The sequence below is a fragment of the Helianthus annuus genome, chromosome 13 (genome assembly GCF_002127325.2).
Source record: "Helianthus annuus cultivar XRQ/B chromosome 13, HanXRQr2.0-SUNRISE, whole genome shotgun sequence".
NCBI classification, from domain to species: Eukaryota; Viridiplantae; Streptophyta; class Magnoliopsida; order Asterales; family Asteraceae; genus Helianthus; species Helianthus annuus.
The window spans coordinates 78,261,486-78,333,574 of NC_035445.2; the positions used below are offsets into that span (position 1 = coordinate 78,261,486).

The 72,089-nt window shown below is 36.6% G+C and overlaps 2 protein-coding genes across 2 annotated transcripts; one reads left to right on the top strand and one right to left on the bottom strand.

The window, feature by feature from the left end:
• Positions 1-20,183: 20,183 nt before the first annotated feature.
• On the bottom strand, positions 20,184-22,156 carry LOC118485789 (protein FAR1-RELATED SEQUENCE 5-like). The gene is made up of 5 exons (XM_035982240.1): positions 22,098-22,156; positions 21,762-22,023; positions 21,032-21,604; positions 20,889-20,980; positions 20,184-20,793 (listed from the first exon to the last, which is right to left on the bottom strand). The coding sequence occupies exons 1-5, from the start codon at positions 22,154-22,156 to the stop codon at positions 20,184-20,186; spliced, it is 1,596 nt and encodes a 531-aa protein (XP_035838133.1).
• Positions 22,157-26,493: 4,337 nt separating this feature from the next.
• LOC110898279 (R-linalool synthase QH1, chloroplastic) lies at positions 26,494-38,964 on the top strand. Its single transcript, XM_022145044.2, has 7 exons — positions 26,494-26,766; positions 27,018-27,291; positions 27,498-27,870; positions 36,669-36,887; positions 36,996-37,134; positions 37,223-37,471; positions 38,459-38,964. The coding sequence occupies exons 1-7, from the start codon at positions 26,536-26,538 to the stop codon at positions 38,756-38,758; spliced, it is 1,785 nt and encodes a 594-aa protein (XP_022000736.1). The 5' UTR covers positions 26,494-26,535; the 3' UTR covers positions 38,759-38,964.
• Positions 38,965-72,089: the final 33,125 nt, after the last annotated feature.

The window sequence follows — 72,089 nt, forward strand, 5'->3', positions numbered from 1 at the left end:
AGCACCTGTTTCCGCACCTATTGATGTTCCGTTTTCCACCCACGCATCTCTGATGTCCATCGCACTGATCTTCCTATCACATTCCTCTAGGATATTCATCCACCTCGTCCTGGGGAAGATTCGTCGATGCAGCAACCTGCTTTCGTTCCACCTGTATCATCATCTGTTCCGTTCATGTCCCAGTTCCCTCACACTACACCATCTTTTGTACCTTCGGGCGAGCCGTTTCTGTGGTCTTCGCTCAATGTTATGCTGTTATCAGACCCGTATCACCCGTTCCATGTTGGATACACTACAGAGGAAATACTTACATCCCTGCAGATGCAGCAGGATGCCCTGAGTCGTCGAGTCGGGGAGCTAGAGAGGACTCCACGTCCTCCCCCATGTCACTGTCAGACTCCTTTTGCCGCACCACACACTCCCCTCCCGCTACCCCCTGATTCGGATGTTCGTTTTCTTACACCTGAGCAGCAGATTGCCTATTTGCTGCACGTTATTCATGCCCTTGAGGAGGATTGGGTGCACATGCGCCGTTTGCTCTTCTCTTATCTTCCTCCTCCTCCTCTGCCATTAGCGTAGCTATATTTTGGTTTAGTGCAGGTAGGATGTTTTGGTGAGAAAGTCGCAATTGAGCCAGCATACGAAGACTTTTAGAAGACCACCCTTTTGCATATGGTTAGTGTAGACTGACTTGTATTTTGGGGGTGATGTAACCCTAAGATCTTATTTTGATGTATGATGTACTGTAAAACATGTAAAACTATATTGTGGTCGTGATTAATGAAAGCTCAATGGCAACGTTCTCACTACATGCTTTGTTGAATTATTTGTTCTATATTATAACATGGGATGTTATGTGTTATTTCGTCGATGAATGTTATTACGTACGCCTATTATTTACTTACTATGGCCTGACCAATATGATCATCTTTTAGAAGATGCCTCCACGACGAAACACCCAACTGCCTACTTCTGAGGCTGAACTTCAGGGGCTAATTGCCGCAACTATAGCAAAGTATGCGGCCTCCCAAGCAGAAACAAGCAGGAATACTTCAAACAACAACAACAACAACAACCCGCCCAATGGTAATGTTAAGTCGCTTGAGACACATTACGTTACATTTGGATACTTCTTACACATCCACTAATGCTGACTGTTAATCATATTGCCTGTACAGGCTGCACCTACAAGCAATTCCTTGACTGTAAGCCCTTAAATTTCGATGGCACTGGAGGTGTTGTTGCCTTCGTCAGGTGGGCAGAAAAGACAGATCGATTCTGAGGATGAGCAAGTGTACCCCTGAGCAACAAGTTACGTACATTTCAGGGCTTTTCTTGATGGTGCACTATCGTGGTGGAACCTGCAAGTGCAAACATTAGGAGAAGCGGCGACATATGCGTTAACATGGAATGAGCTGAAGGAGCTCATGAGGAAGAAATATTGTTCGCGGGCTGAGATACAAAAGCTAGAGATGGAATTCTGGACCCTAAAGATGGAAGGCCTAAAAATCGCTGAGTATGTTCAGAGGTTTCATGATTTGTCCCATGTGGTGCCGTACATGGTCACGCCCGAATTTAAACACATGGAGCGCTTCATCTGGGGATTGGCACCCCAGATCATGAGCATGGTAACCACGTCCAAGCCTTCAACGATTACTGAAGCCATTGATCTTAGTGTGGCGCTTATCGAAGAAGCCATTCGGTTGAACAAGTTTTTAGTTTCTGAACCAAAGAAAAAGGAGACCCATGTCGAATCCTCAGGGGAGAACAAGAGGAAATTCTCGAACTTTAAGAAAAGTACTGGCAGTGCCAGCAAGAAGAGGGATACAAACCCGCCAGCTGAAGAAAAGACTGGCAGTGAACACAAAGGTAAAGGATATATGGGCGCTCTGCCCAAATGTGATACATGCCAGTACCACCATCTCGGCCAGTGCAGATTGAGGAAATGTGAGGCTTGTAGGAAGGAGGGTCATTCGAAGAATACATGCTGGGTTGGTACTGGTGCTGGCCGTGGTGGCCAAAGAGGTTTTGGTAACAACAACCGTGGGGGTAATAGAAATGGAAACCGCCCACAAGGAGGGAACGGCGGAAATGGTAATCGCGGTAACTTTGGGAATCAAGCAGGAAGTTGTAACCGCAATCAGAACAACAATCAAGGCAGTAATGGAGATGGTAACGGTCGAGGACCGGGATGTTTTAACTGTGGAGAAATCGGGCACTTCAAGCGTGAATGCCCAAAACTCAATCAAGCTTGTGGAAGGGTATTCAACATTGGAGCAAGGGAAGCACACCAGGACCCGAATGTTGTCACTGGTACGTTCCCTATAAATCAACACTTTGCATCTGTATTGTTTGACACTGGAGCCGACTATAGTTTTGTATCACTAGAATTTAAGAATATGCTTGGATAACTGCTAGTAAGTTAGACATTCCATATTCAATTGAACTGGCTAATGGGAAGCTAGTAGAAACAAATGAAGTCATCCGAGGATGCGTGATAGAGCTGGGAGAACACGAATTTACACTAGATCTACTACCAGTCGAGTTGGGAAGCTTCGACGTTGTAGTAGGGATGGATTGGTTGTCCAGCAACAGAGCCGAGATTGTTTGTCACGAGAAGACCATTCGCATCCCAATGGCGGATGGAGAAACAATCGTAGTACACGGAGAGAAGCGTGATACGCCTTTGAGGATCATTAGCTGCCTGAAAGCTAGGAAGTGTTTACGGAAGGGATGTGTTGCTTTCTTGGCACACATCATGGATAAAGAATTCGCTGAGCCGAAACTAGAGGACATTCCAGTCGTAAAGGAATATCCTGAAGTCTTCCCAGAAGACTTTCCAGGATTGCCGCCACAAAGACAAGTCAAATTTCGCATTGACTTAGTTCCAGGCGCCGCGCCCGTGGCTAAGGCACCCTATCGACTTGCACCTTCGGAGATGCAAGAATTGTCAACGCAACTTCATGAGTTGTTAGACAAGGGATTTATCAAGCCAAGCTTCTCGCCTTGGGGAACTCCAGATTTGTTTATCAAGAAGAAAGATGGTAGTTTTCGCATGTGTATCGACTACCGGGAGCTGAACAAGTTGACTATCAAGAATAGATATCCTTTGCCGAGAATTGATGACTTATTCGATCAATTACAAGGATTAAGTTTCTACTCAAAGATCGATCTGTGATCTGGTTATCACCAGTTGAGAATACAAGAGGAAAATATTCCCAAGACTGCCTTTAGGACTCGTTATGGACATTACGAGTTCCTGGTTATGCCGTTTGGTCTGACAAACGCGCCAGCTGTATTCATGGATTTGATGAACCGAGTTTGTAAGCCGTACCTCGACAAGTTTGTGATTGTGTTCATTGATGACATTTTGATCTACTCAAAGACGAAAGAAGAGCATGAACATCATTTAAAAGCCATTTTAGAACTACTTAAAAAGGAGAAGTTGTACGCAAAGTTCTCAAAATGCGAGTTCTGGTTACGCGAAGTCCAATTTCTTGGTCATGTGGTTAACGGAGATGGAATTCATGTGGATCCCACAAAGATCGAGGCGATCAAGAGTTGGGAAGCTCCTAAGACGCCAACCAAGATTCGAAAGTTTCTAGGTTTGGCTGGTTATTATCGAAGGTTCATTGAGGGTTTCTTGAAAATCGCTCAACCTTTGACCTCCCTTACGCAGAAAGACAAGAAGTTTGATTGGGGAGACAAACCAGAAGAAGCATTTCAGTTATTGAAGAACAAACTTTGTGACGCACCGATCTTATCTCTACCCGAAGGCACGGACGACTTCGTGGTATATTGCGACGCCTCGCGTCAAGGTTTGGGATGTGTACTAATGCAGCGTCAGAAAGTTATAGCATATGCTTCCCGTCAGCTAAAGGTCCACGAGAAAAATTACACCACACATGAATTAGAGTTAGGCGCTGTGGTGTTTTCTTTGAAGATCTGGCGACATTATTTGTACGGCACGTGGTGCACAATCTTCACTGATCACAAGAGCCTGCAACATATCTTCAATCAAAAGGAGCTTAACATGAGGCAAAGACGCTGGGTTGAACTATTGAACGACTATGATTGTGAAATCAAGTATCACCCAGGGGAGGCGAATGTGGTCGCCGATGCCCTAAGGCGGAAGGAAAGGATCAAGGCCATAAGGGTTAGGGCTTTAGAAATGATTGTCCAGACAAACCTCTCGTTGTATATTCGCGCCGCGCAGAGAGAAGCTCTCAAGGAAAGGAATATTGAGAATGAGTACCTCCGTGGGATGGAGAAACAGTTGGTACCAAACATGGAAGGAACGCTACGCTTCATGAAACGAATTTGGGTTCCTCTGTTTGGTGGTTTGAGAAAGGTTATTTTTGATGAGGCTCACAAGTCACGGTACTCGATTCATCCAGGAGCGGATAAGATGTACCAAGATCTTAAGGATTTCTATTGGTGGCCAAGAATGAAAGGCGATGTTGCGATATACATTGGTAAATGTTTAACATGCGCCAAAGTGAAGGCCGAGTACTAGAAGCCTTCAGGTCTTCTCCAGCAACCCGAAATACCCCAATGGAAATGGGAACAGATTTCAATGGACTTCATAACGAAGTTTCCAAGAACGCCAAAAGGTCACGATACAATTTGGGTGATTGTAGACCGTTTAACGAAATCTGCACACTTTTTGCCAATCAAGGAGAAAGACAACACGAGTAAACTTGCTGAGATATACATGCGAGAGATTGTTGCACGTCATGGAGTGCCCCTCTCAATTATCTCGGATAGAGATGGACGCTTCGTGTCAAGGATTTGGCAATCCTTTCAAGAAGCTTTCGGTTCTCAGTTAAATCTGAGTACAGCATTTCACCCGCAGACAGACGGACAGAGCGAGCGAACGATTCAAACATTAGAGGACATGTTGTGAGCTTGCGTAATGGATTTAGGTGGAAGTTGGGACACTCATCTACCCTTGGTTGAATTTTCATACAATAACAGTTACCATGCAAGTATCCAAGCCGCACCGTTCGAAGCTCTCTACAGGCGTAAATGTCGACCACTGATTTGTTGGGCTGACGTGGGTGATAGGCAACTAGTTAGTCCAGAATTGGTCCAGGAAACGACAGACAAGATTGCACAGATCCGAGAGCGCATCAAAGCGGCTCGTGATCGACAAAAGAGTTATGCGGACCTGAGAAGGAAACCTCTAGAATTTGAGGTGGGAGATATGGTCTTGTTGAAAGTTTCACCCTGGAAGGGTGTGGCACGCTTTGGGAAGCATGGGAAGTTGAACCCCAGGTACATCGGTCCATTCAAAATTCTGAAAAGGGTTGGATTGGTAGCATACAAGTTGGATTTACCTGTTGAACTTAATGGCATTTATGATACATTCCATGTATCAAATTTGAAAAAGAGTCAAACACAAGAAACCGTGGTCATTCCTGCCAACGAAGTTCATGTTGACGACACACTCCACTTTATAGAAGAACCTGTTGAGGTTACTGACTGGAAAGTTAACAAGACACGCCGGAGTAGTGTCAAACTCGTCAAAGTTCGATGAAATGCATGGCACGGGCCAGAATTCACCTGGGAATGTGAGGATCGAATGAAGGAAAAATACCCACATTTGTTCCCCAAGACCCCTGCAACTAGAAGCAGAACCTAAAATTTCGGGACGAAATTTTCTTAACGGGGGAGAATGTGACAACCCTCACAATTACAGGTATCCGTACATTTAATTAATCTTAATTATGTGCTTAATGACTGTGCTTGATTACAACTGACAATTTAAATTGCTTTATGATTTTGGTATCATACATACATATGCATCATATCTCATACTGTCACTCCATATAATACACACAAACATTAGTGTCATACTTGATGCGCAAAGCACAGTTAGCACACTGAACGGATAATTCAGAAACATGCTGACAATGCCAGCACATGACAGACTATGTTTTAAGGCCCAGTATGAGCCAGGGATAAGGTACTACACTAGTATGGAGTGTAGGGAAGTGAGGACCATAAAACTGCGTCACTAGGTGATAGTTATAGTGTCGGGAAGTACCTAAAACACACTTTAAGTGCAGAATTCTGCATTTATTAATAAAATTCAGCATTGTAAGATACTAGTAAAGTGCAAAAATATGGCAGAATGGTCCTGTATACTTTCCTAAGTGCCGGGGATTTATTGTGTTACAAATATATATAAAAGACGCTTTAAGGAATAATTAAACACTTTAACGAAACAGTATCTAACTGGATAACCGGACATTACCCGGGACACCAAATTTTTGCCAAATACATTGTTTATTTATTTCTTGGCTAGTCGTGGTCCCCGAACACCCTAACACCCACTAAATATCAAATAAATAACATATATGAGTGCATACTTGAATTCTAACTAGTGATTACCATTTAGTTACAAATTTTACATCCAACCCCCCCCCTAACCGATTCGGTCACAAGGACCATCACCACCATACCTAGATCTTGTGCAATATTAAATTTCCTTATTTGGTTAGATAGTTTACTTGTGAGGATGGCCAAATTATGTGAAAATATCTTATAAAAGCATGGCCAAGATCACTACACCCTACTTCTCATCATCACCTCACTCTCACTCCCCACACCCTCCTCCTTCTCGGCTCCCCTCAACCGCCACCATCACCACCACATAACCACCATCTTCATTAAAGTTTCAAGTCTCATTCAAGCATATAAGGTGATTCAAGGAGGCTTGTATCTTGTGGAACTTCAAGGAGCTTCTTTCACTTCCAAGAGTTACAAAAGGTTTTTGTAAAGAAACCAAGTTAGAGAAGCGGTTTAGAAAATCCTGACTATTACAAACACTTACACTATTTTTAGAAATAAGACAAGTATGAGAATGTTTTATTTACAAGAAGAGTTCAAAGGGGTTAATTTTTGTAAAAATTATTTACAAGTTGTAAACACTAAATACTTTCAAGAAAATGATTTTTAAAGAAATAAATACGCTTCGGAAGGTAACTAAGTCTACTAAAAACTTTACCAAATTACTACGCGTTTTCGAAATATATCAAGTTCATGATTAGTGTGTAACCCATATATTTTTGCTCTTGGTAATGTAAAGATTGATTGTTGATGATTGTTGATTGATTTTAAAAAGAAAATGATATGCTAGGAAGCATGGACACCTCCGTTTTTAGGGGAAACTCTGGCGAAATTTTCTAAAAATTCCAAGACTTAGGAAAATATTTTTCCAAGCAAATGTTACAAGTATATTTTATAACTGGTGTTTCGAATATAAACTTCGCCATAATTTTTGTAACAAAATACAAGTGTCGGAGGTTGATTATCTTAAATAAAATTGATAAATATATATTTAGAATATATATTTTTATACTAAAACGCTTGTGTGATTATTTGGTTATTTTGCGAACTAGTTATATTAGTTAGGGCAAAATGATGTAACTTAGCAAAATGCCATCACGTTTTATAATTCCGGAAATACTATTACGAATATATTTTGGAAAGATATTATTTGGACATAAAGAATCAAAATATATTATTTTTGGAAAAAATACATATATTTTGGGAATACATTATTTTCGACAAAAATATATTATTTTCGAAACCACCAAAAAAATACATGTATAAATACCCCCATCCTTGGGAAGGAAATACACATATAAAATACTTGAGAAGTATGAACACGAAATAGTAGCCTAACTATTATTCCGAAATTCTAAAAATAAAACTTAAGTTAAAATAATTATCATTATTTTAACAAGAAGTTAAGACTTGGAACAATAACAAAGTAACGTAACTCAATCCCAAAATACAAAAGGAAGGCACGGCCCGTTCGTCTAATAGACATTAGTACGTTGTAGGTCCTCAGGCAGCTGGTCAAGTTTGAGTTGACGTTACGATACAGGAGACGCACTTCAGTGAGGTCATGTCCCCCTTTTCTCTTAACTGTTTCTAGTTTTATACTTCGGGGGTGGAATACATGTTACAACTTTTACAGACATTTTTATACATGGTATGGTTAGCTTAAGGAAGGTTTACTACTTAGATCATGTGAGTGGTGGGTACAACACTTAAGGCCATTAATCCTCGTCGTAGGACTGAGGGACATGAGTGATAGATCTATTTGGGTGTAGCGATCCCACACCCGTGAGGCCGAGGCGGCCCATAGTGGTGACTATGTCTTCCAGCCGGAAGCCCGGTACAAATCTCCTAGGTTTGAGTACTTCCTGCACCATTTCACACATACCAGTGACTTTGCAACCCATTGGTGATCTTTTTTTCCTTATTGCTACATACCAGGGACTTTCATACATACACAGTTTACAAAGGTTTATACATACTCACATTCACATGAACTCGCTCAACTTTTGTTGATTTTTGAAACTACATGTATTTCAGGGAATTGAACGGATCTGGCAGGTGATGCACGTTAAGCTGCGTATTAAATAAAGATGTCATCCAGGGGTGTAGGGTTTGAGAGGTGTAACCCTTGCCTAGACGGGTCACATGTCTCCAAACCCCGTTTTATTTAAAGTCTTTTGTTGAGTCCTTTGTGAACTCATTTTTATTTTAAGCAAGTCATGGATGTAACTTGATTTGGGTGTTTGTTTCAAGACAATTATATTTTGGTATTATAAAACTTAATGAATGGATTGAACATCTTGTGTTTTATTTTGATATAGCATTGTTATGGTTGTTGCTATGGTATTAAAAAGTCACACCAATAAACCCACGCTTCCGCAAAAGCCAGGGTGTGACATTTCTGTTGCCTGCATTTTGCGCGCTTGTGCCTTCTTAATGAGCCAACACTCTGTCCCATACATCATAGCAGGACTAATCGCAACCCTATTTAATTTCCCCTATAATTTAGTAAGGAACCATTTGTCGCACAAAACTCTAGTGACTGCTCTCCACCTACACCAACCAGTCAGGATGCGATGCGCTACATCGCTATCTATCTCCCCATCCCTTTGGACAAACGATCCTAAATACTTGAACTTCATAACATGTGGAACCCCTTGACCGTCAATAGTAATTTGAGTGTCGTCGCCTTCCCGTGCACCACTAAAATTACAATAAAGGTACTCAACCTTAGAGGGACTAATTCTTAAACCTTTTCCTTCGAAAGCTGCACACCACTCCTCTAATATCACATTCAGACTCTGACTCTGTTTAGTCTTTGCCACTAACACAATATCATCTGCGAAAAGCATACACCATGGAATTGTCTCTTGAATCGACTGGGATAACTCATCCAACACTAGTGTGAAAAGAAACAGACTCAACGTAGACCCTTGGTAGAGTCCTACCTCAACAGAAAAGAAATCAGTATCCCCTACAGGCGCACGAACACTAGTTTTAGATCTAACATACATGTAACGCCTCGTATTTTTGAATTTCTATTTTAAAAATGTTTGTATTCGTATTCTAATTTTCGAAACCTTACATTTGTATTTTTAATTTCAATCTTACATTTCGAGGCGTTTATCATAATAAATTCATATTTTATACATATTTGTTATTCACACAACCGATCATTTAAATGCGTATTTATACGCAAACCGAGACTATTTATATGTATAAATACTTATACGCACATCCTCAATACTTGAATTATACTTTTATACTTTTATATACTCAATTACATAATATATACTCAAGAAATACGAAGAAATATACCAATTATCTTTCCACCTCATCAATGCTCTTCCACCTTTTTTAACCATCATATTTCACCCTTCTCAACCTCCTTTTTTCCACCAATCGTCTTTCCACCTCATCAATCCTCTTCTACATTCTTTAACCAATCATATTTCACCATTTTCCATTTTCTTCACACCATTCTTCTCTCCATCTCTCTAATTCTCTCGATCCCTTTAAATCAAGAATTCTAAGAATTCTAAAAGGAGACTAAGTGTTCCAACCATTCTTCTCTCAACCTCTCTACTTCTCTCAAATCTTCCAAGCAAGGAAGAGAACTCTAAGAGTTCTAAAAGAAAACACTAAGTGTTTTAAAGGAAGCTTTGAAGCTCCAAGTTCCAACTCTTTACGGAATTACCAAAGGAAACTTTGTAAAACTGTAAGTACACTTGACCCATTTTCATTTTAACACTTTTGGGTGCAATATGTTAACCTTATCAAAAATCACAATACTTTATTCTTTATGCAAATTCAAAAAACAATCCAAATACATGAAAACTACTTGTTATGCTTGATACATATACTTGGGCGATTCTTATGTGATACTATGGTCATTAGCTTTGTACGAGCCTCCATTTAACATGTATAGCGCTATAGGATTAATGCACCACCCGTGAACGAGAGGTCATGTTAAATTTGGTTGATACATATACTTGCTTGATACATATTCGGTAGTCGTTATTTTGCAAGTTATAGAAAAATAAACAAAGAAAGTAAAAATACTTGTTTCCTCTACCACCAGCACATCGTGACGGGTTCGAAACGTACATAAAAGTAAGCAAATTGTAATGATACAAAATAGTCTTTCTGGTGGTGACCCAATTTTAAACATGGAGACAAAAATAAAAAACTCATCGTGAAGACATATTCGAATGTTTCAATGTAAAATAGCAAAATGTAGGGAGTTTATGGAGAAAACGTTCTGGCCAAATTAAAAATTATAAAATTGTGGTGAAATTTTATGAAAGCACAAACTTAACTATGTTAAAAAAAGGGAAAAACTTTATTATAGTATAACAACTCTATGATAACTTTATTAAATTTTACGGGTAGCAAAATAAATTTGTTAAAAAAATAAATCAAATAAATGAATTGTTGGGGTTGTAAAATAGGAAAATGCTGTAAAAAATATGTTAATTAAGTGTAGGTAGGTGGTTAAAATGTAAAATAAAAAAGTTATTTGGTCAATCTTTCAAACACAATAAGTATACTATTTGTAGTAGTCCAAGGAAACCGTGTCAGTATATTATTCATTTTGCCCTGTTGGGTTACCCATCTAAGAACCCATGGTTTTGGATTTAGCCAATGACTTGCTTGCCTAAGTGATATTGATGCGTGTGTAGCGTTATATGTTTTTATTGAAATTTTAAGCCCTTTTTAACACATTAGCTAAGTTTTAAATTTATAAAACACGATATTCTACTAACACTAAACACACATATGGGCAAGTGCACCCATCGTGAGCGTAGTATAGCGTTTGTAAGATACCGAGGTCGTCCAAGGACACAAGAGCTTTTAGTATCGGTTTATCCTCAATTTCTAATCAAATCAAAAGTTTTCGAAACGGTTTTAAACATGAAAAATAAAAACTAAAAATGCTGAAAAATAAAAATAAAATAAAACAGGTAGACAAGATGAATCACTTGGATCCGACTCGCCTTTAATGTAACCTTTGATGATTTCCGCACTTTTGCACTTTTTAAGAGATTATTTTAGTTATAGTAGTAGGCCCCTCTTTTGAAGGTGACGTTACCCTCAACCCAGTGGTTTGAATCAGCAAGGATACAATCCCAAAGGGTCGGAATATTGAAAGATAATTAATTAAGTTATTAATGCGTAATGTGGTAGGCCCCTCTTTTGAAGGCGACGTTACCCTCGGCTAAGTGGTTTGAGTCAGCAGGGATACAATCCTAGGTAGCCGGGTTAATGTATTAATTGTAGTTTACATATGAGGGGATCAAGCCATTCACACCCCCGCCATCCAATACCAGTGGGTATTGAAAGAGGTCCTAGTAAGCTTGACCCAGGTCCTTGCAGGATCTATACACTGAACAAGGCAAGAACGTTACCAAACCATTCCCTTAACCCCCGACCAGGTAGCCAACATATCTCTATATAGACCGTAGAGATAGAGATATGAATGGAGAAAATCTTTTATTTTATATAGACAGTAAAATAATGCCAAGACACCACGGGCAAATGATAAGGAAGTTTCACCTTCAACATAAGAAACTAGTTATTAAAGTCATTAATACAAGACCAAAATAAAAAGTGCGGAAAGATTAAAAATCAAAAGTATTACATTAAATGCTTGTCTTCACCAAGTGATGTAAGAGACTTAGGCAAACATGGCCTTTGATTGTCAAGAACTCTTACTATCAATCTTAGATCCCGAGACTACTACACACACTCTAAGGTGGATGATGGATGATGGTGGTGGATGTGGGTGTTGTAGTGGTGGTGGAGTGGTGGTGAAGTGGGAGATAGGTGGTTTACCAAGGGATGCCTTTGAAGTGAACCAAGCACCCCTATTTATAGGCTGTATAGAAGCCCAGACACGGCCCCGTGGCCATCCTCTTTCTCTTTCTTCATTAATTGCAATTGTCTGCATTAGGCTCCACACGCCCCCGTGTTCGCTGGGCATGGCCCCGTGTGCAGAAGCGTATCTGTACTATCAAGATTTGCAAGATTCTGCGAATCTTAGCATTGACCATCGCCCGTGTTGAGCTGGGCACGCCCCCGTGCTGGGAATAGAAGCTTCTACAACCTTGTCATTTTCTGCAGACACTTGGCCACGCCCCCGTGTCCACTGGGCACGGGGCCGTGGTCGGCCTTCTGTTTCTTGTTTTTGCTTGGGAAGATGCTGTCGAGGGGTTGGGCATGCCACGTTTATTCCTTTACTTTGTATTTATGTTAGATTTTGCTGCATATTTTTTCCTTTTGTTCATTTAAGCTCATTTGATTTGGTCCTGAAAATATAAAAGGAAGACAAAATAACACTTTTTCCAACATTAGTACTAAAAAGGGGTTAGTTTTATGTCTCATTTGATGTAATTTATATGTAGCATTTTCCACACATCAGATATGCTTAAGTTTACACATATTCCTATCGGTCAATTTCCTTGTATTTTGATGTGCTTTTGTATTGATTTCACCATATTTATTATACTAATTTCATTTAATGATTCATTTGTAGGAAATGGTGGAAAATTAAGGGATTAGATCAAACACCGAGAAATATTGAAGAGTTGAAGAGTTCGTGAGATGGGGTATGGAAGAAACATGAAAAAAGGGAAACTTTGTTTTTAGAGATCCTTGCAGACTGCAAAGGAACTGCTTTGCGGTTCGCAAAGGGTTTTTGATATGTGATTTTTTGGCAAACACACTGCGGGATACAAGTCCTAGCCTATACGGTCCGCAAGGCCATGAAAAACACAAAAAAAATGTTTTAACCCTATTTATGTTTTAACCCTATTTCAATCGACTCGTCCTGAGGAATCACATATTAACAAGTTATAGCAGCAAGGAGATGAATTACAGAACTTTTCTAAAGTTCTGGAAAGTTCAAAAGCGAGGGTTTGAAGATTGGAGGTTATTCGGGTTTGTTTTATGCTTAGTTTTACAATTTTTTTAGATTGATTTTGATTTGGTTTTCGTTACTTGGAACATGAGTAGCTAAACTTTTCATTCTACCTTGGTTTAGAGGAACTATGGATTGATGTTTTGATGCTTGGTTTTGATTTAATGACTAAATTGTGATGATTTACGTATTCATGCTAGATTTTTGTTTATGAACTTATGTTCTTGTGTTGGTTGGGTTTATTGGTTTTTTTTTATGATCTTGTTTATTTGGTTTGGAATCATTTAGATTATTCTAGGTTCGTTAATCGATAGATTTTTGGTCTGGAGTTTGTGATTAGAGATAATACAATTTAAACTAATTTACTAAAAATTAATTAGGTATAGTGTGCATCCTTTCCTGACAAGTTCAGAGAGGAGTTAGGATAGCTAGGTTATTAGTTGGGCATTGTTTGACAATTTGGGTGACATCTACATAAACAATCCACCATGTAAGCACACCAGTCGTACTCTTCGAAGCGTGTATCAGCCGTTAAACGCTTTAAAATTTGTCATTCACATACCCATTCATCTGTGATGAAGCCATTGTGGTAAGGAAGAGCAACACCAAATCAATGCGGAAAAACATCATATCATCATAAGTATCTTGTTGGATTTTCGTGGATAACAAAGTGGGGGATATGTAAAAGCCGGGGGGGGGGTACCTAGCACGCCACCCTTTTAACGATGGGTGCAACGTATTGGATGGCAGGATCGCGCCAAAGTTCAAACCTCCTTCACGGATACCCAATAGTTTGCTGATTAAAGTTGATGTGACCACCAACTGAGCGTTTCCAAGATTCAATGTCAAATTTTCAGCATCAAATTGTTTGACAACATGAAAGGCGAGTTTTTCTGGAATTCCGTCGACGACAAATCCCAGCAGCCCACCGAAACCCATTTCCTTCACAGCTTCCTCCTGCCTCCCAAACATGTATGATATCGCATTGTATAGCTGTTTCGGCGAGGAACGTGTCTTTAGGCTGGGTATTTCCTTTCGTTTCACCACCTTTCGTTTCTTTTCGTTCCCCGTAGACCTATCAGAAATGTTCAAAATCTCTCTATGCTTCTTCGTCGAAAACCGTGGGGCTATAACTTGCTTTGGACTATGGCTATCGTCTAATGATTCAAATAGACCATGGCCATTTGTTTCGTTACGCCCCTTTCTAGTCTGTCGCCCTACATTTTCTACAACCCCTCAAAGACCATTACGACCACCAACACACCAAATAATAAAAGCACAGGTTAAGGGTCCCACGTTTTACCTGAAATGAGATATAACACGCTTGGAGTCCGATCGATCTTCTGTTTCCCGCGGCTAGACCCGCGGGTTGTTGCAACCATGTTTCCTGTCCAGCAAACACACCAACAAACAGTATGTAAATAATTTCGAAGCAAGGCTTTCAACGTGCAACCACCTCCAAAATAACATCAAATGTTAACAAATCCTATAACATAAAATCCTAATCCATCCCCATCCCCTCCCTCATCACGGGAAACCCCAGACCTTTCCAAGGAAACCCCCAAAACCCCCTGTTTGCAACATTATCAATAAGAACAAAATACAGACACACCGGAAGACGATAACAACAAAAACACTAACCATTTTTTCGATTTTTCTTAATGCAAAGGCGTCTTCGACAAATGGTGCTCCGATTACGCTGTTCTGTTTTCTCCAAGAACAAGAACGGGGATCCGTTTACGTTGCTTTTACTTGTCGTAGGTGAATCTAAAGTTGGTGAGAAGGAATGCGACGGGGGTTGGTTTGTTCACTCCTATAACTATATGCGATTAATGAGGCATAAGGGAGTTTTAGCGAAAAGGATTGCTGTAATTATTGGGGGAGGGAAAGGAGTGTGGGGGAAAATTGAGATTTTGATCTCTGATACATGCAGGGATTATGATGACGAAGTGAGAATTCTCTCATAGTAAAAGACTATTGAGCCCTCAAGCCACTTAAAAACAAAGAAGTCATTAATTGAAGTAGAATCAATACAATACTTTTTGGTCTTTTAATCTCATCTATTCAAACACAATAGATCAATGGCTAATAATGGTTCTTACGGTTCTAACAATTCAGGGTGGGTCTCATTGTACCCAATCCCTATATATATATAGGGGACCGCTAAAATGAAAACTACCTCCAGTTGTAAGAACCATGAGAACTACACCGTACGGGGCGAGTTGGACCAAACATTTTTTTCATAAACGTAGATGCATGTATTATAAACACATTTGTAAAAAAAAAATTAAAAAAAAAATGTCACGTGTGTAGTTTGAGCATCACAAGTTTGTGTTTACGGGTACCGTAAATTTTATTTAAAATTTACGATACCCGTAAAAACAAACTTGTGGTGTAAATTTTAAATAAAATTTACGGTACCCGTAAAAACAAACTTGTGGTGCTCAAAACTACACTCACGACATTTTTTTTTAATTTTTTTTTACAAATGTGATTATAATACACGCATCTACGTTTATGAAAAAAATTTGGTCCAACTCGCCCCGGATCAAAAAGTTCTCACGGTTCTTACAACTGGATGTGGTTTTCATTTTAGCGGTCCCCTATATATATATATATATATATATATATATATATATATATATATATATATATATATATATATATATATATATATATATATATATATATGAGTGTTAACGTACATTATGGCTTAACGCACATCACGTACGACAGGTAATTACGCACGTTCATTTTAAAATCACGCACGTTATAACTCAAAAATCCAAAATCACGCATGTTGAAACAGAATAATCACGCATATTAAAAACATTAATCAAGCATCTTATATAACAAATCACGCACGTTGTTGTACGTGAAGTACGTTAAGCCGTAATGTACGATATACTTTATATATATATATATATATATATATATATATATATATATAGGGAGGGGCTCATGCGAGAACTCCATTTATTGCGAGAACCGCGAGAACCAATGTGAACACAACCTAAAATAGCTAAAAAACCTAAAAAAAACCTAACCCCCACCCCCCCTCCAAAAAAAAAAAAAAAAAAAAAAAAAAAAAAAAAAAAAAACTAACCACCCCTCCCCAAGTTAAATGCTAAAAACTAAAACCCCCAAAAAATCTAAAAAAAACCTAACCCCCCCCCCCCCAAACCTAAACCCCCCTCCCCCACCCCCCCCAAAAACCTAACCCCCCCCCCCCCAAGCTAAAATGCTAAAAACTAAACCCTAAAAAACCTAAAAAAATCTAAAAACAATCTAAAAAAATCAAAAAAAAAAAATCTAAATTTTTTTTATTTTAATATTTTTATGCTCAAATCGCTACTTTTATTGGCCAAAAAAATATTATTTTAAAAAAAAAATTTAATTTTCTTTTGGCTTCGAAAAGTAGCGATTTTTATATAAAAAATATTAAAAAAAAATTGTGTGATTTTTAGCTTTTTTTAGGCATGTTTGGTTGTGTTCACATTGGTTCTCGCGGTTCTCGCAATAAGAGGTGGTTCTCGCATGATCTTCTCCCTATATATATATATATATATATATATATATAGGGGAAGGTTCATTTGAGAAGAAAATTTTATTGAGAAGAAAAAGAATAAAAGGGTATAATTGTAAAACATTAAATAGTTTTTTTCTCATCTCATTTATTATTATGTTTGACTAATTAATTAGTCATTAAGACTATAATCCTCCACACTAAATATTTTTGCCTACACACATCAAAATTTATCCTACACATTTCGAAATTTATCCTACACACATTGAAATTTATTCTACACAACTCGTAATTTATCCTACACGCCTCGTATTTATCCTACACTATAAATGAAATTTTATTTTTATTTTTTGTGAAAAATATATATCTTAAAAATAAGTTACAAATTTAATATAGTTAATTATTAAAGATGAAACTACCAATTAATGATATATGTAAGTTTACTAATATACCCTTATAGTTACGTTACGTACAAATATTAAATGAAGTCTAATGAAGCATTTCTATTGGTTGAAATTTCTTCTTTTTTCTTCTTACAAAGAATTTCTTCTCATTTGAACCTTCCACTATATATATATATATGGAAGAGGATCATCAGAAAACTACATCTAAATGAGAAAAGTAGAAAACTGACTAAAAAAGCCTAAAAAAAGCTAAAAAAACATACCAATTTTTTTTTTACAATTTTTTATAAAAAATTGCTATTTTTTATGTATGGAAAAAAGTTTTTTAAAAAAATATTTTGTTGTACTGCACATGTGCATTATGTGTACTACACATGTGCATTATATCCGTATTAGTGCACATGTGCAGTATAACAATTTTTTTAACAAACTTTTTTTCCATACATAAAAATAGCAATTTTTTTTTATAAAAAGTTGTAAAAAAATTTGGTATGCTTTTTAGTCCTTTTTAGTTAGTTTTTTGGTTTTCTCATTTAAACTAGTTTTCTCATGATCCATCCCCATATATATATATATATATATATATATATATATATATAGGATAGTGTTCTTGCGAGAACCACCTTTATTGCGAGAACCAATGTGAACACAAAAAAAATACTTTAAAAAATCTAAATAACACACAAATTTTTTTTTTTAATATTTAAAAAAAATCGCTATATTTCGTTACAAAAAAAAATATTTTTTTTCGAGTAACAATTATGGATGCACATGTGCATATGTATCATTTCTTGGACAAATTCCGTAGTATATTACTAGTAGTAGACAAATGCACTTCCATTTAGATTACCATCCACAACACACTACTTTTTACATTACCAATATTAAAAATGCACATGTGCATCATTTATGTATAACCATGATATAACGTGTTTTGGTACAAAAAGTTTATGATTTTAAATGATGAAGTAGGCCCATATACATGTTTTTGGTTAGTTATATCTAGTGGTTGATGGTTTGATTATATTTATCACTTGATGATGTAATATGTTGTTTGGATGGTATAAAGGTTGTTGATGTACATGTAATAAAATGAAATATTGGTAATCGAATTGTATTATGGATGGTAGGAGGTAATGGTATTGTATCACAGAGGGTGGGAGGTAATGGTAGTGTATTATGGATGGTATGATAGATGAAAGGGAAAGTGTATTCAAAGTGGTATACCAAAACACGTTATAACATGTTCATACATATAGATGCACATGTGCGTATCTAATGTTGTTAATGTTATAACAAGTTCATACATATAGATGCACATATGCATTTCTAATTAATGTAAAACGTAGTGTATTATGAATGGTAGTGTAAATGAAAGTGCAACTGTATGATATTAGTAATGTATTACGGAATTTGTCAAAGAAATGATACATATGCACATGTGCATGAATAATTGTTACTCGAAAAAAAATTTTACTGACGAAATATAGCAATTTAAAAAAAAAATTGAGTGTTTTTTTATTTTTTGGTTGTGTTCACACTGGTTCTCGCGGTTATCGCAATAAATGGTGGTTTCTAGCGGATCCTTCTCCTATATATATATATATATATATATATATATATATATATATATATATATATATATATACGGTAGGGTTCTAGAGTGAACAAGGGTTAAGTTGTGAACAAACTGAACAAATCCTAGCCATTGGTTTTATTAGATCTTGAGATTTGATTGTAATCCAATTTAGTAATTAATTATTAAAATAAAATAGGTATAATTAAATAGTAGGGATATTTTTGTCAAAATACAACTTTTAGAATTATGGGAAACATAACGTATTCTTGTGATTTGATTGTGAGAAAACTTTTTCTCCTCATAATCATAGCTATCTATCCACTCTAACTAAATATCCTTGAAGGTAGCTACTAATCAGAATAAGATCAATCTTTCAAAAACCCCCAACCGGCGATTAAAACAATGTTGATGGAGAAGCAATCCGACGGCGGTAGAGAGCAGAAGTTGAACGACGGTAAGTTTTTACTTCACTACCTTGATTCTTGATGTACATAAGTGTTAATTTCTTTTTTAAGATAATCGGAAAGTTAGGGTTTGTTCAATCGGATCGTATGGAATCAATATGTTGTTGTGTTATATGTTTAATCGAACGATGTTCGTATGAGAATGTATTTTTGGCTGAGTTTTCATTCGATGACATGAGCACCCTTTGCTGTCGGAATGTGGGTTCGGAATCGGATGTTCCACGGTGCTCTGTGTCGCCGGAAATCCTAAGTCTAGCAATGGGTTGGGGGTTGCATGTGTTCTTCATATTTTGGTGTACACTTGTGTATTGTATGTACAGAAGGTATAGTTATCTTGTTTTGAAAAATGAGTATAAAAATGAAGTACACTAGTGTATGTTCATGTAGTGATTGTGTAGAGCAATTTGATGTGTGTGTAAATGTGCTTTTTTCATAAAAATCGATAAAAAAGATATAGTCGGAATACCAAGTGTATCCATGGGTTGTAGCTTGCTTATTATCTTCGTACGATAATGTAATGTTATTAGTGTACACTTGTGTACTAGATGTAAAGAAGGATAGTCAACTTGTTGTAAACAGAAGTAAAAAAAACTGAGCTACATATGTGGATTTTAATGTTGTTAATCTGTACACCAATTTGATGTATGTGTAAATAGGTTTTTTCAAGTACATATGGATAGGAACACTGTTGGTATATGTAATGTAAAAGATATACATAAGTGTATTGTATGTGGGATTTAGTTTAAAAAAACAATATTTACTGTGCATGTAAAGGAAAAAATGAATAACACATTGTTTGTATGCCCCTATGTTATTGTATGTTAGATACTTTTGGTCTATATAATAACACATTGTTTGCATGCCCCTATGTAAGTGTCTATATCATCAAATTTAACGAAAAAGCAGTTTAAAAAGGTAGTTTATTTGGATGAATATACTAAAAATCGCTAGCGTTGTCGTCCCTATCTGTTTTGTCCGATTCTATCTCCATGTCTTCCTCATCTTCGTCTTCCTCATCATCCTCATCTGTAGACGAGTCATCCTTAGTTGGTTTCCCTTTTTTTAAAGGGCAATTCCTTTTGTCGTGTTTTCTAACTCGTTTTTTGCAATAATTACATTTCGTTCTTGACTTCTTGACAACTTTTATTGCTTTTTCTCGTGGACCAATCGGTCTTTTGTGCTTCCCACAACCCTTGTTACGTATTTTCTTTGGTGTCGTACACGAGATCTCGTCCGGTTCAGTGTGCGCAATAATTTCCTGAATTGCTACACCCTTTTTATTAATTTCTACATCATATGGAACATCAGGAAAAATCTTATCTTTAAGTGCCTGAATGTGTGAATCTAGTTCCTCTAGTTTATCAATGTTACACCATACGCGATCTCTACACATGTCCATGTTATCTAAGATTCTGCGCCATAATACTGCATGCCTAGATTGGTCTACGGATAACATGTTCTCCGTACTATGCACAACACTCGGAAGAGCATTTCGTCTCCATCTCGGATGAATGTATCTGGCTAGGATCTCTTGAATATTATGGCTTCTGAAGACACAAAACACGTGGTGACATAGAAATCCATCTCGGGTGAAACCATTGCAAACACAAGAAACCGACAGGTTTTCCTTGTTAAAGGTCACCTAATAAAAAGGTGGTTGAGAAGCTGGTTAGTATGACTGGAGGAAGTAATAAACACTGGTGTACAGTAAAAATACACACTGAATAAACAAAGCTGAATACAAAATTAGGTAATCATATTAGTAAGTAGTGATAGTTGGCTAACCTTGAACTCGTTAACAACTTCCTTTTCGTGATCTAGATGAGCAACTGTAAAACAATGAACGCCATCAACCAGGGACCGTTCCACAATGTAACTACATTCTGTACCCTTGAAAATTTCCTTTTGAACCTCGTAGAAAATTTTCCTTGTGTAAACGACGTTTGCATGACGTTCAATCATGTAGCTTGTTTTGTATTTTTCTGGGTTGGTGGTCTCAGTATGATTACAAAGTTCCCGTTGCTTGTTTCTTAACCCATCGATGGACGTATCATAACACAACATGAATTGGACCAATGTATTATGGGCGCTCGAGTCTGCTTCAAACATATGGTTTACACTTTCGCATCTGGATGTGGTTTCCATTAAAGTGCACATGGGTATTTCGCGAAAGTAACCTGGAATCCATTGCTCCCGAATTGAAAACATCTCTGTCAACCATTGATGGGACTCTAACCCATATTCAGCGATCAATGAATTCCACCTTTTCTCAAATGTTTCAGGTTTGATATAGACATTCCAAACAATCTTGTGAAACTTCTCTTTTATTTCGATATTTGTCAAGTTGTCTCCCTTGATCTGTATTTTGTAAAAAAAATGAAAAACTTATCAAAGTCGAAATAAACACCCGTATAAGGACAAATAAAAAGGATGCATCAAATGAACACAAGTGTATGATACTACTTGTACACAAGTGTACGAATAGGTTATAACTAGAAAGTTTGTAAATAAATACCTTAGATGGTATCTTTTGAACTATATGCCACATACATAGTCGATGATGCGACTTGTCGAATATGTTGCTAACTGCTTGTTTCATGGCACAATCTTGATCGGTTAGAACCAAAAGAGGTTGTCTACCGTTATGAGCTTGTACAAATTTTTGTAGAAGCCATGTGTATGACTCGATTGTCTCGTTATGAAGAAGGCCAGCACCAAATATCATGCATTTTTTGTGATGATCAACGCCAGTGAATGGAACAAAAATCATATCGTACCTGTAAAAAAAAGTAATTTGTAAAACACAAGTGTAAATAACTAAATAGTTAGAATATGAGAATTTATTACTTACATATTCGCGTGGTACGTTGCATCAAAAGCCAAAACATCCCCAAATGCTTCGTAATTCATTTTCGAAACATTATCACACCAAAATAGCAAGTGGAGTTCTGTGTCAAAAATCTGGGTATCAAAAGTATATTTTTCTTTGTTCTTGCATCTTGCGTTCATTTTTTCAACTAACATTTGGACGTCTCTTTCGCCGATGAAATCTCGGATATCTCTCCCACAATTTTTATAGTCAACAACCGGTACCCTGTACGTTATGATGACCACCTTTTATGACAACCTGAAGTTTGTGGGATTTCGTGGGACCAATGTTAGCATTACGGCATTTTGCTATAAACTCGGTGGTGGAAAAATCAAGCTTCCTCTTCTTTTGAGATAAATCATGATTTTCCGGGGACATAAACCCATGGTTATGTTGTTCTACCCAGTCATATAATTCAACTTCATCTGTATCCTTCAGACGTTTAAATTTTACACAGGCTTTACAGTCTGTAACTTTTATGTTTGAGCGTCTTTTGGGGGGAAATAGTATCAACCTCAGACGGTTGAACATCGGTGCCTTTAGGTTTCTTGGCTCTAGAACACAAGACATATCGGAGATTTGTTATTATTTTGTCGCCGATCTCTTCTTTCTTAGAAGTACCCAACCGTGTACAAAAACCTACAAGTTATGCATATTCCTAGTACATTGCAATAGTAGCTTCCATCGACGTAAATCTCGCATTCACAAAGGGTTTGAAACCGGGCGGAACAACTAGCGTCCAATACCTACTGCCGTTAGGTGTTTCGTATACGTTGCTAGCAACTGACTCTGATCATTAATATAGAAAGCAAGCATAATTAATTAAGCTTCAGGAAGTTTGTTATACAAATTAATATATCATAAAAAAAAAGCTGGCAAAAGAATAAATTAACAAGTCATTCTAAAATATTCAGGAATGTTCAGTACATATGTGTAGATGCAACTGTTTTATTATCCTAAAAATATTCAGTTACTCATATATATATATATATGTAAACAAGTCATCCAATATCTCAGGAGTGAGCAGTACATATGTGTACATGCACTGTTATCTTATCCTAAAAATATTCAGTTACTCCACTAAATCTGTAAACAAGTCATTCTAAAATATTCAGAGATGTTTAGTATATATGTGTACATGCAACTGTTTTATTATCCTAAACTATTCAATTACTACAATATATCTGTAAACAAGTCATTCAAATATCTCATTCACGAATTCTATAAAAACTGAGTACATGTTAACAACCAAAATATAAATCAATCAAACGGAATGACGATCATTAAATGCCATGAACGGGAAACTGATGACAAAGAACTAGGCGAAGAAGATGACCAAACTGATCAGAAAATAACCTGGACGATTCATAGTAGTGTAAAAAACTGGATTGAAGTCATCTTGTTATATTGGGTCTTGTCCGTTGAAGCCGCTATTATGAGCATCCTCCATGATCGATGTAGTGATTAAACAATTAGCAGGGTTTGAATCGTTTTAATTATTGGACTTGTATATCATAGAATTGAATATAATTAAATAAGATCACGTAAAATATGCAGAGAAATAGGAATTGTAACTGCCATTGGTTTATCAAAAAGGAATTTAAAAAAAATAATTTATATAATTACAATCTTGCCCTTTTTATCAAGAATTGAAACCAATGGTTGAGATTAATTCACAAGGTTTACAATCAAGGATGTTGTTCACTCTTGAACCTCATCCTCTCTCTCTCTCTCTCTATATATATATATATATATATATATATATATATATAAGAATAGTAGAATGAAAACTCACTTAAGTTGACAAACCTGTAAAAACCATGTGTAATACTTTGTGTAACACCATGTAACAAAATATATATTTTTTTTAAAATGGTTTAGGACATATAATATACATATTTTTAAGAATGTTCGAGAATAAAAAGTCAAAAAAGAACCAAGTGGATATTTTAAAATAAATAAATAAATAATATGTAATATATATGTTTTTGGTAAAAATGTTGTTGGACATCTGTTATGTAGAAAACTTATTTATTTTAAAAATGAATCTTTCAGACACTTTTTATTTTTTTTCCAGCTCAAGCTCCTTGAAAATTGTATATTACATGCCCTAAAATTTTTATAAAAAAAGTTTTCTACATAGGATTTTCTTAGGTATTCTCATTTAAATTGGGTTCCAATTTAACCATTCCCTATATACATATAATATACATGAGGGTGGATGTGTGAATGCGTACGCACACACTTTTTTAAGCTAATGGTGTTTGCTCATTTGTTAAAAGTTAACGGAAAAGTTAACCCTAGTTTAATTGTTTTAGTTCTTGGATCAACCGTGTTACAAAATGTATAGTTTGAGACTAAGTGTGTAATTTATTGAATTTGCGAATTAAAACTAAAATATGAACATACTACGTGGGCAATTTATGTAAATTTACTTTGAAAAAAATATTATATTACATGATCATTCCCATTAATTTAATCACTTTTAATCCTTGTCACAATTTAAATATCGAGCTTCTAAAATAAACATCAATACTTGCCTCCTGTGTGATTTTGAATAGTAATAAATCACCTCCAATTTCATTAAGTTTAATGTTACAACTTTCATTTGGACCACTGGTGGAGGTTAATGGAGGTCCGGGGGTGCCATGGTCTCCACCGATTTTTCGCTCGTAGTGTTTAATTTTCCCAAAAATTTTTAAAATCTTATTTTTTATTGTAAAATATTGAATTTTTAATAGTACGACCTCGACCGATTTGAATTTTAAAAGTCCGGATACAATCGACTTTTCGCTCAACCTCCGCCCCAAAGGTTAAAGGCCACGTAACAATGTGGAGGTTCATACAGAATAATGACAAATCTGAGGCTCTTTCCATTTTAAAAAATATACAGCACAATCCACAATCTTTGAATAGATGTCATTAGGGGAAATATTTTAATATCTTATAAAAGTTAAATATTTTGTTAGAGTTAAATGTCATTAGTCCCTGTGGTTTGGATCATTTTGTCAGTTTAGTCTAAAGGTTTTGTTTTTCGCCTGTGGGTCCAAAAAGGTTTCAGCATTGTCATTTTAGTCCACACCGAATTGCCCTTTTTGCTAACATAAAAATAGATGAAGTTAACCCAGTGGACTAAAATGGCAACACTGAAACCTTTTTGGATCCACAGGCGAAAAATGAAACCTATGGACTAAACTGGCAAAATGGCGTAAACCACAGGGACTAAAATGGCATTTAACTCATTTTATTACGTCAGTCATGCAACTTTATATTTTTATCTATACGTCAGTCATGCAACATTATATTTGTAGGCTACCACTATTCTCACACCCCTAAAATCTTATTTTCAAATCCCTACATATATATACGGTTTGTATAGAGTTACACAGGCCGTATAAATCATTGTTGCAACAAAAAATGTCAAAGAATGTTTTTATATCTATGTATACGGGCCGTATAACATTATACGGCCCGTATAGAATTTTATAAGACCCTTATAATGTTATACGACCCAAAACTCTTATAATATTATACGACCCGTATAATGTTATACGATCAGTATAGAATGTTATACGGCTTAATATTTTTTCTATGTATACGAGCCGTATAACATTATACGAGCTATATAATATTAGACCGCCCAATATTTGTCATGTTAAATTATTCTATACGGCTCGTATAACGTTATACGGTCCGTATACAGGGTGTGAAATAAAGATTTTGGGATGTGGGGTTATTAGGACCCTTTCTTTTTTTATTTATATTAATAATAGACATGTGATAATAGGTCTATGAAACTTACTGTTTCCAACGAGTAACGTTTTGATGTAGTGCGTGGTACGATAAATGAAGATCAAACACGTTGATTCTACGAATACCTGTGTAGTTCTTCCCCAACCCCAAAATTCAATCCAAAGGGCACGGAATTTGAAGTGAAAAAATCAGTTTTCTCAAAATTCAAGTCTGATTGTTCAAATGACTAGGGCAATACATAAATAGAGACAGAAATTCGAAATGGGCCTAAAAAAGACAACGGGCCAAACACAAGCCCAAAAACAAAACGCCCAAAATACTTGAAAAAACATAAAAATGGAAAAAACTAATAGAAATAAGCGTTTTTTCGGCCTGGACGATGACCCAAACCGCCATAGGCGGTTTGTAGCAAGATAGAGCTCGTTCTCCCGTTCGTTTCACCTGGTCACACGCCCAAAACGGACCCGCGTAGCCCAAGTTAGAGCCATTTTAGTGAAGCCCCTTTTGTTACGCGATCTTGGGCCTCCAAATACAAGATGGCCCACTCTTCCACACTTGGGCCCGCATCACGTTTACATCTTCGTCTATATATACACACATGCATAGTAACAACAACTCAAAACAAATCTTATACCGGTTTATTACTTTTTAGCTTATTTCTTTCAAGATGGCTTCAATATGCTCTATTTCTTGTTTAATTCCCCATTACAAAAATCACCATGATAGATGCAGACAATTTGACATTGGGAGGCCACTACATTCATCACAATCCACATCAAAGAAGCTTATCACTGCCAAGGTTGTCAGAACGGTTGAACCCGTCCCTAGACGATCAGCAAACTATGCGCCATCATTATGGTCATTTGATGATATTCAATCACTTTCTAGTGAATACACAGTATGATTGCAATTTTAATTCCATTTATACTAATTCTAGTAGTATATAATGTACACTCAGTGGCGGATATACCTTAGAACAAGGGGTAGCCTCCCCTACCCCTTAACACTCCGGCAGTAGTGTAATTTTTTTTTAAATTTGACTTTTTTTTTTTATTTTGCTGCCCCTATAGAAAAAAATTTAACGTTGCCTCTATAATTATTTTCTAAATCCGCCACTGCGAACACTTGTACTAATATTCAACCATCTAGGGAGAAGATTACAATGCAAGAGCAGATACTTTGAAGGATGGGGTGAGGATGATAATACGCAAAGTGGGAAGTCCATTGAGTACGCTAGAGTTGATTGATGATTTGCAGAGACTCGGAATATCTTATCACTTTGAAGATGAAATACGAAATCTATTGGATGTGATTTACAACAATTACTTCAAAACTCATGACAAGTGGAACACCATGGATTTGAACCTTGAAGCCCTTGGATTTCGACTACTGAGACAACATGGTTATAACCAGGTTCCTCAAGGTACAAAATCATATATGATTCAGGAATTTATATTCACAAAGAACATACTTGAAGATTTAACATGATGCAAAAGAAAAAAAAAATAGAAACTGCCAACTAATATAAGTTATATGCATTTGTATTGATTGTTTTTTCGTGCATGAAATTTGGTTGATGTTAATAAAACAGATTAAAGTAATATTTATTAAACTTTGCTCTACATTTAGACATATTTCACAACTTTAAGGACAAGACTCAAAATCTTAAGCCACACTCGCTCGAGGATATGATGGTAATGTTGAATTTGTACGAGGCTTCTTATCATTCATTTGAGGATGAAAGTATACTGGACGATGTTAGTAACTTCACAGCAAAATATCTCAAAGAAAATCAAAACAAGATGGATGAGAGTATATCATCCTTAGTAAGCCATGCTTTGGAGCTTCCACTGCACTGGAGAGTGCCAAGAATAGAGTCTAAGTGGTTTATTGAAGTATACGAGAAAAGAAGTGACATGAATCCCACAATGTTGGAGCTTGCAAAATTGGATTTTAATACGGTTCAGGCTGTTCATATTGAAGATCTAAAACAGGCATCAAGGTATGTATCACTTCTATATCATGTGCGCCAAATATATATATTTTTGGATTGACAATATATAATAACAAAGTAGCAAGGAGCTAGAATCAAACTATTTAGTTACTAGTTATTGCTAAGGGTTGGTGGTTGTTAATAATAATATATGCCTTTAAAAAAAACTTATTATTTATGTATATACATCTACCTAGCGATGACTTATAACTGTATCAAAAATATAAACCCTACCTTGGAGTCCCAATTTTCTTGATTATACAATAAAACCGTACATTATTTTTCGATTATTTGAATACGGTTATGCAATTTTTTGTCTGTCAACATATTAGAAATTGTTAGGATTAGCACTTAGTGTCATTTATCGTTGTGATTTATTTTGGCTGGATCTATTTGGACACCTCCTGCGCCTATTTTCACACTTTTTGAAACCTAGACGCCTCGTATAGCTCTATACGAGGCGTACATGCACTGAATTCGATGGGGTCTCAGAGGGTGTCAGACACGTTGTTTAAGGAACCCTATACGCAGGGTATAGGGCTATACGAGGCGTCCATGTTTGGTTTTTTTTTTGGCTGAAATGAGGGGTGTTTTGGTGGGTTTTGGTATGGTTTTTTGGATAGTTTTTGAAGATGTGTTTTTTTGTTGAAATTTTTTTTGGTTTTAAAAAAAGTTTTTTTTTCTTTTTTACACTATAAAAAGTTTTTGTTTTTTAAAAATTAACTATTTGCCTTTAAAAATCGTTCTTTTTTGGTTTTTAAAAAAGTTTTGTTTTTGTTTTTTTTTTTTTTACACTATAAAAAGTTTAAAAAAGTTTTTGTTTTATATCGATTAAATCAACTATTTTAAAAATCGGCTCTTTAAATATATTATATTGATTAAATATTATATTGTTTTTAACATTTTACTTTTTTAAATATTATTCTTTCGATTAAAATTTTATTTCTTTCAAATATTGTTTCCGTATTATATTCAGGGGGTTATATTGTTTCCATATTATCTAAATTTAAGACAACAATCATTAAGTAACCGAATAACTGAAAACAAACATAAATATGACATATATAAGATAAATGTTTACATCCATAACAAAAAATATATAAGATAAGTTTGTACATCCATAATAACAATAAAAACAACAACAGGTCTATGCATCCAAATCCGAATCTGAATCCTGATGCTGCTGCTGCGGGTGGTGCTGCTGATGTGGTGCTCGAACCGGTGGAAGCGGTATCGGGGGTAATCCCTCTCTCTCTCTTCTATCCTGCTCCGCCCGTACCAGCCAACCTACCAAATCGTCGAGCCTGTCAAGCCTGGCTCGTACATCCGGATGTAGCGCAGCTCCTGGGGCACCACCTCGAATAACGTGACGTGGAAACTGAGGTGCCCCGGCAGGTGGCGGTGGCTGTGGCTCCGCTGCACCGTCTAGATCCTCCGGAGGGTCCTCCACGGGCACTACATCAGCAGGATCTGCAGGAGGATGAATGGGCTCGAAATGCTCTGGTAGGGCCTCCTCTCTCCATACGCCCCCGTCGCGGTTTTTAAACCGCGGGCCAACGGGGAACCTCTTGATAACCCTCATCCCCCATAGCGACTGCATACCCATCCGCGTCGGCATGATGGCCGGCGTCCGTAGATGTGGGTCCTGGTGTGGTACGAGGCCCAATGAACGGGCAATGACGGTCACGTACGCCCCGCCATACAAAAATCCGCGCTCCTGCCGGTGATGGCCGGAGGCGAAGTACTGGGCTAGATCGTGTGCTAGCGCGCAGGGCCTCAGTAAAGGAAAAAAAGATCTGTGGTCGTACACCACTCACAGCTGTAGCCGCGCGCTGAAATAGAAGTGGCGAGCAAATGGTGCAGATACCTGCAGATAGTGTTAGCGAAATACAAAAACAGAGATTAATAAACAGTGCATATAATCACAATAATTGCAATAATAAACGTACATACCTGTATAGTGGGTCCCTAACAAACGACACCCTCCCCTTCGACTTTTCGTGCTCCCAATGATCCGCCCCCGCAATCACCTGCCAAAACCCTACAAGAGTGGGTTTTTCAACCACCACTAGCCCCGCTGTGTAAATCTCAGTCTCGATCTCCTCCTGCATGTATAAACCACAATGCACCGCAAACTGTGCTAGCGTCATCGAACGCATAACGCCAGCAAGCCTGAAAGAAACCTCAGGCGGATGGGGAGCACCTGGGTACGGAAGCGGCACTGGCTCCCCAGGAGGGTGAAATGTGAATGACGAAAGGAACTCGACCAGCAGCTCCCTGTAGGTCGGCGTGTGCGCCAAATCAAAAAGACGATGCCACGGCGAATCGATAGGTATAAACCGACGCACTCTCGGCGTCTCAGCAATCTCCTCCATCGCATCCCAGTCGATCGATGCATGCGATCCAACGTGCATCCTCCTAAGCTTTTGGCAATGACGGGCGGCGTCAGTGCCGTCGGGAAACTCTAGATATGGATGCCCCTGCAGCGTATCCACAGGCGGTCGCTGTCTCCGTCGTGGACCCTGCTGAACCGGCTCTATGTGAATGTCATCGCCCGGTATCAGATCGTCCTCCATAATAAATACTGTATACGTATACAAACAATAATAAATAAAACAATAATAAATAAATAAATAATAATAATAATAATAATAATATAATAATAATAATATAATAATAATATAATAATAATTAATAAATAATAAATAACAATAATAATAATGTTTTTAATAATAATAATTAATAAATAATAATAATAATAATAATATTTAATAACAATAATAATATTAATAATAATAATAATAATAATATAATAATAATATAATAATAATTAATAAATAATAAATAACAATAATAATAATGTTTTTAATAATAATTAATAAATAATAATAATAATAATATAATAATTAATAAATAATAATAATAATATTTAATAATATAATTAATAAATAATAATATAATAATAATATAATAATAATTAATAAATAATAAATAACAATAATAATAATGTTTTTAATAATAATAATTAATAAATAATAATAATAATAATAATATAATAATTAATAAATAATAATAATAATAATATTTAATAATATAATTAATAAATAATAATAATAATAACAATAATAATAATTAATAATAATAATAACAATAAACAATAATAACAATAATAATAAAAAAAAAAATCAGACCCTCGTATAGGGCTATACTCGGCGTCCTGTTCTACAAGTTCATCATCATCCTCATACTCAAACCCCCAAAACCCAACAAAATTCAAATTTTAGGGCAAACCTACGGTCTAAAGGCATAAACGAGACAAAAATACTTAACTACGGGATGAAATACGTACCGGTGATGCTTCGATTCTTCAAAAATACGGTTGAAAATACGTACGAGGCGTATAGATCAAGCAGCAGCGTATGTGTGTGTTTTTTGTTTGGGTGTGTGATCTGTGTCGTCTAGCCCCCCCCCCCCTGTGTTGTACGAAGACTAGACGCCTCGTATAGATCTATACGAGGCGTCTATTCTTTTTGTTAAATGACCATTTTGCCCCTGTTTAGCCCTCAGTATAGCCTTTTTTCAGGGGCAAAATGGTAATTAACCAAACCAGAAAGATATTTCTGGAATGGTTAATTACCATTTTGCCCCTGAAAAAAGGCTATACTGAGGGCTAAACAGGGGTAAAATGGTAATTTAATAATACTTTTTAATAATTAAAAAAAGAAAAGGTGATAAAGTTGCCGCCTCAGTTGTACTCCTCGTACAGACCTGTACGCATCGTATAGGCTTGAAATTACCTTTGAGCCCCTGCTAAATGGCTATACTGGGGACATTTAGGGGTAAAATAGTAATTAACCAAAAATATTTTCAAAATTCAAATTTAAAACAAAAGAAATGTTACCGCTCAAACAGACGCCCCGTACAGGTCTGTACGAAGCGTCCATGTTCAAAAAATTCAAATTTTGAAATTCAGATATTCAAAATTTAAATTTTCAAAAGCCCGCTCAAACATACGCTCAGTATAGCCCTATACGAGGCGTCTGGTTAGGGTAAAATTACTTTTTCCCTGAAATAAGCCTAGATTGGGGGCATATCAGGGGCTAAATGGTCTTTTGTGCAACAATATACGAGGCGTCTAGTTCTATACGAGTCGTATATTTGTATTTTTTTGTAGAAAAATTTTAGAAAAATACTATTAATTACAAAAAAATACTATTAATTACAAAAAAATAGTATTAATTACAAAAAAATACTATTAATTACGAAAAAAATACTATTAATTACAAAAAAATACTATTAATTACAAAAAAATACTATTAATTACAAAAAAATACTATTAATTACAAAAAAAATACTATTAATTACAATAAAATACTAATAATTACAATAAAATTCTATTAATTACAATAAAATACTATTAATTACAAAAATCATTCTTCCGTGTAACTATCTATGTAATTAAGACTGGGGTTTGATCTTGGTCGAGGATTCATTATCGATGTATACCATTCTAGACGTGGCAAGTACATATCTTCCCATTGTTCTGTGTGGGGTCTTCGGTGGGTCAACCATAGCCCGTGTGCTGGTGGCATAGGATAACCCCCTTCCAGCTTATCATGTATGAAGTGGTTCTCGTTAACATGTGTAAGCGTTATGAATAATGGTTGTTGATTAGCCGGAGGACTTAGTATTGGGAAGTAAGTGGAACTCGCACCCATGGTTGTCGTTAACAGGTGCACCCTGATACCGTACGTTTGTGCAATAAGAAGTCCTGCAAAGGGGAAGTCCATCCAGTGATTCTCCCCACAACCGGCCACTGAATCCCAAATTAGGCCCTGACGATGCGTGTAAAAATAACCATCAGCCCATGCTTCAAATATTGGGAACCAGATCGATTCATTCTGATCCATTTCTTGGACAAGGTCCCTCCTAATAAGCCCCCATGAACTCTGATCCATCCCTAAGCCCACAGCCACAGACCGAAACCCACAATGACCGTCCGGCATCACATCTCGTTTGCACGAGACGTACGGATGGAACACTGGCAGAATGTCAGACTTAAACCATTCGATGATTCCCACGTACTCGTCCCCAATGATTAAAGGAAAACCGTGATCATCTCGTGTCTCTTTCTTCTTAGAGCTCTTTGAACGGCTTAGGGTCGCTTTGGGTTTTTGGGACCTTATAACCGACTGTTGTGAGGCCTGAGACGGAACGTACGAGCTGTGGCGAGGTTTATCGTACTTACTTTGTCGTGAACCTTCAAAGCACGTGTTTGCATCACCGAAGGAGCTTCTCCTCTATTCTTCATCTATACGAGAGGCCTCGTCCAACCTTTCTTGTACCTGCTTTGTTGTTGGTCGGCCACGAGTATTTTGTTGGACAACCGGTGGTTTCTTGGTAGATTTCGTTGGAGTCAACACCGCTTTAATCTTTGAAAGCAGGCTTTTTTGCTGAGCTGGGGGGTGCGACTGTAATTGTTGTCTAACAACATCTAGCTCTTCGACCACGTCAAGGGAGTCGTCTATAAATTTACAACTTTGGAAGTTAAGTTTCCGCCAGAAGACGTCTATGTCTTCGAGTTGAATCGGACGCTCTGCACGGTTAAAAACAATATTGTTTAAGTAAAATGAAAAAAGGAAATATATCACACAAGTGTTGTACGTTCAACAATTATTACCTTCACGCATGTACTTTTCTATCCTACAAGCACAGGGCAACCCACAGCTGTGCCACATTTGGCAACCACATGATGAATTAAAGCGCTCCAAGACATCTAGCTTCCTAATTGCCTCTCCATGCAACAAGTCAAGGGCTTTGTGGGATACTTTTCCAAGTAGGTGTTGAAACATCGGGTGTTTGTGGTGTTTCATTGTTTTTTCGATGCTTTCTCGAAAAGTCTTCCTTATTTCACCGAACTGTGTCTCAACTATATCCCGGACACAACCAACTATACGGTCCAGCGAGCTCCTATCTTCGACGTATCTCTTTAAGTTGGCATGTTGGCTCTCAACTCTGTTTGTAGTACGATTACCAAAGTTGCGCCTCTTATCAGTCCACGCAAAGACAAACATCTCCTTATAGTCTTTTAGCCAGTTATCGTACACGTATTTGAAGACTCCTAAAAAGTAAAAATAATTTAATAAAATTTGCATAGGTGAGTCGTATGTTATTAGAAAAACTTACTAGAACGTTTGCACTCCACAAGTCGCTTTCGCATGTTGCGCAAGTGGTAGTCGTAGATGGGTATGGATGGAGACTCAATCAATGTCCCCCAGAATGACATAAATTTCTTCCAGTCGTCGTCTGTGAAGGCACCCTTGCAGTGCTTCATAACATTCTGTTGTATGTGCCACCTGCAAAGAAGCCTGGAGGCGTCTGGAAATACTTTAGCACACGCGCCCATAAGGGCTAGGTCTCTATCCGTTAAAATCACACGTGGCTCCATACATTCATCCAACATTGCCTTAACCCTCTCAAGCACCCACACAAAGTTATCACCCCGTTCTTTACTAACAACGGCATGCGCGATAATAAACGATTTGTTGGTAGGCGTCATACCAACAATCTGGATAAAGGGCATATTGTATATGTTTGTCTTGTACGTTGTATCGATCATCATGACGTGGGGGATGCACGCCACATGACTCTCGAGTCCTGATGAAGAAAGAAGATCTCTGTTACGATCTCTGTTCCGGGTTCTTCCCGTGTCTCGTAAATAAAGTCGTTGTTCATCAGCACATTTTCTAGTGACTGCATGGGAGTCAATCCTTGTCTTTGTTCGGCTCTAATCTTCGCTACAACGTTTTGAACGTCTTTCTGAACATGAAACCTGTCGGGGTCCTGCTTCCTTATCGTTTGAAATATTTTGCGCGGCTCCATGTTTTGAGCTGTCAGTTGCTCGATCAGTTTCATTTCGCTTGGAGTAAACCTTCGCACAAACGCGTGGGCCGACAGGTCCTCACAAAGTTCGTGGTTATGTTCAATTGTTCCGTCTTTTATCTCCCAGGTTTCATACGGGTGGTTTCGGACAGCCAGCAGGTAAAACGGGCAACCGGTTTTTTTGCTTCCAGCTTTTCTAAGTGTTGCTGTACTCTGGTGTTCACCACCACGATCACATTCAAGCCATACCCTCCCGGTTCTTCCCCCAATTTTCTTTGATCGACGGGTGACAATAACGAAACCATCCGCATTTGCTATTTCTTGTATCCGTTTCTTTAGTTCATCTAAGGAGTTGAAAACCTGTAACATCGACAATATTAATAATAATAATAATAATAATAATAATAATAATAATAATAATAATAATAATATAATAATAATAATAATAATAATAATAATAAAAATAATAATAATAAAAATATTAATAATAAAATAGTAATTTATACCGTTTTTTTTAAGTACAGACTGTCCAGAATCGGAGGTGCTTCACCACCATATCTACCATATCCACCATAACCACCATATCCTCCAACGTCCGAATTGTTTTGATGAACATAAGGAGTGCCCGGGGAAATGAATTGCTGATGGTCACCGTCTCCTCCGTATCCACCGTATCCCCCGTATCCACCGTATCCACTGTCTCCTCCGTATCCACCGTCTCCTCCGTATCCACGGTTTCCTCTGTATCCACGGTCTCCTCCGTATCCACCGTCTCCTCCGTATCCACCGTCTCCTCCGTATCCACCGTCTCCTCCGTATCCACCGTCTCCTCCGTATCCACGGTCTCCTCCGTATCCACCGTCTCCTCCGTATCCACCGTCTCCTTTGTATCCACGGTCTCCTCCGTATCCACCGTCTCCTCCGTATCCACCGTCTCCTCCGTATCCACTGGCATGGTATGAGTCATCTACAGGGGCTGTTTCATCAACAGGAGGATGCTTGTTCAAATCTAGAAACGGGCTGTTTTGTTTTCCTTGTATACTAGACACAACCTCCTCTTGCTCATTAGAATCGGGAACGCCAGACTCCTCCAAAATAGACAACCGTATCATCATTAGTAAATAATAAACTAAAACAACAAGCAATTAAAACATTTACGCTAATAACTGTTACCGCAACGCTTTCGTGCCCCCACTTTTCGCTAGAATACTGCCCGAAGATATAGTTGCCGTCCCAATATGATGACATTTCAACACTCCGGGATGATAATAACGCAAAGACAAATAAAAGAAGAAACAGAATGTGAGTGTTTGTTTGTTGAATGCTCGGATGTGGACCAAGAACGCACTGTAGGTTGCATTTTATGTGAGTTAAAGACGCCTCGTATAGGTCTTTACTCCCCGTATGCCTTTAAGTCATGTCGGGCATAGTCTCATCATAGTCAAATCTGTCAGTCCAAGACGCCTCGTATAGACCTATACGAGGCGTCTAAGTACCTTCGTATTGACCCCTCGTACAGGGCTAGACTCCCCGTATAAGTTGACTGATGTGACGTTGTACGAGGTGCAGAAGCTGGTCGGGAAAAGCAAACCTATACGCCTCGTATAGGGCTATACGAGGCGTCTAGAAGGGTGTGGATTTAGGGAATAAGGTGTCTGAATATGTACACCCTTTATTTTATATTTCACAAATTGGATTTCAATAGGTGATTTACGTTAAATATTGTTTAATTTTCAGTTTTGACAAGTAGAGCAAATAATCACTATATATACTTAGAAATTTCTGCTTTTCATTAAAACCCACTCCAACTATAACTGTCTCTATTTTAGGGACCGTATACAATACATGTATTATCATATTTTTCACGTGTTAAGATCATCACAAATAGATTAAGCCAACCCTCACACATACTATATATATTTTAGGTGGTGGAGAAATTTAAAATGGGCTAGGGAGCTTAGCTTTATTCGAGACAGCTTAGTGCCGAGTTTTCTGTGGACGGTTGGTTTTGGTTACCTACCGCACTATAGCATTGGAAGGAGTTCATTAGTCAGGTGTGTTGCCATGGTCACCGCTATAGATGATATTTATGACGTGTATGGTACTTTGGATGAACTTCAACGATTTACCAACGTGATAGACAGGTACACCATAATGTACTTAGAACTCATGTTTATCAAGCTCGTACATTTGTGTTCGTGTTCATTCGAATCATATAGCTTATGAGAACTGATTAAAAATCTAATCGGCAGATGGGATATCGATGCGATTGAGGAACTCCCGGATTACATGAAGATAGGTTTCCACGGATTCTACAACACGATTAATGAGATCTCGTATGACACATTAAGAAACACAGGGATCCTCATCCTCCCGTACCTTAAGAAAGCAGTAACTAAACTATCTTTGATGTTGAACTATAATAATGTTATGTCAGATCTATTATCTATAACTTTTTTTTGGAACGGTAATATTGTAGTGGGCAGATCTATGCAAGGCCTACCTAGTAGAAGCAAGGTGGTACTATAGTGGGTATAAACCAACACTCCAAGAGTACTTGGATAATGGTTATGTGTCAATATCTGGTCCCGTAGTACTCATGCATGCTAAATTTGCAACATCGGTTGGTGCAACCCAAGAAATCTTGCAACGCATGGAAGAATTCGAGAAAATAGATCGCTACTCGTCACTAGTCTTACGACTGGCTGATGACTTGGGGACATCCACGGTATGCATTTTTTTATTAACTGGTGGGAGTTACCACGTGGTGCGCTATACGCGCCGGGGATTTGGTTGAAAGCGGTATACCGGTACGATACCAACACTTGATATAGCAATCAACACATGGTTTACATTAATTAAAATTATACATACAAATGTTAATATAGATGTTGTTCAAAAGGTAATGATTCATCATACTAAAAAGTCAAGAAAACAACAAAGCCGAATGCTGGTAGTGGTATGGTTAAGATGATATCAATTTGGTTCATCGAGGTAAAAAAATAGTTATATTCACACCGTTCGATTTTAAACAAAACTTTTAATTACCAAAACATTGATAAGATAAACACACCGCAATTGTTTATTTTGGATTTTATAACACGTTACATCAAATTATTAGAATGACAGAAAAGTGAAAATGACGTTACTTTAAATAAAAATGCTAAATTATTAGAATGACAGAAAAGGGAAAATGACGTTACTTTGCGCAACTCGATTTTGCACAAATTTTATATTGGCATCTTTATAGTAATAATAAGCATGTCGTAACGACATAATCAAAACTTTACAAAACAACCTGAAAATTTATAAAAATAAAAAATGTTTAAATTAATTATAATAAAAAAAACAAAAACTATTCTATTTTGTCGTTTTTTCTTTCTGAGTTTTATATGGCAATATCATACTCGTTGGAAAGATAAACAAACACTAGATTTTATGGTGTATTTAAAAAAAAAAAACCGTTTAACGTATGAAAAAGTTGCTGATGTTTAAAAATAGGGTGTATGTGCCGAGAAATGACAAGATTACTCTTATACCATTCCACCCATTTTCCAGATTTATGTATGTGTCATTCTCCTATGTCTTCCTACCCTTTCAATGATTTTGGTCCTTTTTATCATATCCATACCCCATGTATATGTGTGTGTGTTTGTGTGTCTATGTATGTATCTATATACACACACATACTTACAATTTCTCTTATGTTTTTAAGGATGAACTAGCAAGAGGAGACATTCCAAAATCAATCCAGTGTTACATGCACGAGAGTGGTGCAACAGAAGAAGAAGCTAGAAAGTACATCAAAGAAATGATTCGGGACACGTGGAAGAAACTTAACAAAGAACGAACACGTGCCAATTCTCAATTTTCACGAGAGTACGTCGAATATGCATCAAACATGGCTAGAATGGCACAATTCATGTATGGAGAAGGAGATGGGCATGGTCGTCCCGATATAACGAAATCTCACCTATCATCATTGCTTTTTAATGCAATCGAAGGGACAAAATAGTCAAGAGTGTGTATCTCGCATTGGAGGTGAAACTTATTTATTAAATACGTATCCGAGTAACTTATATTTTTTAGGGAGTTGAATAATTGTCCTTGTATTTTCATTTTATTTTTATGCGGTCCAAGTATATTAAGTCTACTGAATTTGCTTAGCTTGCAAACTACTTATCTCTTATGTTACTTGAAGCTTATGTCTAATCTTCCCAATTGCTATCCTCGGTAAGACACTAGAAAGTAAATAAAAAAGTTAAAATGTACTACAAAACGAATAAGTATCACCGACAACCCAATTTGTCGAGAAAGGCTTATACACGTAGAAATCCCTTAGTCATACTCGTCATGAATCAACGCAGGTTGTCCTTGCATTTTTATGCCGTTCAAGTATACTAAGTCTGTTGAAGTTATTTAACTTGTAAACTATTTTGTCTTATGTTAGTTAAAGCTTATGTCTAATCTTCCAGATTGCTATCCTCAGTACAAAACTAGAAAGTGAATAAAAAAGATAATAATGTACTATAAAACGAATGAGTATCACCGACAACCCAATTTGTCGAGGAAGGCTTGTACACGCGGAAATCCCTGAGTCATACTTGTCACGAATCAATACTGACAAACTTTTTAGGTATGAAATTACAAACGTGTTTTAAAATCAGATTGAAAGTTGAAAAGCACTATATATATATATATATATATATATATAGAATTGCGCTAAAATAAGAACCACCTCGAGTTGTAAGAACCGCGAGAACCACACCATCCGGGTCGCCGTTTACCATGATTTTTTTTTACAACTAGATGTGTGTATTATAAACACAGCCTTAAAAAAAATTTTAAACGCCGCGGCCGAGAGGGTAGTTTTTTACACCACAAGTTTGGTGTAAAAAAAAAGAAAAAAGAAAAAAAAAATAAAAACACCAAACTTGTGGTGTAAAAAACTACCCCCTCGGTCGCGGCGTTTAAAATTTTTTTTACGGCTGTGTTTATAATACACACATCTAGTTGTAAAAAAAATCATGGTAAACGGCGATCCGGATGGTTTGGTTCTCGCAGTTCTTACAACTCGGGGTGGTTCTCATTCTAGCAGCCCCCTATATATATATAGGGTAAGGTTCATGCGGGAATCACCTTTATTGTGAGAACCGCGAGAACCAATGTGAACACAACCAAAAATACCTAAAAAAACCTAACCCCACCCCCCCCCCCCAAAAAAAAAAACTTAACCTCCCCACCCACCCACCCACCAAAACCTAAACCCCTATCCCCCACCCCCAAAGCTAAAATGCTAAAAACTAAAACCCCAAAAAACCGAAAAAAGTAAAAAAAAATCAAAAAACACACAAAAAATGTTTTTTTTTTAATATTTTTTACATTAAAATCGCTACTTTTAGTAGGCAAAAAAAATTTTAAAAAATATTTTGGCTACTAAAAGTAGCGTTTTTTTTTATAAAAAATATTAAAAAAAATTCTTTGTTTTTTTTTAGCTATTTTTAGGTATTTTTGTTTGTGTTCATATTGGTTCTCGCAATAAATGGTGGTTCCTAATGCATCCTTCTCCTATATATATATATACTAGGTTATTACCTGGAATTGATTCCCGTGCTCGAGAAAGTTACTACTATAATTAACACATACCAAAATTGGGACATTAAATATCTTCACTACAATATACATGGGTTAAATAAAAAATTTAAAAAGTCATGATCTGATAAACCTACAAAATTTACATAGACTGACGAACATACCAAGCCTAGCCTTGCTTCTTGAATGCATCTGCTTTGGACATTATTTCAAGACCAGTGCAGGCTAATTAGTTAAGCTATAAAAATAATTAGCAAAAAAATACCAAAAAGCATTCATACATTTACACAAACATCAATTACCAGTACATAAAAAAAACTCAATTAAATTTCAAGTTTAGAAATATACCTTCCATTGATCATGAGCAATTAAAGGGTCACCGGAAACAATAGCAGGAAAACAGTTGTGAAGTAACCGGCAACGAACTATAAAAAGGACCACGAAACACGAACCCTAGATGTTAAAACAAATTGAACTTTCTCTTTCTTCATAAAAAGCAGATAATCAAAACTATATATCAAATCTCGACTTCATCCTAGCTGGACTCTTCTAAGGCTGTTTGACCAAAGTCAAACCACTGTTTGACCAAAGTCAAACCACTGTTTGACCAAAGTCAAACAACTATTTGACTGCAAAAATATAATTCTTAGTGGTACAAAAGTCTGTTTGACCAAAGTCAAACCACTGTTTTACCAAAGTCAAACAACTGTTGTTAAAACACTTTTGGGTTAAAACATTGTTTGAAACTACTGTTGGGTTAAAACAGTGTTTTGAAACCACTTTTGGGTTAACAGTGTTTGAAACCACTGTTGGGTTAAAACAGTGTTGTTAAAACAGGGTTTTGAAACCACTTTTTGGTTAAAACAGTGGTTTCAAACACTGTTTAAAACCAACAGTGGTTTCAAACACTATTAAGCCAAAAGTGGTTTCAAAACACTGTTTTAACAACACTGTTTTAACCCAACAGTGGTTTCAAACACTGTTTTAACCGAAAAGTGGTTTCAAAACACTGTTTTAACCCAAAACAGTGGTTTCACTTTTTCTCGGATTAAAACATTGTTTGAAAAACTATAGGTTTTATGTAAAATACAATTAAAATTAAGATTATGATTTACATTTTTAAAACACTGTTTTAAGCAAGCAATAACTACAGAATTTCACTAACAAACAAACCTGATGAACGAACCCAGATCCGACAAATAGATATTCATGAATATTCCGATTTGAGTTCACTTACACAAAGCAACTCAGTTTCAAACTACTGTTTCGAAACAAACCTGAGATTTCAATTGATCTTAGTGGGTCGATTCAAACTACTGTTTCGAAACAAAGCGACTCAGTTTCAAAGATCTTAGTGGGTCGATTCAAACTCAGGTTTCTCGGTGTTCAATGAGCCAGCTTTCCTGCTGTCATCCGGAATCGTAGAGTTTTGCATTTCCTGCACAGAGTTCAGTTTTTTAATGGTTGAAACTTGAAAGTTGAAACTGTTGGAATATTTTTAGACGTTTACATTAAGACGAACTCACCACAATGTGGGGATTGCTTGTGTTCATCATTAAGCCGTTACCCTTTTCTTTTGTAGCACTTATTTCATCTGGAAGGGGCTCTTGCTGTGTAAAGTTGGTGGTCAACTGAATATCAGAACCGTCACTAAAGAACTTTTAGATAAATGCATTTCATGCTATGAATAATGATAACTCACCATAGCAGAACTGGAAGACGATGTAGTTATTTTGCATTCGTTAATGACTTCATTTTCTCCAATGATCTTTGATTCCATTAGTTGAGTAGAAAAATAAGTTGAGTGTAAACTTAAGAGTATGTTAAGAGATTGTACAAGTAGTCATTGTAGAAAAACAAAATAACTCACGTAGAATGCAGTTACGATTCCCGCGGAATCGCCTTCAACAAGCTTGATCTGAATGTTGACTTTTCCAAACATGTACTTTGACTTTGATGAAAATCCAGCTCCTGATGTCAAAATACATAAATAATTATTGATAGACTTAGGTTTAAAATTTCATTCAAAGTTGCAACAAATGTATACCAGAGAAGTTATCTAGTCTCATGTTGACGACATCACCATCAAACGAAAAATGATCAGGAGCCAAGTAAGGCTGAAACAGTTGATCAAATTTAGCAGTAGCATTAGAAGAAAAGAACAATGATAGAAACAATGCAACAACAACTAAAGATGACCAAATGCAAATACCTTCTACCAACTTATTCAACATCATTATGAGATTCTGGTCATAAAACACATACCAAATAATTTCACTCTGTCACATCTAGTTTACTCATTATAGTGATCATGTATTGTAACCGAGATATCTAGTTAATATACAAACAACTTATCTGTTCAACTTTATCAAAACAATATAACTTCTGTAATCATATTTAGAACTATAAATTAGAAAATGTTTCAACTTGAACCGACTTCTAACAAGTTCAACTCAAAAAGTTCTCGTTTTCGGGAATATATAAAGCATGCATTTGAGACTGGATATATTTCAAACCTTTCCAATGGCATCAATCTCAAAAAGTTCTCATTTTTTATAAAAAAATTGTAAAAAAAAATTGGTATGTTTTTTAGCTTTTTTTAGGCTTTTTTAGTTAGTTTTCTAGTTTTCTCATTTAGATGTATTTTTCTCATGATCCTCTCCCTATGTATATATATATATATATATATATATATAGGGGAAGGATAAATCGAAAACCCACTCCAGTTGACTAAACCCTGAAAACCCAATAACAACCATTGATCATACTTGATGGATGACTATGATTCACTTTTGTCCATAAGTTGCTTTTGTGTACTTTTGTCTCAATTTTATAATATATTTCATGTCCTAAAGGGTAATCTTGGAATATTAATTCAATTTCTCTTACAAAAGTCTGTATGTTGTAAGACTACTTTTCTTCTCTTAGAAAAGTTTGCAAGTTGTAAGACTACTTTTCAATCTATTTTTGTACGTATATTTTTATAATATATTTTTGGACGTATATTTTTTTTTTGTTTTGTTACATGTGTATATGACAATCTATTTTTGTAACATATTTTTTTTGGTTTTGTTACATGTGTTACATAGAAACGTAACATATAACCTGGAAAAAATGTAACAACACACTTTATTTTTTACAGTAATTTAAAAAAAGTGACAATGCACTTTATCTTCTTTAACGTGCATTATTTCTGTAACACAAAAAATGTAACAGGCATTTTTTCTTTGATTGTTACATTTTTTATGTAACAAAAAAAATGTAACAAAAAAAATGTAACAGACATTTTTGATTTGATTGTTACAAAAAATGTAACGGTCATTATTTATGTAACACAAAAAAACGTAACTGGCATTATTTATGTAACACAAAAAATGTAACATGTTTTTTTTTCTTCGGTTGTTACATTTCTAACACCCGGTTACACAGTGTTACATAAAAAATGCCTAGATCTTGGAGTTTCATAACTAAGACGCATAAAATTGTCATGAGAATTGTTACATCAAAAATATAACATGCATATAAAAATAACACTTTATTAACAAGAATCCAACAACAACAGATTTTTTAGATTCAATCATCATAACAATAAACAAGAAAGTAACTTAGATTTTAATCCAATACATAAGAACTTAAATCAAATTGTTTCCATTTGTTCAGATATGAAAAAAAAAATCAAATTGTTTATATAAGAACAAATTTTACACAAAAAAAAAACGAAAAAAATCAGTAATAAAAAACAACATATCCAGAAAACAAGAACTAAAAAACATTCATATCTTCTTGAACAAAAAAATGAAAAAAGTTGCAGATCTACAAATCAGAAAAAATGAAGATCTATAAAACACAAAAAAATGCAAATCTGAAAAAAAAAACCCTGAAAACAAACATACTTATGGATCTGGAGGATCTTTTAGATATGGAACATCATGTTCAACATCGAACGTCTTTTGGATCATCTTCAACATCGAATCGTTATATGGAATATCATCTTCAACATCGAACATCTTCAACCGGATCTGGAGCATCTTTTGGATCTGGTAACATCTTGGAATTGGAACGTCTTTTTGGATTTCGGATCTGAACCAGATCTAAGTCTGATGTTGTATGGAACACCGGTTCGATCTTCTGATCTTTCTCCGATCTTCACTGCCCCTCTCACCGATCCTCATTGCCTCTATCTCTCCGATCTTCTCTCTCTAACCATCTATCTCTCTAGATTTTTGGGAAGTAAAATATGTTCTTCATTTGAGAAATGCTTCATAAAACACAAAAAGACTCTGTTTGGGAGAAATGAGATGTGAGAGATTTGATTTTTGATCTTGTTTCATCTATATTGGAACAAGAGAGAGAGAGGATAATTTATGTACAACTTTTAATTGTTTTCACTCCTCTCTGGTTTGAATAAATGGTGTGAGATGATGAGAGATATGTATAAATGAAAAGGATGAGTAGTACAAGGAAAGTTGTGAGAGAAAGATGTGAGAGAAAAAACAAACTTGAAGAAGCAAATATGACAAGTCTGCATGTGCAGACACATCATCAGCCCATCACCATAATCTCAAAAATGTAAGAAAGAAAATGACCATCATGCCCTTACTCCTCTCAATCTAAATTCAAACGTGGATAAATCCTAGCCACATGTTAGAGTTTTCAGGGTTTAGTCAACTGGAGTGAGTTTTCTCCTTATAATTAGCCTATATATATATATATATATATATATATATATATATATACATATATATAGGGTAGGGATATGGTAAAAAGTGTCTAAAATGTAAGAAGGGTAAGAAGTGTTTTAAACCATTGGATATTTGATCTAATGGTTGAGATCAATAGGGTATAAAATGTAAATTGTGTTTTAATTAGAAGGACCTTATGTAAAAATTGAAGGGCAATAGTGACTTTTCCAACGTTTCAAAATATGGTAACCGTTTCAAAACCCCCATCAACCTTCCTAAAGATCAGCGAATTATATGGTAACCAACAAATTATATGGTAACCGTTATTAATCTCCAAAAAATCAATGAATTTCTTCATACTTTATCATAAATAGATCTATAATCAGATTCATGGCGTGGTGTTTTAAAATACTGGATAAATTGACTATGATTCAGGTCATGGTGTTTTATCTGGAGACATTGTTCATGTCGTGGTGTTTTATACGCTTATGATTCAAGTCATGGTGTTTTATCTGGAGACATTGTTCATGGCGTAGTGTTTTATCAATAGAAAACGTTCACATATTTTAAAACACCATGACTATGAGTCAAGTCATGGTGTTTTATCTGGAGACATTGTTCATGGCGTGGTGTTTTAAAACATCTATGATTCAGGTCATGGTGTTTTTCAGGAGACATTGTTCATGGCGTGGTGTTTTATCAATACAAAAACATCCCCAGATTTTAAAACACCATGACTATGATTCAAGTCATGGTGTTTTATCTGTAGACATTGTTCATGGTGTGGTATTTTAAACATATATGATTCAAGTCATGGTGTTTTATATGGAGACATTGTATAATCAGATTCATGGCATGGTGTTTTAAAATAACTGGATAAATTGACTATGATTCAAGTCATGGTATTTTATCTAGAATCCAGAAAACATTGTATTGTGATTACATCCATGGTGTTTTAACATCTGGACAATCAAAATACAAAACATTCCCATATTTTAAAACACCATGACCATGATTCAAGTCACGATCAGAAATGAGGATGACGAAGATGAAAGACGATGACGGTGAATGATTTGTGGAGACGAAAGAAATTGGTGACGGTGGTCGGAGATGCATGTGTGTTCAAATCAGAGAAGATGACGTGAAGATGATGATGAAACAATCAATCCCTAAAAATTCTCATGGCCAGTTTTTTTTTTTTCAGTTATATTGTAAATCAATTAAATGACAAAAATGTACAATTACTAATCTACCCTTTTGAATTAATTAAGAGAAGGGACACTTGTCATTCCAAGATTATTTCTTACACTTCTTACAAAAGATGGACTTTTTACAGGATCCTTTACATATATATATATATATATATATATATATATATATATATATATATATATATATAGGACAAAGATCTGTTAGGAACCACCCTTTATTGCGAGAACCGCGAGAACCAGTGTGAATACAAACAGTAATACCTAAAAAAATCTAAAAAACACCCAATTTTTTTTTATTTTTTACTATTTTTTATATAAAAATCGCTACTTTTAATATCCAAAAAAAAATTTAATTTTTTAAAAATTTTTTTTTTGCTACTAAAAGTAGCGATTTGAACATAAAAAATAGTAAAAAAAAAATTAGATTTTTTTTTTTGATTTTTTTAGATTTTTTAGGTTTTTTGGGGGTTTAGTTTTTAGCATTTTAGCTTGGGGGGGGGGGTTAGGTTTTTTTTAGGTTTTTTGAGGGTTTTAGTTTTTAGCATTTAGCTTGTGGGGGGGGGGGGGGGGAGGGGGCTTTAGGTTTTTGGGGGGTGGGGGGTTAGGGTTTTTTTAGGGTTTTTTTTAGGTTTTTTTAGCTATTTTAGTTTGTGTTCACATTGGTTCTCGCGGTTCTCGCAATAAGGTGGTTCTCGCATGAACCTTACCCTATATATATATATATATATATATATATATATATATATATATATATATATATATATATATATATATATATATAGGGAGAAGATCATGCGAGAACCACCTCTTATTGTGAGAACCGCGAGAACCAATGTGAACACACCAAAAATGCCTAAAAATAGCTAAAAATCACACAAATTTTTTTTTTTTAATATTTTTATATAAAAATCGCTACTTTTCGAAGCAAAAAAAAAAAGAAATTTAAAAAAATTTTTTTTGCCACTAAAAGTAGCGATTTGAGCATAAAAAATATTAAAAAAAATTTAGATTTTTTTTTTATTTTTTTTAAATTTTTTTATGTTTTTTGAGTATTTAGTTTTTAGCATTTTAGCTTGGGGGAGGGGGGTTTATGTTTTTTTTTTTTTTTTTGGGGGGGGGGGTTAGGTTTTTTTTTAGATTTTTTGAGGGTTTTAGTTTTTAGCATTTAGCTTTGGGGGGGGGGTGGGGGTTAGGTTTTTTTAGCTATTTTAGGTTGTGTTCACATTGGTTCTCAAGGTTCTCACAATAAGGGTGGTTCTCGAATGAGCCCCTCCCTATATATATATATATATATATAGGGGATGGTTCAAATGAAAACCACTTTTATTGTGAAAACTCGAAAACTAACTAAAAAAAGCCTAAAAACACACAAAAAAATTTTTTTTTCAATTTTTTTATAAAAATCGCTAGTTTTTATATATAAAAAAAAACTGTTTTTCAAAAAAAAAAAAAAATTTGTGTAGTGCACATGTGTAGTAATACACATGTGTAGTACACATACATATGTGCAGTATTACACATGTGCACTACACAAATTTTTTTTTTTGAATTTTTTTATATTAAAAAACCTGCGAAATTTTGATTGCAAAAAAAAAAAAATTAAAAAAAAAATTTTTTTGTATGTTTTTTTGGCTTTTTTTAATTAGTTTTCGAGTTTTCACAATAACTAGTGGTTTTCATTTGAACCTTCCCCATCCAATAATGGGGATGGTTCAAATGAAAACCACTTTTATTGTGAAAACTCGAAAACTAACTAAAAAAAGCCTAAAAAACACACAAAAAAAAAATTTTTTTTTTCAATTTATTTTATAAAAATCGCTAGTTTTTATATCTAAAAAAAAACTTTTTTTCAAAAAAAAAATTTTGTGTAGTGCACATGTGTAATAATACACATGTGTAGTACACATACATATGTGCAGTATTACACATGTGCACTACACAAAATTTTTTTTATATTAAAAAACCTGCGAAATTTTGATTGCAAAAAAAAAATATTAAAAAAAAAATTTTTGTATGTTTTTTTGGCTTTTTTAATTAGTTTTCGAGTTTTCACAATAACTAGTGGTTTTCATTTGAACCTTCCCCTATATATATATACACATATATATATATATAATTAGTTTTCGAGTTTTCACAATAACTAGTGGTTTTCATTTGAACCTTCCTATATATATATATATATATATATATATATATATATATATATATATGATTAGGTTCACGTTTGAACCTAATCATATATAGGGTAGGGTTCCAGCGTGAACAACCTCCCAAGAGTGAACTGCGTGAACAAATCTGGACCCTTGATTTCCATTTTAGTTGTTAAGGGTAGGATTATAATTATATAAAAAATTAGATTTAAATCATTATTTTAATAATTGAATTAAGTTACATCTTTCCTATTTTAAATTCATTATCCATATTAAGTTTTATTTATTAATAAGATAATTATCAAAACAAACAACAAATCACCAAATTTCAATTTTAATTTTTATAGATTTCATCATCAGAATTCAAATTTTGATTTTTAAGATCCACGTAAACTTCATATTTCAACGGTATACACGTGTGTACTTGGATATAAATAGAACAGTACACATGTGTACTCAACATCGTACATATGTGTAATTAGCTACATAATACATACATAGAAACAATACCTGTAAAACTATTTTATATTTATCAAATTACAAGTTCCATAATGTTTTCCAAACCAAACAAAAAAACATATAATTACAAGTTCCAGTTTCGTAAAAACAATAAACCCAACATAATCGAAAAAACAAAAAAAACATAATCTTTTACAACTATTCGCCACGTTGTATGCTGAATCATCCTTATCGACCAAGCAAACAAACATATGTGAATCATCCTTATCGACCTCATACGTGAATCATCCTTATCGACCTTCCATCTCCACTTTTCTCGTTAACGACATCTCATATAATAGAACAAAAAAACTCAGCAACTAATACTTTGCATAATTCACAAGTGTACATTAACAACTTTACACATTCAATACACAAAAAATTCTGAGATATCACAAAAACAGACGCTATACACATGTGTACATCACATTAAAAACAGAGGAAAATCATAATACACGTGTGTACTTCGCATTAAAAACAGAGCAAAATCGGAATACACATGTGTACACCCGCTTAAAAAATAGAACATAACAAACAAAAAACACATTGTACATATGTGTACAACCCAGTGTACAATCTTCATCACATTTTCCCCTAAAAAACAATAACAATAATCGGAATACACATTAATCATATAATAAAATCAGCAACTTACCATAGAAAAATTGAGAACTATGTAAAAACAATCACAAAACTGACCAAATCCAAGCGACCTGCAAAAAAAAGGAATTAAAAAAAAGTCTTAATCATCTCCAAATTCAATCAAATCCAAAAATAAATCCATCCCTAAAAACTATGAACAAATGTAAAAACTATGAACAAATGCAAACGTGATAATCTGACAATCTTTAATTGAATCCAAATGATTAAACCATATACTATTCTCTTATTGGACCACCTTCATTCTCAATATTAGACAATTGATAGAATCAAGAATTTCACATGACAATCTATGACACAAAGATAAAGTTATTGGACCTCAAATCGTGAATCACGTGAATCTTTTGAAAACTAACAATTTATGATAACTTCACGTGAACCTTTGTTCCATTCACCTTCCTCGGATCCCTAAACAAAAACGTACCCTAAATCGATCGATGTCGGCAGTGGTAAATTTCGTTGATGTCGATCGATGTCGGCAGTGGTCTCCTCTGCTTTTCATTGATGTCGGCGACGCTGCTATGTGAGAGAGAAGGATGTGTGGGATTTTGAAACCTAATTGTAGATATAAACGTGATTTATACAATCAAGATGATATGGAAATTACACATATACCCTTATTCTCTTAATTAAATAGTAACAAATAACCAAATAATTACCATCATGCCATTCACTTAAAATCTCAAGATCATAAAAATCAAGGGCCCAGATTAGTTCACGCAGTTCACGCTGGAGAAAATGTTCACGTTTGAACCTAATCATATATACATACATATATATATATATATATATATATATATATATATATATATATATATATATTTGTCTTTCTACTTTTTTTAACATTACATCAAAAGGGGGCTACGGACACAGATTTGACCAAACCGGTTGCCACACATTCGAATAAATGTGTGACTAAAGGTATTTATAACATTTGAAAACACTTCTAGCCACACATTTTATAATTAATGTGATCATTGTGTAACGGTTCAAAACCTTTAGCCACACTTTTAGAAAAAAAAAACATTTGTGATATTTACTAACCACAACTCGAAAAGTGTAGCCAAATGTGACCTACTGCCATGATATTTGTTTGATTTTTCAATTTATGTGAAACACATTTATTTGAAACATTTAGCCACACTTACTAGTCACAATTGAAAATTGTGGATAAATGTTAGTAACTTCCACAATAGGTTTTGTATGGTGTGACTAAAAGAAAATACATATCACCACTTACGAATTTAGTGACCAAAAGTATTATTTATTAGCCCCTTAGTAAAGGGAAAGGTAATTTATGGTAATAGTCAATGTTTTTAATTGGGCCTAAAAGTTGTCAATAGTGATAGTGATGACAATTTAATAAACATATGATTATTAGTAGAGTATTATCACACTTAATTACAAACATGTGGCTAAATTTTACTAAGTGTCATCGTATATTTATGATTCTTTTATTCATGTGACAAAAAACTAATTGAGACATTTTTTAGCCATGTTAAAAAAGTGTGGCCAAATATGACCAACTGCCATAGTATTTGTTTGATTTTATATATGGCTATAAGTGTGAAATGATCAGCTAAGATGTGTTTGTGTGGCTAAATGTAGTACATGTTCACGGTAAAATATTAAAGCGTGATCGATCATTTCCACCTCTTCGCCAAATTGAACTAGGATACTTCGTCTTCTTCTATGATCACACATTTCCCTAGTTTATATAAATCCCTAGCTACAATCAGAATGATGTCATCGCCATCATCAATCAACTATATACAAACATACATTCCCTTGCCAAAAATCGATCGACGATCATCAGGTGTAAAATCTGATTAGCCGGTAAAGCAGCTCCAAACTATGGTAAGTAAAATCCGATTATCGATTATGGTCTGTTGTGGTGTTCAACCTAAATATTAATTGTTATTTTTAAATTTTAGGGCAAAATGAGCAAATGAATTTTACATTCAAATTCTATCAGAAAGGAAGCTATAAATCAGGACCAATTAACCAAGAATACATTGGAGGTCATGTCAATTATGTGGATTACGTCACCACTGTCATCTTATGTAGTTTGCAAATAGATCGAATACTCGATGAACTTGGGTATTCATGCAAGTTAAGAGTATACTCTAGATTCCCGGAGTTGTCCCTAAAATATGACAGACCATATCCAACTGCTAGTGAAGAGGATGTCACTGTATTGGCATTTTATGTGAATCAGTTTGATGAAATAGACGTCGTCCTAAAGAGGGTGGAGATTTCAAGATACTATACTCAGTTATGTTTGTTCGGTGAGTGGAGGCCCCCATTTCCCAAGTGCGGAATTTGCTTGTGTGACCACCCATAAGGTTTATGTCACACCCCAACCGATGGCGGAAACATCGGGGTGAGACACTGAGCGAAACAGATTGTCCAAGAGAATCCATAACAACTAATATATTACCAAATCCTTAACGTTAACATCCCATACTACTAACAGATAAAGTAAAAATAGTTATTACAGATAATTGTTCTAAAGACAAATATTGTTCCGACAACTCATAAATTATTCGTGGGTTTCTAGACCACCTAATCTTGATTCATCACAGCAAGCATAGAACAACATATTAAACACCTATCACATACGTTAAAATAGGTCAATACACATAGTGTAAATGTGAGCATACAAGTTTGATAGTATAATAATAGCGAAAGCCATTTACGCATAACCAGCATGTAACACGTAGAAATGTGAAGCAAGTGGGCTATCAACAATGAAATATGCACAGACATGACTGCGAGTTGTAGAATGCGCAACACATATCACCACTGTGACACGTGAAGAAATACCCTTAACAACCCCTGTCCATGACAGGTGCTGAGTCCACACTATAGTACTATCGTTGCTAAGGTGTCAGGCAACAATCACTATGTAAACATAACATACAAGCATTCATCGGATAACACGAATAACATTTAGAGTGGTTAGCGTATAAAAGTAGTTGCGTTGTGTGTCGATGTGATTTGATATAAGTAACGTATGTAACATCCAAAAGTGCGTTAAGAAAAAAGGGATCGAGTATACTCACAGATCGTGTTTAGTAAATAAACACAGTCTTGGATTGAAGGGAGCGCTTCAGGGATTAGCCTGATCACAGTACGACAGTATAAGCGTTGAACAGTGCGTAAAACAGTGTGCCGGAGAGAAGAGTGATCGAATGGTGGTTCGATCGGATGGCCATCCGGACGGATGACCGTTCGGTCGGATGGTCATTCGACTGAGGGAAGGTGTGTTTGTAATATGTTGAACTTTTGAAGTTTTCGTTGTAGTATAAATAAAGTCATTCTATCGGATGGTTATTCGGATGGATGGCCGTTCGATCAGATGGATGTTCGTTTGAAACTGATAATCTTTGAAAATTTTGTAAAAGTTTAAGTGTTGAACTTTGTAAAAGGGCTGTTACCTGATCGGATAGTCGTTCGATCGGATGGTGGTCCGATCGGACGACAATTCGATCAAGCAACTGTTTGTTTGAAACTTGTAAAATCGGTTAAGATTTAGAAAGTTTGTGGTTTGACGGAGACGGCATGACGACTTGTTAAACAATGGAAACCACATCAAGTCCAACTCGTCCGAACGGATGGGAATCACCCTGTTCGATCCGAACACGCTGTTCTTGACGGAGTTTCGTATTCAACCCATGGATCGGTCGTCTCTTTGATAGAAATCCATTCTCAGATCAGTTCTCCACTAGAGAATGAGTAGAGAACCCGAACGAGTCCAGATTATAACGGTTTTGAGTAAAAAGTGAAAGATTGTTGAAGAAAAGTTTGAAACAGTTGTTAAGTGTTTAGATTTAGCTGAAATTGGTGTAAAATGTGTAGAAATCCATCAGATCCAAACCATTCTTGATGAGGTGAGGTCACACTTCAATGTTCATAAGAACTCCACGATGATGACACCCTAGAACAACCGGAATCCAGTGATTTCATGGTGAAAAGTTGTGACTTGATGGAGAAGATGATGAGAAAGTGTGTGCTGATTGTGGAAGTACAAGATTTAAGGTGAAAACTTACAAGAATCGCGAGGAATCGAGAGAAAAGAGCTTGGGAGTGCACTGGTCGGAGGGAGCTGTCACATCAAGTGAACAGTTGATGTGACTGCTGAGTATTTATAGGGGGAGAGGTGGAAGGCGGTGTAAAGTTGGATGGGTCAGACGGTCGTTCGATCGGATGGCCATCTGATCGGATGGTCATCCGGTCAGATATCCATTCGACTGAATGGTCGTTTGATCGGAGGGCTTTCGCGTGTTGTTTTTCCGACTTTCATTTCATGCGTTGAGCATTGTGTTGCGTTTAATCGAGTTGTGAGTAAGCGATGCGATAGTTTTAAACATTAGTTACATAAATAACATAACTAACACATAACAACATACAAGTACGTAAATTTGCGTTTAGCGCCTGCGATGCGATAGAGTTGCGATTGCGTTTGCGAGATAACACCTCAAACAATGATAAACATGCAAAAGTAAATCACATAATAACACACACACGTATAGAACAATCAAATAACTGCGATTCGAGTTGCGATGCGATATGATGTTGTTGCATTAAGTAGATTAGTGTTTAATTGCGTTTATCGCATTGTTACTTCACATATTACAAATCGTAAATTAATATAGCGTTAACCAAAGTATTGATTATCGGGTTTGAGAGTTCAAGCAATAATTAAGTCAGAAATGACAGATCTGAATAGCAATCTTTTCTTCTTTTGACTTTGACTTTGACTTTAAAAGTTGGGATGTTACAGCCTCCCCTACTTTTGGGAATTTCGTCCCAAAATTAAGGCGTAGGCGTAACGAATAACTGTGGATACTTAGCTTTCATATCACTTTCGAGTTCCCAGGTGAACTCGGCTCCACGTTTCCCTTCCCAACGAACCTTCATTATGGGAATGCGTGAGCGTCAGAGCTTCTTGGTTTCTCGGTCCATGATCTTGACTGGCTTTTCCACGAAGTCTAATGTTTCGTCCACTTGTAGATCCTCAAGAGGTACATGTAAATTCTGCTCGGCTAGACACTTTTTGAGGTTCGAAACATGGAAAGTCGGATAGACGTTGCTAAGTTCCTCCGGTAATTCGAGTCTGTAGGCCACCTTGCCAATTCTTTCCAGAACCTTAAAGGATCCAACGTATCGAGGCGCGAGTTTTCCTTTCTTGCCGAATCGGATCACCCCCTTCTAAGGTGAAACTTTAGGAGTACGTGATCACCAACGTCAAATTCAAGGGGCTTGTGGTGTTTATCGGCGTAACTCTTTTGACGACTCCGAGCTTTCAGGAGATTGTCTCGTATCTGAAGGATCTTGTCAGTCGTTTCTTGCAATAACTCAGGATCGGTAATTTGCGCATCTCCGATCTCGTGCCATACAAAAGGCGATCGGCATTTTCTTCCATATAATACCTCAAATGGTGCAATTTGAATGCTAGAATGATAATTGATATTGTATGAGAATTCGACTAAAGGTAAATGCGAATCCCAATTACCACTGAAATCTATCACACACGAGCGAAGCATGTCTTCTAGGGTACGAATCGTGCATTTAGTCTGACCGTCGGTCTGGGGATGGAAAGCGGTACTTAGATTAAGAGTAGTACCGAGAGCGGATTGAAACGTTTCCCAAAGGCGCGAGGTAAACCGACCATCGCGGTTAGAGATGATATCACGAGGTGTCCCACGTCGACAAATGACTTCGTCGGTATAGATCCATGCTAATCGTTGTACCTTAGAGTCTTCTCGTATCGGCAGAAAATGAGCAGATTTAGTAAGACGATCAACGATAACCCAAATGCTATCGTGACCTGATGGCTTGCAGGGAAGTTTCGTTATGAAGTCCATAGCTATACTCTCCCATTTCCACATAGGGATCTCGGGTTGCAGGAGTAAGCCAGAGGGTCTTTATTGCTCAGCGTTGACTTTCGAACAAGTCAGGCACTTTGAAACATAGATAGTGATATCCTTCTTCATTCCAGGCGACCAATACCGAAGATGAAGGTCATGGTACATCTTGTCGGCACCGGGATGAATGGAATATCGAGACTTGTGGGCTTCAGTCAACAATATCTCCCAAAAGTTAATGCGAATTGGAATCCAGATGCGATCGAGATAGTAATAAATACCGTTCCATTTGGTGACAAGTTGGGTTTCAGCACCACACTTCTACATTTCCTCTTTCAAGGTATTCTCAATGAAGCAGGTGTGCTGAGCGTCATGGATTAGAGCTTCGAGGTCGTGCGAGGCTTGAGTATTACGAACGCTATGCAGATAGCTTCGTCGGCTGAGAACATCGGCAACGACATTTGCCTTACCAGGGTGGTAACGAATCTCACAGTCGTACTCGTTGAGAAGTTCAACCCATCGGCGTTGGCGCATATTCAGCTCCTTTTGGTTCAAGATGTGTTGCAGGCTCTTATGGTCGGTGAAGACCGTACACTTGGTACCGTAAAGGTAGTGTCGCCAGATCTTTAACGCAAAAAAAAAAAAACTGCACCAAGCTCGAGATCGTGGGATGTATAGTTCTTCTTGTGGATTTTGAGCAGACGAGAGGCGTATGTGATAACCTTGTCCTGTTGCATAAGAACACAACTGAGACCGAGGTTAGAGGCATCGCAGTAGACTACGAAGTCATCGTTTCCGTCGGGTAAAGCGAGGATAGGATCATTGCAGAGCATATGCTTTAAATTCTGAAAGGCTTGCTATTGTTCGGTTCCCCAAACAAAAGGCTTATCTTTATGCGTCAAGGAGGTAAGCGGAACAACAATTTTAGAGAAATCAGCGATGAATCGACGGTAATAGCCCGCTAATCCGAGGAACGAACGTACTTCGGACGAGGATTTGGTGTAACCCAGCTCTTAACTGCTTCAATCTTCGCGTGATCGACGTGTATACCTTGACTATTTACGATGTGACCAAGGAATTGAACCTCCTCTAAGCGAAACAGATTGTCCAACAGAATCCATAACAACTAATATATTACCAAATCCTTAACGTTAATATCCATACTACTAACAGATAAAGTAAAAAATAGTTATTACATATAATTGTTCTCAAAGACAAATATTGTTCCGACAACTCATAAATTATTCGTGGGTTTCTAGACCATCTAATCTTGATTCATCACAGCAAGCATAGAACAACATCTCAAACACCTGTCACATACGTTAAAATAGGTAAATACACATAGTGTAAAGGTGAGCATACAAGTTTGATAGTATAATAGTAGCGAAAGCGATTTACGCATAACCAGCATGAAATGTGAAGCAAGTAGACCATCGACAATGAAATATGCACAGACATGACTGCGAGTTGTAGAATGCGAAACACATATCACCACTATGACACGCGAAGAAATACCCTTAACAACCCCTGTCCATGACAGGTGCTGAATCCAAACTATAGTACTATCGTTGCTAAGGTGTCAGGCAACAATCACTGTATAAACATAACATTCAAGCATTCATCGGATAACACGTATAACATGCAGAGTGGTTAGCATATAAAAGTAGTTGTGTTGTGTGTCGACGTGATTTGATATAAGTAACGTATGTAACACCCAAAAGTGTGTTAAGCAAAAAGGGAACGAGCATACTCACATATCGTGTTAAGTAAATAAACACAGTCTTGGATTGAAGGGAGCGCTTGAGGGATTAGCCTGATCACAGTACGACAGTATAAGCATTGAAAAGTGCGTAAAACAGTGTGTCGGTGAGAGGAGTGATCGAATGGTGGTTTGATCGGATGGCCATCCGGACGGATGACCGTTCGGTCGGATGGTCATTCGACTGAGGGAAGGTGTGTTTGTAAAATGTTGAACTTTTGATGTTTTTGCTGTAGTATAAATAAAGTCAATCGATCGGATGGTCATCCGGACGGATGGCCGTTCGATCGGATGGCTGTTCGTTTGAAACTGATAATCTTTGAAAATTTTGTAAAAGTTTAAATGTTGAACTTTGGAAATGGGTTGTCACCTGATCGGATAGTTGTTCGATCGGATGGTGGTCCGATCGAATGACAATTCGATCAAGCAACTGTTTGTTTGAAACTTGTAAAATCAGTTAAGTTTTAGATAGTTTGCAGTTTGACAGAGACAACATGGCGACATGTTAAACAATGGAAACCACATCAAGTCCAACTCGTCCGAACGGATGGGAATCACCCCGTTTGATCCGAACTAGCTGTTCTTGACGGAATTTCATATTCATCCCGTGGATCAGTCGTCTCTTTGATAAAAATCTATTCTCATATCGGTTCTCTAGTAGAGAATGAGTAGAGAACCCGAACGAGTCCAGATTCTAACGGTTTTGAGTAAAAAGTTAAAGGTTGTTGAAGAAAAGTTTGAAACGGTTGTTAAGTGTTTAGATTTAGATGAAATCGGTGTAAAACGTGTAGAAATCCATCAGATCCGAACCATTCTTGATGAGATGAGGCCACACTTCAATGTTCATAAGAACTCCACGATGATGTCACCCTAGAACAGCCCGAATCCAGTGATTTCATGGTGAAAAGTTGTGATTTGATGGAGAAGATGATGAGAAGTGTGTGCTGATTGTGGAAGTACAAGATTCAAGGTGAAAACTTACAAGAATCACGAGAAATCGAGAGAAAAAAGCTTGGGAGTGCACTGGTCGTAGGGAGCTATCACATCAAGTGAACAGTTGATGTGACTGCTGAGTATTTATAGGTAGAGAGGTGGAAGGCGGTGTAAAGTTGGACGGGTCAGACGACCGTTCGATCGGATGGCCATCCGATCGGATGGCCATCCGATCGGATGGTCATCCGGTCCGATGTCCATTAGACCGAATGGTCGTTCGATCGGAGGGCTTTCGCGTGTTGGTTTTCCGACTTTTGTTTCGTGCGTTGAGCGTTGTGTCGCGTTTAATCGAGTTATGAGTAAGCTGTCACACCCTGACTTTTACGGAAGCGTGATTATTGGTGTGACTTTCTTAATACCGTAGCATTCAATCATAACAACGCTATATGATAAAAACCATAAGATGCTCATCCATTAATTAAGTTTAGAAAACAACATAACATAAATTGTATGGAACGTAGACACCAAATTTTTAAGTTACAACCACAACTTGTTTAAATGAGTTCTTGAAGACTCAACAAAAGACCTTTAATTAAAACCGGGTTTAGAAACATGTGTCCCATCCAGGAATAGGACACGACTATCTATAGTGTACTAACGTCTATTAGACGAACGGGCCGTGCCTTGGGTTAGAGTTTAACGTTTTGAGCTGCGTTTCTTATGTTATTCCAAGTTATAATTATTTGTTAAAATAAATTATTTGAACTTTAAATTATATTTCGATTTGGAATAATTGTTTTAAACAATATTTTGTCACAACACTTCTCAAGTATTTAATTTCGTATTTTCTTCTCAAGGATGGGGGTATCTTATATATGTACTTTCGCATTCCCGTTTTCGTATTCTCAACTAATATATTTCCAAGTCTCACTTTAGAAAATATATATATAACTTATTTGTCAAAAATATTGTATTCCAAGAAAATATATATTCTTCCCAAAAATCATATATCTTCTAAATATACTAGGAAAATATATTTTAACTTCCCAAAAATAATATATTTTCTCTTTGTCGAAAATATGATATACTTGGTAATATGTACAAAAATCATATTTTCACTTCTTTCGTTTCCAAAATAACATTTACCAAAAATGTATTGTAACGGTATTTTCCGGAATATTTCATAAGTTACGTTTTATCGTTCGGCTTCACAATATTGAGTGTGTAACTTATATTTCATTCCTTGTGATTTTGGTACTATTTTGGAGTTGTAAATTCTTGGTATTTGTAAGTTATATTATTTTACCCTAAAATAATATAACTATTCTACAAAGTATACAAATATTCACACAAGTGTCTTAATATAAAATATATATTCTAAATATATATTTATCCATTTTTATTTACAAAAACCAACCCCCAATACTTGTATTTTTGTAACAAAATTTATGGCAAGGTTTATATTGAAAAACATAGTTTATAATACACTTGTAAATACTTGTTAGAAATTATTTTCTAAGTGTTTGTATTTTTAAAAAAATTTGACATAGTTCCCTTTGAAAATGGAGGTGTCCATGCTATTTAGCATATCATTTTCTTTTCAAAAAAATAACACACAATAATCAACCATCAATCCCTAAACATCTTGCACTTACCAAGTGCAAAAACTATTCAATTTACATAATAACATGAACTTGATCTTTCACAAAAATGCGTAGTAACTTGGTAAAGTGTTTAGTAGCCTTAGTTACCCTCCAAAATATATTTACTTCTTGGTAAACTTCATTCTTGGAAATTATAGATGTTTACAACTTGTAAACATATTTCACAAAAATGTTTCTTTATTAGATCTTCTTGTTTCATAAGTGTTTATACACTTTTTTTTCCACTAAAAATAGTGTAGGTTTAAGTAAAAACCATGATCTATTAGAAATAATATTTTAAACTTGGTTTTCTTGGAAAATCATTCACAAGTCTTGGATTTATAAGTTTTCTAGCTTACTTTGTTTATTATTTTTCAAGAAACCATTTCATTTATCAAGTTCATGTGTTCACAAGAAGATGATCATCATATGTTGTTACATGATCATCCTCCCACTTGCTAGATTATGTGTCTAATCACCACCTAGCAAGCTCCATGTGATGATTAACATCATCATCTCAAGAAATCAACGGCATTATACATATACTAAACAACATGATTTCATCATGTTTCAAGCTTTATGTTCAAGATTCAGGTTTATGTCTTTTAGTGATCTTATGATTTTCAATATAACACATCTTTTAACCACTAAAAATGGAAGTAAACAAGAGTCAAGAAGGATCTTACTACTAGCTTCAAGCTAGGGAAGAACAATGATGAAAACGGAGTGGATAAAAGCAAACGGAAGAGGTCCTTGATGATCCACAAGCTCCAAGCTTCGTTAGTGACCTTCTTACACCTCAAGATAACCTTGGAATGGATGAACTTCGAATGAAAATAATGGTGGTGTGGGTGAGAGGGGTCAGCCAAGAGCTTTAAGATGGAGAGAGTGAGAGTGTGATGATGAAGATGAAGGTGAAGGTTACTTATAATCAAGGTTTAAGTTTTACACAATGGTTCTTATGTCCCTCCTAGTACAAACATGATCTTTCAATTAGATTACTAGAGATCTCATGGGATCTTAAAAGATTTGAGGGGATCAAGGTGGTGGGGACCACCTTGAGCCGTAAATGAGGGGGGGGGGGGTAAATGTAAGTTTTTGATGGTAACTTGGGTAATTAGTGGAGGTTAAGTGTAAAAGTCTAGTGTTTATACATAAGGTATATTATATAGTTTGTTAGGGTGTTAGGGAACCATAACTAGTTCAAAAATAATAAAACAATGCTTCTAGCAATATTTTGCTGTCCCGGGTGATGTCCGGTTGTTCGGTTAGATACCGGTTCTTTAAAGTGTCAAGTGATTCCGTTTAGTGATTTTTAAGTACCCTTTTGTGACACTTTTAATTCCCAACACTTAGGAAAGCATACAGGACCATTTTGCTATATTTTTGCATGTTGCTAGCATGTTAAAGTGCTGATTTTTGCTGATTAATGCAGAATTCTGCACTTTTAGTGGGTTTTAGGCACTTTCCGGCACTTAAACTATCACCTAGTGACGCAGTCCTTACTTCCCTACACTCCATACTAGTGTAGTACCTTGTCTCTGGCCCTTACAGGGTCTCAAAACACTGTCTGTCTATGTACTGACATTGTCAGCATGTCTCTGAGTTATCTGCTAACTGTGCTAACCGTGCTTTGTGCATCGTTTATGTCACTAAAGTTTGTATGTGATAAATGGTTGTGACAGTATGAAATGTGATGCACATGTATGTATGATACAGATATCAGAAAGCAGTTTATATCATCCGTTGTAATTAAGCACAGTCATTAAGCATAAATCAATATTAATTAATTGTACGGATACCTGGATTTATGAGGGTTCTCACATTCTCCCCCTGTTAAGAAAATTTCGTCCTCAAAATTTGTACTACCTTAACTACTTAGGCTTTTATTATGCGTGTATGTATATGACTGATACTGGGGTAACTACCCAAACCGCATCTAACCTCACTCACATCAGGTGAATTCCATGGATATATTTTAACAATAAGAGCCCAATGGTTTCAAGGCACGTGCTCTATCATTTGATGTTAAAGGACACAAGTCGAAGAGGTGTCTAGTCTATCATAACTCAGTTAACAGGGGTTCCACAAAGGGGAGTGTTGACCAATGGATTCATCGAACAACTGGTCACAATACGTAAATGAGTACTCATAGACCGTAGCATCCGCTGTATGAACTCAAAATCAACAACTTGAAAAAAAAAATCTGTCAACTTTCGGATAAATAAATTGTAAGGATTAGTGTGTTGACACTCTTGAATTGCGAAAATACACCGAATGAAATGCAAGCGAATCTGGTGTATCATTGTCTTGATTCGTAGTTGCATCAGGAATGTTTAAATGACAAGTCAAACAGAAGTATGTGTAGTTTTATGTGAAACGGTTAACCGTGATTAGCACAAGCTACAAATTTGTAATGACACCACAAGGTGTCGTAATTGACATATTTCAATAATAGCGGTGACCGAACAAGTTCACCGTGTTTGTAAACAAATGAAAGTGTACTAAAACAACCTGAGAATTTGATTTACACAATGTTATGGAGTTTTCAATCGATTATGGAACATCAAAGAACTATCGTTTCTGATTGAAGACGGAAAGCAATAAACACTGTAAGGTATACCATTTATAACGAAAGAATGGTTAGGAGGTACAATGTGATATGAGACGAATCTAGGTACCATTGTCTTAACACACGACTGTGCTGAGATCGCTTTAATCGTGGTAAACAAAACGGATTTAGAACAAATGAATAGACAACCAAATCCGTGTATGAGGTGCGTAAGCAAATTAGCGCAAGCTCCAATTTTTGTGAAAGTATCACCGCAAGGTATCAAAATCAACAAACGATTTAGTGGAGTCGTAGACCAAGCAATTCTACTACGGCTCGAAACAAAAAGGACATTTGCAAAAATATTTGAATATGATGCTCCCAATACATCATATGACGTTTTAAATTGAATATGCGAAATGGATAAGTTCAAGCAATTGAACTTGGTTTCGGCGTAGCCTGACAATAAACGTATGTATCAACAAGGGAATTTCAGCATGGTTGCGAAGACAACCCATAATGCAACTTAATATAAAAGGAGTTTCAAGAAAATGTGATGGCTTGACAGCAAAAGGGGCCAGCAATTACAAGAGCGTGGGTTATTCGAATCATTGACCAATAGTTACTTTAGCAAAATAATGTTTGAACTTTTATAATGCGTTTATTCGAAATGAAACCACATGAGTAGCGAACGATGCATGTGTGGCATATAAGTTTCCGAGTACTGAAACGATGAGTATTTGCTAAAATGAAGAAATGATCAAGTGTCGAAGCAAATGTGTGTTCGCTCTCAGCGAAGAAAATTGGCGCGATGCAGCTACCATTAAGGGGAGTAGGGATGCAAGCCTCTACCCGCTAGAAACAAAAGCGGAAATTACAACAAAAGAAGTTCTAGTACTTTCTGTTTGGTTAACTGAAGTAGCATATTTATCAGGACAATGTGGTTTGCTTGAGTTCACAGGTGTGGTTCCTAAGTAACAACCTCTACGAGTTTTGGCCTGGGTCCCCAAAGGATTTAGCACAAGTTTTCAAAGTTTCGTATTCTGTGCGAAACTGTCTCGTGCATTGCGTAGGAAACACAATTTTGTGTATGTCCAAAGTAGGTCATTGTCCCAAAATTTCCCGGTATACTTTCTTCCTGAATTCCCATATAATGACGCTCAATCATCGATCGGTCGTGTAATAGTAGTTGGATCCTTATAGTTAGTTAAATAAATAAATCGTTAATTCTCATCAGGGGTTACAGACTCTTGTTGGCTAGCACGTTTGGCTCCTTGTAGTTGATGCTCATTTGAAAATCATCGTCCTTCTACTTGACGAGCAGCACTGGTGTTACTCAAAACGGGTAGCTTGGTGTGTTAACTTCCTTCTCTACTAACTACCGAAGCTATGCTGCCAATCCTTGCATCGCCGAAAGTGTAAGTTGCTAAGGTGCATTGACTGTAGACACAATGTCTGAAATCAAATTGATGCGAAGTTCGACTTGTCGTTGGAGTGGTAATTCAGGCGAGCCTTCGGCTTCTTTGTCCGCGACATGGGCCGAGAGGTAACACATTCTGTGCGGGAAATTCTCGTGCCTCCAAGCACTAGTAAATTGTAGAGGCATATCCTGCTTCATGAATCACGATTGCTTCGTCGTTCATCATCAGGTGTTGATAACAACCACCGCTCGATTGCTCGACAACTGGCCCATCCCAGTTACCACGTCGAGGCTTCCCATTAACTAGTTCTATCGAGTGCGGGTTATATAACTTATCCTTTTACTAAACCATGTATATTCTTAAATTCATGAGATACGAAGCTATGGTCGGCACTAGTATCAAATAACATAGATGCAAAATTTTGGTTGACAGAGAACGTACCAGCAACCACATCTGGATCCTGGTGTGCTTCACGAGTTCTGATGTTGGAGGCTCCTTCAAGGTCTTGGTTACTTCTCCTTGGGCAATCTTTTCTAAAGTGCCCCACGTTTCCACCTCTGTAGCACCCAGAACCTTATCATTATTATTTCCGCCTTGGTTGTTGTCACCACTTCCTCCTTTTATGGGACTCTTTGCCCAACATGCATCCTTGTTGTGTCCCCACTTTCCATATCTACCGCACTTAGGCTTCTTGCATCAACCCTCATGGTGAAATTTGCACTTTTCACATTTCGGCTTAGTTCCCAAGTAAATCTTATCATTGGCTTGCTTGTTGTTAGGGCAATCTTTCTTGAAATGTCCTTTGTCCCCATAGTCAAAACAACCTCGAATATGTTTTTGTTCATCATTGGCCCTATTTCGATAGTCGTTGTCGCCGTTGTTTCCTTCGTGATTTCCGTCACCATCTTGACCTTCGTTTCCATGTCCCGTACCATTCTGACACGTTTCCTTGACATGCCCTACTTTGTCGCAGACATTACTTCTTCCATCCCTACATGGCCCAGCGTGATGAAATGGGCAGTTATCGCACTTAGGATGGATGCCCATGTATTCCTTTTTCTTTTTGGCTTTGTTCTCGTCATTCGTTCGGGTATCCTCCTGGGAGTGCATGAGCTTCCTTTTGTTCTTTCCGGATGATTCTACCTATGTTTCCTTCTTCTTATCAGGGTTTGAAGGCTTTTCCAGTCTAATCGCTCCTTTACTGAGTGCCTCACTTAATTCGATCACATCGATAGCTGTTGGCGGAGCTGATTCCATCATTAAGCGCAAGATCTGAGGCGCCAGTCCCCAGATTAATGGCTCCCCCTTTTCATCTCTGATTCCACTAGGTATGGAATAACTCGATGCAAATCGTGAAGTCTCTGCACGTACTCCGCCACTTTTGGACCTTCCATTATTAGCTTCCAGAATTCGAATCCTAGCTTCTGGATCGCCATCTCAGAACAATACTCCTTACGCATCATTTCCTTCAACTCACCCCATGTTAAAACATTCGTAGCAGTTCTGCCCATTGTTTGAATCTGAGAGTTCCACCATATCCAGGCCCTATCTTGAAACAATCCTGACGCATATAGGACTTGTTGCTCTGGCGTACATCCGCTCATCGAAAAACAGAATCCATGTCTTCAGTCCATTTCGCAAAGGTTATGGCACCTCCAGTGTCGTCGAAATTCGTAGCCTTGCAATCAAGGAACTGCAAGTAGGTACAGCAATGAGGTGGGTTGCTTTCGGAGGTACCTCTGCTGGGTTCAGAGCGTAGGGCCTCATGCTGTGCTATTTCTTGTGCGATGTGCGCTTGTAGTTCTGCCTCGGTCATGAGCAGCTGAATGATCTTTTGAGACATATTCTACGAAAAGTTTGGGTTGGTCAGGTCTCATTCGTTCAGGGAGTGTAAATCGTTCATATGTATTTATACGAAATAAATCATCATATCAATACCTCAAGCAACAGCATACTCATAGCGTAAGCAAGCAAATGGAATCATGTTTAATGAGAGTATGACAAACAAACACGTTTATCCCAATCATAGCACATTCCTATTATATTGGTAGCACGTTTAACAAGAACATTACGATTAGGCTTTCATTAAGCAGGTAAGCACATTGCATCACAATCATAGCATAAACAAGTAATTCAACAATGTATGTAATGAGAATGGTGCGATTGAGCTATCATATATCAAGACCACAAGTACAGTTTTACAAGTTTCACAATAGTATCATACATCAAAAGAGACTAAGGGTCACATCACCCTTGTCCAAATCGTCTACTAACTACAATAATCAAAAGTCAAAAGTCAAAGTGTGGTTTCCCAAAAGACTGTGCAATCTGGCTCAATAGCTGCACTCTCATCAAAAGTATGCTATCTGCATAAAACCAAAAACCTTTAAGCTGATGGGGGAGGAGGGGGAGGTGGAGGAACGAAAAGCAACATGCGCAAATGCGCTAAATCCTCCTCAAGTGCATGAACAACACGCAGCAGGTAAGCAATCTGCTGCTCCATAGTAAGAAAACGAGCGCCAAACTCTGGGTAGGACTGAAGAGGAGCCGGCGGAGTCGCGAATGGTGACTGATAATGACAAGGCGGAGGATGCGGGATCCTCTCTAACTCCATGACTATCCTACACAGCATCTCCTGCTGGAGCTGTAGTGACAAAAGCAGATCATCCCTCGAGTATCCAATGTGGAAGGGATGGTATGGATCAGATATAGGCATCACGTTGGGTGGAAACCAATTCAGTGGCTCGCACGTGGGTGTTGAAGAAAAAGCAGTGTGTGCAAACTGTGGCATGAAATGATTGGCTGCTGATGCAGAAGGTATGTGACTGGCCTGCTGACTCGACGGTCCCTCCCCTGGACGCGGAGGAGGGATATCCTAAAGAAATGTGACTGGTAGATCTGTGCGGTGAATGTCAGACTCATGTGGGTGAAATGGGGCGATATCAACTGGTGCCTGGGTAGATGCAGGTGGGGGAGTAACGGGTCGAACAAAAGGAGGGTAGTCGTCGTTGTCCTCAATCCACCCATTGCGGGTGTGAGCATATCTGGGGTCTACATGGGTAGCAAAAGGGGCACGATCAACAAGTACAAGGATCGGGTCAGGCAAAGGTGGTGCAGCAATAGGTACATCAACAGGGATAGGGTCATGCACAGGTGGAAGGTCGTCAGCAGGTATAGGATCAAGTGCAATCTCAGGCTCAGGGTCAGCTGGAGCATACTCAAGATCAGCGGGTATATCAAAGAGCAGATCGTCAGGAATGACAGGTGCCTCAAAAGGTGGCTCGTCAGGTACAAACTCAATCTCATGATCAGGGTCAAGTCGTGTGGAAAGATAGGAGCGGCAGACATCGTTGTGTCGGAATCAGTGTCAGTGGGATAATGCCGCACGCCCCGTGCGTGTAAAGTAGTAGATGATACGGACTCGAATGAGTCAGGACCTGAATGGTCAGATGAGATTTCAACAGCAGGAATCTCGACCAACGGAACAACAATGATATCATCGACTGGGACCTCGACAAGTGGAACAACAACGTCAGCATCGACTGGAATCTCTGGAGGTGGGATGACATCATCATCATCAACCGGAGCCTCATCATCCTGGGCACCCTCAGGGGGACCCTCAATAAAGAGATCGATGTCGTCGTCAGACATAGCATCAAGAGGCAGATCCTCCAGAGGAAATGCAGGAAGAGGAAAAGGAGCAGGGATCGGAACAAGAAGTAGATCCCCATCAGGAAAACCATCAGCTATAGGTATGTCGTCTCTAAAATCTGGTAAAACGAAGGGCTGAAAGTCATCATCGTCGTCGCTCGTGGTGTCAGATGTAAAAACCTCAGGGTCTGTGGCTATCTCATCATCTGAGACTATGGTCATAGGGTCTACTGTGTCAGATACTCCACTCTCAGAAGAAGATATGACATAGTGTCTGTGACAAAATAATCACACATATGCACATATATCAACAATCATCAAATAAGCATGTAAGTAATGACAATGTAAGCATGTAATCATCCTAGTCTTCCCCAGACTATCCCACCCAGCCTCTCAGACTGAACTCCCTAGTCTCTTAGACTAAAACTCCCCAGTTTCCCAAACTGAACTCTCAGACTAAAACTCCCCAGTTTCCCAAACTAAACCACCCAGTCTCTAAGACTCAATTTCCCCCAGTCTCTAAGACTAAATTTTCCCCAGTCTCTAAGACTAAATCTCCCCAGTCTCTAAGACTAAAATTTCACCAGTCTCTAAGACTAAATCTCCCCAGTTTCTAAGACTAAAATTTTCCCCAGTCTCTAAGACTAAACCTCCCTCAGTCTCTAAGACTGAATTGTAAACATAACCCTGAAATGTGTTTTGTGGATTTGTTTGTAAAAAGGTTTGTTTTTGGGATCTGGACGTTTTGTGTATGCGATGAAAACATGTTTGAAAACATTTTAGTGAGAGCCCTAATGATCGTAGTCTAGACTCGAGAAGGAATCCTAGTTCGCTACGATCAAAGCTCTGATACCAAGCCGTCACACCCTGACTTTTGCGGAAGCGTGATTATTGGTGTGACTTTCTTAATACCATAGCATTCAATCATAACAACGCTATATGATAAAAACCATAAGATGCTCATCCATTAATTAAGTTTAGAAAACAACATAACATAAATTGTTTGGAATGTAGACACCAAATTTTTAAGTTACAACCACAACTTGTTTAAATGAGTTCTTGAAGACTCAACAAAAGACCTTTAATTAAAACCGGGTTTAGAAACATGTGTCCCGTCCAGGAATAGGACACACTTCCTAAACTCTAACAACCTTGGATGACATCTTTTATTCATGACGCAGCTTGACTACACGCACACACCTGCCAGATCAGTTTAGTTCCCTGAAATACATGTAATTTGAAAAACATCAACAAAAGTTGAGCGAGTTCATGTGTATGTGTATGTGAATAAACCTTTAAAGTATGTCTTGTATGTATGAATGTCCCTGGTATGTTAGTAATAAGGAAAAACAGATCACCAATGGGTTGCAAAGCCAATGGTATGTGTGAAAATGATGCAGGAAGACTCAAACCTAGCAAATTTGTCTCCGGGATGAAGACATAGTCACCACATGGGCCACCGTGGTCCGCATGGGTGCGGGCTCGCTACACCCAAATAGATCTATCACTCATGTCTCTCGGTCCTACAATGAGGATTAATGGCCTTAAGTGTCATACCCACCACTCACATGATCAAGCAGTAAACCCTCTTTAAGCTATCCATATCATGTATAAAACGTTTGTAATAATCGTAACATGTCTTCAGAACTAGCAACTCAAACCTCCGCAGCAAACACGACTACCTACAGTGTACTAACGTCTATTAGACGAACGGGCCGTGCCTTGGCTTAGAGTTTAACGTTTTGAGCTGCGTTTCTTATGTTATTCCAAGTTAGAATTATTTGTTAAAATAAATTATTTTAACTTTAAATTATATTTCGTTTTGGAATAATTGTTTTAAACAATATTTTGTCACAATACCTCTCAAGTATTTAATTTCGTATTTTCTTCCCAAGGATGGGGGTATCTTATATATGTACTTTCGCATTCCCGTTTTCGTATTCTCAACTAATATATTTCCAAGTCTCACTTTAGAAAATATATATATAACTTATTTGTCAAAAATATTGTATTCCAAGAAAATATATATTCTTCCCAAAAATCATATATCTTCTAAATGTACTAGGAAAATATATTTTAACTTCCCAAAAATAATATATTTTCTCTTTGTCGAAAATATGATATACTTGGTAATATGTACAAAAATCATATTTTCACTTCTTTCATTTCCAAAATAATATTTACCAAAAATGTATTGTAACGGTATTTTCCGGAGTATTTCATAAGTTACGTTTTATCGTTCGGCTCATTCCTTGTGATTTTTGGTACTATTTTGGAGTTGTAAATTCTTGGTATTTGTAAGTTATATTATTTTACCCTAAAATAATATAACTATTCCACAAAGTATACAAATATTCACACAAGTGTCTTAAAATAAAATATATATTCAAATATATATTTATCCATTTTTATTTATAAAAACCAACCCCCAATACTTGTATTTTTGTAACAAAATTTATGGCAAGGTTTATATTGAAAAACATAGTTTAAAATACACTTGTAAATACATGTTAGAAATTATTTTCTAAGTGTTTGTATTTTTAGAAAATTTTGCCATAGTTCCGTTTGAAAATGGAGGTGTCCATGCTATTTAGCATATCATTTTCTTTTCAAAAAAATTACACACAATAATCAACCATCAATCTCTAAACATCTTGCACTTACCAAGTGCAAAAACTATTCAATTTACATAATAACATGAACTTGATCTTTCACAAAAATGCGTAGTAACTTGGTAAAGTGTTTAGTAGCCTTAGTTACCCTCCAAAATATATTTACTTCTTGGTAAACTTCATTCTTGGAAATTTTAGATGTTTACAACTTGTAAACATATTTCACAAAAATGTTTCTTTATTAGATCTTCTTGTTTCATAAGTGTTTATACACTTGTTTTTCCACTAAAAATAGTGTAGGTTTAAGTAAAAACCATGATCTATTAGAAATCATATTTTAAACTTGGTTTTCTTGGAAAATCATTCACAAGTCTTGGATTTATAAGTTTACTAGCTTACTTTGTTTATTATTTTTCAAGAAACCATTTCATTTATCAAGTTCATGTGTTCACAAGCAGATGATCATCATATGTTGTTACATGATCATCCTCCCACTTGCTAGATTATGTGTCTAATCACCATCTAGCAAGCTCTATGTGATGATTAGCATCATCATCTCAAGATATCAACAAGAATGCATTATACATATACTAAACAACATCATTTCAACAAGATTTCATCATGTTTCAAGATTTATATTCAAGATTCAGGTTTATGTCTTTTAGTGATCTTATGATTTTCAATATAACACATCTTTTAACCATTAAAAATGGAAGTAAACAAGAGTCAAGAAGGATCTTACTACTAGCTTCAAGCTAGGGAAGAACAATGATGAAAATGGAGAGGATAAAAGCAAACGGAAGAGGTCCTTGATGATCCACAAGCTCCAAGCTTCGTTAGTTACCTTCTTACACCTCAATATAACCTTGGAATGGATGAACTCGGAATGAAAACAATGGTGGTGTGGGTGAGAGGGGTCGGTCGAGAGCTTTAAAAGGGAGAGAGTGAGAGTGTGATGATGAAGATGAAGGTGAAGGTTACTTATAATCAAGGTTTAAGTTTTACACAATGGTTCTTATGTTCCTCCTAGTACAAACATGATCTTTCAATTAGATTACTAGAGATCTCATGGGATCTTAAAAGATTTGAGGGGATCAAGGTGGTGGGGACCACCTTGAGCCGTAAATGAGAGGGGGGGGGGTAAATGTAAGTTTTTGATGGTAACTTGAGTAATTAGTGGAGGTTAAGTGTAAAAGTCTAGTGTTTATACATAAGGTATGTTATATAGTGTGTTAGGGTGTTAGGGAACCATAACTAGTTCAAAAATAATAAAACAATGCTTCTAGCAATATTTTGGTGTTCCGGGTGATGTCCGGTTGTTCAGTTAGATACCGGTCCGTTAAAGTGTCAAGTGATTCCGTTTTTTGATTTTTAAGTACCCTTTTGTGACACTTTTAATTCCCGACACTTAGGAAAGCAAACAAGACCATTTTGCCATATTTTTGCATTTTGCTAGCATGTTAAAATGTTGATTTTTGCTGATTAATGCAGAATTCTGCACTTTTAGTGGGTTTTAGGCACTTTCCGGCACTTAAACTATCAAAGTGACGCAGTTTCATGGTCCTTACTTCCCTACACTCCATACTAGTGTAGTACCTTGTCTCTCGCCCTTATAGGGTCTCAAAACATTGTCTGTCTATGTACTGACATTGTCAGCATGTCTCTGAGTTATCCGCTCACTGTGCTAACCGTACTTTGTGACACCCCGTTGAAACGCTTTCACTCACACTAGCTTGACAGTGGCTGCCTTAACTTTCGGGACGAAAGTTCCTAAAACGTGGGGATAATGTGACACTTCGGACTTTCCCGGGAAACTTTCTTGAGGTAACGTTTCGTGTACGTATTTTATTAAATGAAAACGATGAATTATCTGTTATATCGTGTTATGTGTACGTATATATATATATATATAGGCATGTATGTATATAAGTGAGATGAGCCGGAACCTTGAATACACTCGATACCCGACTCGAGACCGCTTAGTCTCGAGTGAGCAGTATCTGTTGGGCCGGTTGGGCCTTGTGGCCGAGAAACCCACATCGCAACCACACCCTAACCCACTCGAAATCCTATATAAACCAACCCACCCCTCCCTTAACCATTTTTACAATAT

What these genes read in the sequence shown, in the direction of transcription:
- LOC118485789 (XM_035982240.1), bottom strand. Translation starts at nt 22,156, where the DNA reads ATGAATTACGAAGCATTTGGGGATGTTTTGGCTTTTGATGCAACGTAC. An exon ending in TTCAAAAGATACCATCTAAG is followed by an intron (nt 21,605 to 21,761) that starts GTATTTATTTAC and finishes TACAAAATACAG; the next exon opens with ATCAAGGGAGACAACTTGAC. An exon ending in CTCAACCACCTTTTTATTAG is followed by an intron (nt 20,794 to 20,888) that starts GTGACCTTTAAC and finishes TTGTGTCTTCAG; the next exon opens with AAGCCATAATATTCAAGAGA.
- LOC110898279 (XM_022145044.2), top strand. Translation starts at nt 26,536, where the DNA reads ATGGCTTCAATATGCTCTATTTCTTGTTTAATTCCCCATTACAAAAAT. An exon ending in TTATAACCAGGTTCCTCAAG is followed by an intron (nt 27,292 to 27,497) that starts GTACAAAATCAT and finishes CTCTACATTTAG; the next exon opens with ACATATTTCACAACTTTAAG. An exon ending in TCCCGTACCTTAAGAAAGCA is followed by an intron (nt 37,135 to 37,222) that starts GTAACTAAACTA and finishes GTAATATTGTAG; the next exon opens with TGGGCAGATCTATGCAAGGC.